The following is a 72,089-nucleotide window of genomic DNA, read 5'->3' as shown; positions in this document are numbered from 1 at the left end:
ATCGCAGTTGCTGCTGTAGTCATAGTTGGTTCTTCTGTGACCGCAGTCGCTGATGTAGTCAAAGTTGGCTCTTCTGTGACTGTACTCGCTGATGTAGTCACAGTTGTCTCTTCAGCGACCATTGTCGCTGATGCAGTCATAGTTGTCTCTTCTGTGACTGTAGTCGCTGCTGTAGTCATAGTTGTCTCTTCTGTGACCGTAGTCGCTGCTTTAGTCATAGTTGTCTCGTCTGTGACCGCAGTCGCTGCTTTAGTCATAGTTGTCTCTTCTGTGACCGCAGTCGCTACTGTAGTCATAGTTGTCTCTGCTGTGACTGTACTTGCTGATGAAGTCATAGTTGGCTCTTCTGTGACTGTAGTCGCTGATGTAGTGATAGTTGTCTCTTCTGTGACTGTATTTGCTGATGTAGTCATAGTTGTCTCTTCTGTGACCGTAGTCGCTGCTGTAGTCATAGTTGGCTCTTCTGTGACCGCAGTCGCTGCTGTAGTCATAGTTGGCTCTTCTGTGACTGTAGTCGCTGCTGTAGTCATAGTTGTCTCTTCTGAGACCACAGTCGCTGCTGTAGTCATAGTTGACTCTTCTGTGACTGTAGTCACTGATGTAGTCATAGTTGGCTCTTCTGTGACTGTACTCGCTGATGTAGTCATAGTTGTCTCTTCTGTGACCGCAGTAGCTGACGTAGTGAAAGTTGTCTCTTCTGTTACCGCAGTCGCTGCTGTAGTCATAGTTGTCTCTTCTGTGACTGCAGTCGCTGCTGTAGTTATAGTTGGCTCTTCTGTGACCGCAGTCGCTGACGTAGTGAAATTTGTCTCTTCTGTGACCGTAGTCACTGCTGTAGTTATAGTTGTCTCTTCTGTGACTGCAGTCGCTGCTGTAGTCATAGTTGGCTCTTCTGTGACCGTAGTCGCTGATGTATTCATAATTGGGTCTTCTGTGTCTGTACTCGCTGATGTAGTCACAGTTGTGTCTTTAGCGACCGTTGTTGCTGATGCAGACATAGGTGTCTCTTGTGTGACCGCAGTCGCTGCTGTAGTCATAGTTGGCTCTTCTGTGACCGTAGTCGCTGCTGTAGTCATAGTTGTCTCTTCTGTGACCGTACTCGCTGCTTTAGTCATAGTTGTCTCTTCTGTGACCGCAGTCGCTGCTTTAGTCATAGTTGTCTCTTCTGTGACCGAAGTCGCTGCTGTAGTCATAGTTGTCTCTTCTGTGACTGTACTTGCTGATGAAGTCATAGTTGGCTCTTCTGTGACTGTAGTCGCTGATGTAGTGATAGTTGGCTCTTCTGTGACTGTATTTGCTGATGTAGTCATAGTTGGCTCTTCTGTGACTGTATTCGCTGATGTAGTGATAGTTGGCTCTTCTGTGACCGTAGTCGCTGCTGTAGTTATAGTTGTCTCTTCTGTGACCGCAGTCGCTGCTGTAGTCATAGTTGTCTCTTCTGTGACCGTAGTCGCTGCTGTAGACATAGTTGGCTCTTCTGTGACCGTATTCGCTGATGTAATCATAGTTGTCTCTTTTGTGATCGCAGTTGCTGCTGTAGTCATAGTTGGTTCTTCTGTGACCGCAGTCGCTGATGTAGTCAAAGTTGGCTCTTCTGTGACTGTACTCGCTGATGTAGTCACAGTTGTCTCTTCAGCGACCATTGTCGCTGATGCAGTCATAGTTGTCTCTTCTGTGACTGTAGTCGCTGCTGTAGTCATAGTTGTCTCTTCTGTGACCGTAGTCGCTGCTTTAGTCATAGTTGTCTCGTCTGTGACCGCAGTCGCTGCTTTAGTCATAGTTGTCTCTTCTGTGACCGCAGTCGCTACTGTAGTCATAGTTGTCTCTTCTGTGACTGTACTTGCTGATGAAGTCATAGTTGGCTCTTCTGTGACTGTAGTCGCTGATGTAGTGATAGTTGTCTCTTCTGTGATTGTATTTGCTGATGTAGTCATAGTTGTCTCTTCTGTGACCGTAGTCGCTGCTGTAGTCATAGTTGGCTCTTCTGTGACCGCAGTCGCTGCTGTAGTCATAGTTGGCTCTTCTGTGACTGTAGTCGCTGCTGTAGTCATAGTTGTCTCTTCTGAGACCACAGTCGCTGCTGTAGTCATAGTTGACTCTTCTGTGACTGTAGTCACTGATGTAGTCATAGTTGGCTCTTCTGTGACTGTACTCGCTGATGTAGTCATAGTTGTCTCTTCTGTGACCGCAGTAGCTGACGTAGTGAAAGTTGTCTCTTCTGTTACCGCAGTCGCTGCTGTAGTCATAGTTGTCTTTTCTGTGACTGCAGTCGCTGCTGTAGTTATAGTTGGCTCTTCTGTGACCGTAGTCGCGTATGTATTCATAATTGGGTCTTCTGTGTCTGTACTCGCTGATGTAGTCACAGTTGTGTCTTTAGCGACCGTTGTTGCTGATGCAGACATAGGTGTCTCTTGTGTGACCGCAGTCGCTGCTGTAGTCATAGTTGGCTCTTCTGTGACCGTAGTCGCTGCTGTAGTCATAGTTGTCTCATCTGTGACCGTACTCGCTGCTTTAGTCATAGTTGTCTCTTTTGTGACCGCAGTCGCTGCTTTAGTCATAGTTGTCTCTTCTGTGACCGAAGTCGCTGCTGTAGTCATAGTTGTCTCTTCTGTGACTGTACTTGCTGATGAAGTCATAGTTGGCTCTTCTGTGACTGTAGTCGCTGATGTAGTGATAGTTGGCTCTTCTGTGACTGTATTTGCTGATGTAGTCATAGTTGGCTCTTCTGTGACTGTAGTCGCTGATGTAGTGATAGTTGGCTCTTCTGTGACCGTAGTCGCTGCTGTAGTTATAGTTGTCTCTTCTGTGACCGCAGTCGCTGCTGTAGTCATAGTTGGCTCTTCTGTGACTGTAGTCGCTGCTGTAGTCATAGTTGGCTCTTCTGTGACTGTAGTTGCTGCTGTACTCATAGTTGGCTCTTCTGTGACTGTAGTCGCTGATGTAGTCATAGTTGGCTCTTCTGTGACTGTAGTCGCTGCTGTACTCATAGTTGGCTCTTCTGTGACTGTAGTTGCTGCTGTAGTCATAGTTGTCTCTTCTGTGACTGTAGTCGCTGCTGTACTCATAGTTGGCTCTTCTGTGACCATAGTCGCTTCTGTAGTCATAGTTGGCTCTTCTGTGACCGTGGTCGCTGCTGTAGTCATAGTTGTCTCTTCTGTGACATCAGTCGCTGCTGTAGTCAGACTTGTCTCTTCTGCGAACGTTGTCGCTGATGCAGTCATAGCTGTCTCTTCTGTGACCGCAGTCACGGCTGTAGTCATGGTTGGCTCTTCAGTGACCGCAGTCGCTGTTGTAGTCATAGTTGGCTCTTCTGTGACTGTAGTCGCTGATGTAGTCATAGTTGGCTCTTCTGTGACTGTAGTCGCTGATGTAGTCATAGTTGGCTCTTCTGTGACCATAGTCGCTGCTGTAGTTATAGTTGTCTCTTCTGTGACCGCAGTCGCTGCTGTAGTCATAGTTGTCTCTTCTGTGACCGCAGTCGCTGCTGTAGTCATAGTTGTCTCTTCTGTGACCATAGTCGCTGCTGTAGTTATAGTTGTCTCTTCTGTGACCGCAGTCGCTGCTGTAGTCATAGTTGTCTCTTCTGTGACCGCAGTCGCTGCTGTAGTCATAGTTGTCTCTTCTGTGACCATAGTTGCTGCTGTAGTTATAGTTGTCTCTTCTGTGACCGCAGTCGCTGCTGTAGTCATAGTTGACTCTTCTGTGACCGCAGTCGCTGCTGTAGTCATAGTTGGCTCTTCTGTGACCGTAGTCGCTGATGTAGTTATAGTTGTCTCTTCTGTGACTGTACTCGCTGATATTGTCACAGTTGTCTCTTCTGCGAACGTTGTCGCTGATGCAGTCATAGTTGTCTCTTCTGTGACCGCAGTCGCTGACGTAATGAATGTTGTCTTTTCTGTTACCGCAGTCGCTGCTGTAGTCATAGTTGTCTCTTCTTTGACTGTAGTCGCTGATGTAGTCATAGTTGGCTCTTCTGTGACTGTACTTTTTGATGTAGTCATAGTTGTCTCTTTTGTGACCGTAGTCGCTGCTGTAGACATAGTTGGCTCTTCTGTGACCATAGTCGCTGATGTAATCATAGTTGTCTCTTCTGTGACCGTAGTTGCTGCTGTAGTCATAGTTGGCTCTTCTGTGACAGCAGTTGCAGCTGTAGTCACGTCTGTAGTCACATCTGTAGTCACGTTTGCCCCTTCTCTGACAGCAGTTGCAGCTGTAGTCATGTCTGTAGTCACAGCATTTTCAGTGATTTCTGATAATTGTTTAGCAATATCTTCCGTAACTCGTTCATAATGAATTGGCTTACCATTTTTGTTCAGATCAACCACAACATAATCATTTCTCATTAAAATTTTTATTTCCTCTTTCGAGTCAGTGAAATCATAAATTTCCATTTTTGCCATGGTTCTGTATTTAATTCTGTATTTGGAAGCTTTATTTTGAAATTTGGGTTCAAATTTGAAGCTTTCATTGAAATGTTCTGAAATCCACACTTTCTGCCAATAGTTGTTATCAGGTGGAGGTGCGAGGATGTCCAATAAATTGCTTAAATCTTGAAATGTTGGAGCACGTCTGTATCTGGTTTGCAGTTTTATGCAAATACACAAAATTTCTGACTGTGTACTGATGGAATTTATAGTAATGTTTGAATAGAATCCTCGAGGAAAATATTGGCTTTCTTTGTCTTGTTGAAAAACCATGAAACTGCAGGTTTTTTCCACCTAAGAAGAAAAGGTAAGATTTAATGTTACAGTTCATGAGATAATGAGATATATGACAAAAGTACTTCACAGGTAGCCTTGAGAAAGTATTCCACCCTTCATCAGTTGCGTAATTGAATCTATTGTTAGCTTCATTACACTGTCCAAACAGCCTCTAAATGTGAGTGTAGGAAATTTGTAAAATCATTAATAAAATGGAAATGAAATACATTTGACTCAAAATGTCTTGTTGGCAGGAAAAAGTTGCTGAAAAGTTATTACACTGCTGTACTAGTCAATGGTTGGGGAAGTGTTTTAGTGCCTCTCTGTGATGACACCATGACATGCCACTTACCCACCAGTCAAATCCTTCTGGTGGGAATGTAGACTAGTAAGAATGAGTTTAAATACCTAAGTGCAGAGACCATGGCTGCTGCTCTACACAAGCATCAATGTCTTGATCTTGTTAAGTTAAAAAGTGAAGAAAAAAAAAAGTTATAGCGATTTTAGTTTATGAAAACAATCAAATAAAAACTCAAAAACTTTTATAAAATGAAAACCTAAATAAATCTTAAAACGTTATGTTCTAACTTTGAGTTTGATATCTCAAAGAGTCAGCTTTCAGTAAGATTTTGTTTGGGTGCAGTACCAAATTTTGCAAATAGATAACAGCAAATACTCACATAAATATTTTAGTACAGTCATACTGTTACAGACCTGGTGGCTTAGAAAACTCACAACGAAGGTTATAGCAGAAAACACAGTCTTTTAATCCAACAGGAGAGCATTACGGGTTACACCAGTAACATCAAACAGTGACTGACAAAGAACACAGAACAGGCAGGAACTTAAATACAGATAATGACAACTAAACAGGAACAACTGACGAGACTTAATTAGAATGTTAGAAAAAAGAAACAAATGCACTACCGTCTGAGGTGCCAGTCAGGAAAGATGAATTCAAATGTATATAAAAAAATATATATGACTGCACACTCAACTTGCGAATAGTTTATTTACCAATGTTTCGGCAAGGCTCTTTGCCGAAACGTTGGAGGAGTAGACCACGGAGGAGTAGACCACGGGCACCATGGTGGAGTTGACGGTGGAAGGAGCCCGGGTGGAGTCCTGACTGCAGGGGCGGCGAAACCCTAGGACCAATCAGCAGTGACGGAATCATGGTGAGTGGAGGCACCGGTGGCTGATGGACCTAAGCGACATCGCAGGCCTGGAAGCCTGGCACTGGCTGCTGGCTCGCGGGACCAAGGCGATGACGGGGAATCGGATGACCGGGGTGACGATGGGGCGAGCGAGCACGACGGGGAGGTCGGAGGAAGGGAGGAGCCCGATGACGCTGTAGGGGTGCAGGGTTCCGGCACAGCTGGAATCCCGGAAGTCTGTAGCGGAAGCTGGGCGTCGACTGCCGGAGGCCGACCTGGAGTGACGAGTGAGCCCAGCGGAGCATCCGGACAGATGGGCCATGGAGACGTTGAGGGAGCGGTGAGCCGAGGCGATGGTGACAGGATGACGGGTCGAGATGGAGACGTGGGCCTGGAGGCCCGAAGTGGAGGCGGGGACTCTGTCTCAAGCCAAGCTGGTTGAGGTGATGCCCGAGGCAAGGAGGATGAGCCGCACGGAGTGAGTGGCGGGGACAGAGCCGAGGAGCTTGACGACACCCGTGGTACCAACGGATCCTGGGGACTGGACTTGACCAATGATGGAGACGGGATCAGGAAATCAGACAGGGAAACAGGCAGAAGATCTCTGGATGGGACCGGAGCATCCAGATAACCGAATGGGACCGGCAAAGACAAGGATGATTCGAGGGTGGGGACTTGGGTGGGAATTGGATCTGTGGACCACAGATCGATCAGGTCTAGATCTGCTCCTGGCTCTGCGGTGGACTGACCCGCTTGCGTTGACTCCGGGGCTTTGATGTTCTCCAGTCCTGACACTACCTCGGTGGGCACCTCAGGCTCGCTGGCTGAAGGAAAAAGGCCGCCGTTTTGGAGAGTCCAGACCATGTACTCTAAATACGGCCTGCTCTCCGGGAGGAGAAGGAGATGCAGCGCTGGTGAGTCCATCTTTGCTACTCAATTTGAGGGTCAGCCATTCTGTTACACTTTGTTGCAGCAGGGAAGGAGGCAGGATCTAAATGCAGCAGTACTTTTATTGTAACTAAACAGAAACTCACGTAACAAGAACAGAACAACAAACTTTAGGCAATGGAGAACTGACCAGGAACAGAAAGAAACACAGGGTTTAAATACACAGTGAACAGAAGATCTAACGATACTAATTAACAAGACACAGCTGAACTTAAACACTAATCAAATCAGAAACCATGACAACAAACAAGTGGCAGGAAACTGAGAACAAAGGGGAACATGTGACCAAAGAAAAACAAACTCTAAACATATGAAACTAAACAGGACAAAACACAACTCAAACCGTGACAGATACAAATAACACTATAATATCTTAAAAAAAAACAAAAAAAAAAAACACACACCCCCACATTTATAGCTGTATCCAGTGGTGACTGGTCAATAGAGGGTGCTTGAGCGGCGCCCCCACACGTTAACCAGAAAACAAGGCTACTCCAACCATGTTAAAAATAAGTTAAATAATGCAACAAAAAAAAAAAATACAATGTAACATTATTTAGTTATACTATTCAACTGATAGTCATGTTAACACCTATTAAATATTGTAACGTATGGGACGGGGCAACAGAGTTGGAGATCCACATGAGGGCTTTAATTACAAGAGAGCATAGTCGTACAGGCAGTAGGTCATACAGCAGCAAACAGATACAGGAAAGGCAAGGCAAAAGATTAATCCAAACACAAGCTATGGTCAAGGCAGGCAGCAAATGATCATAAAACAAGGAAACAGTCCAGGGTAAAAACACAGGCAAGGCAAGGGAAGGCAAAGACAAAGACTTTAGTGAATCAATATTGTTTTTATATATTTTGACCATATATGATTGGACCGTTCTCAACTTTCAAGTATGCACAATATCTCTTCTGAGATAAATTTAGTTTTATCTTTACAAAAATTGAGAAAAAATGTTGTCTAGCTGGATGCAAAGTAAGTCATGCCTTTTATTGTTTTCCCTGTTTGCTATTTCAAAGTCCTGCAACCAAAGTGCTGTGTGACAATGACAATGAAGGTAAATGAAACAAACTTGAGGCGATCACCGGGGACCATAGCACAATTTTTTGTGAAGATGATATAGTTATAAAATGTACATGTCTCTTTTCGAGTATTTAAGTGTCTGTTTATGGAAGTATTATTATACATGGTAAAAAAAAAAAAAAAAAAAAAAATCATTCACTCAACTTTTTGAGTTATCTTTTTGCACTGACTCAGTTAAGTTGTCTACATAGAATATTAATGTACAGTGTTTTTTTTCTAGGCTTGATTGTGTTTTTGAGTTTAAAATATTCTAACTGACCCCCCAGAGTGAGTTTTTTTAAGGCGACCGTTATTTTAGAACATTTGCCCTTAATGTTTCCATGGCAATGCGTTGCTCAAGTTTTCAGGAAAAAAGGATTTTCCAAAAAAATTATTCACTCAACTTACCATTTTTTTTTTTTTTTTTTAAAAACCTGTTCCCTCATGGTTCATTAGCTGAGACCTTTGTCTACAAATATACCAGTTTAAAAAGGATGTATTATTAAATAATAATAACTAACTTTTTTTTTATTTGTTTATGAATCAATGTAAATTCATGTGCATTACTCTTAATGTTGATATCTTCCTTGTTAAATGAACATTACTTTACATTACAACAAAACAAAAAAAAGAAAACAAATATAATTCTATTTTGTAATTTTACATTATAACAATGTATTGTAATAAATGTTCTATTTATCAAAAGCAAGTAAATCTCATCAAGTTAGTGTTTTAAGGATTTCTACATTCATTCCAAAATAATAATTAAAGGCAATAATAATTTAAACAGTATATTTTATTTGTGTATTGAGGTTTTTCTTTTTAATAGTTAACTTAGGCTATTTTGGTTCATCAGTCATGCTCCGTAAACACCATCTGTCACAGACGCGAAGATGTATTTTTAATTTCATCAAGCTGATTGCAGCCCGCAGTCATTATGATTTCAGTCCACTTCAAGTTTGATTTTGACTTGACATAAAGTGGTGATATCTAACTGGGTGATCTGTTTACTTATTTTTCAATTAGTCTTCCCATTGACACCATCATTTGTTCAGTCAAACTGATGCCCGGAACGCGCACATCAACAAGAGGCCGGATTTATAACACAAATCAATCGAATCCAATCATAGCCAATTACATCCAATCTCACGTGACTTTCCCCAATTTATTCTCTTTTTATTCCCCCACAAAACCCACCGCACGCCGGGGGTCTGATGATTTTCTATGGTTTCCTATGAAAGCAAAGGGAGGCATGACTCCTGCTGTAACTTTACCTGCGGGTGTCGCTGTTGGGCAGTGTTCCTTAAGAGATACAAGTGATGTTGTGCTCTTTTTAATGTCATAATTTGTAATATTTGTGTTGTTTTATATGTAATATGGATTATTTTCTCATCCTATTTTTTTGAGGAGGCACTGCCTCCCTTGCCTCCTCAGAGGAAACGCCCCAATATATATATGTTGATATGACAAAATTCTGTTGTGACAAATTCCTGTCAGTAAACGGATTTCCCGTTCTGTTTCTGACATAGTCCAAGTGCTTTGCAATGGTCTGTCTGTTGCGTTTGGTGTACACAGCTTTTAGCTGTTGCAGCGCAGCACGTGCGTCTGGTATACACACAGTGATAATATTAGGGGCCGTTCACATATTGCGTCTAAAAACGTGTGGAAAGCGCGGCCGCTTTCTCCTTACGAATCACGATACACTGGGCCTGCTACCAGCCTGCTAACCAATCTGAGCACATTGCATGTTTTGCAGGGAGCAGCTTCATAGAAGCAGGAAGTCAAACGAGTCGTTCATATGACAGTGGAAACAGAGGTGTAGAATAAAGGTTAAAATATATGAAAAATACAGCGTTTTCAAAAAATATGAAGCATTAAGACATTTTAAACTGTGCCCCAAAAACACAATCAAGCCTAGAACAAAACCACTGAACCACCCCTTTAACTTGTTTGTTGTTGTTTAACGCCACAGCTACATCTTCTAATGACGCGAGTGGGGCTTGAGGAAGTGACATCACCTGATGCAGCCCCTGAAGTGAGACACAGGAAACAGAAATACTGCAAAATAATAATAATAACGCAACCAAGCGAGATGAAATAACGTTATAACTTTTCGTCTCAACTCATTTTGGTCAACGAAAGTGAAGAGACATTTTATCATGTTTTTTATTTTGCAAACCACATTTAGTCTCATTTTTATTCATCAACAATATTGCATTATACATTTAATTAAAGTCATTGTCACATGACCAGCATTTACGTTGCGTCTCGTCTAGTTTTCGTCACGTGATAAAGGTTCGTTGACAACGATATTTAGTAATTTTTGTTGACGAAAGCAACACTAGCTGACACACAGAATTATTATTATTTATTTATTTATTTATTTATTTTTTGAGAAATTAACAAAAATTCTTCAACCAGCCCTCTTCTTGAGGAAGGAGTCATAACTACCCTCATGCAGCTCTTTGGCCTGCCAAACTTGTCAAAACTTGAGTCAAACACTGCTACTCTCCCTGAAGAGGGCAGCAGCACCGAATCTTTATCCCCAGAAGACAATTAACCCGCCCTCCAATGTCCATTCCTCTGCAGGAGCCCCAAATGAGATGCAGGTCCCCCATAGGAAGGACCAGAAACCTTAGCCAGAAACTCCACAGCTTGCGATGTGGCAGAGGAGTGGGAGGGCCACAGGGACTGGCCCAGTGGGACAGATCCCACTATAACCCTCAGATAACCCTGAGTATGATATGACCTGAATATGCATTTTCTCTTAATTTTTAATTTAGTATATATCATTCACACTTAACATCCACATAAAAATATAGAAACATGATGTATGTTCTGACACAAAGGGTTCTAACACTACTTTCCATATAGAAAAATATTATTATTCATCTTAAAACCTCACCTTCAGTGACAGACTCTCCAGAAGCCATTTTCCAGGATTCAGCAGCACATTTTCACTCACTGACAGGTTTACACTGAGCCAGGGCAAATCGGTCTGCAGTTGCAGCGTTGCACAAAGTTTCCCTGATCCCAGGTGTGCACTCTGATTCAGAAATGGAAAAGGCCAATCAATGAGATTGCCATCAGAGAGAGGACAGACTGCTAAAAAGAAGTAAAGGAGTATGACTGTTCTTGTCATTTTGGCTGCTGTTGCACACACAGAAGAGTAGGTGTATTCTGGTGGCACATACGGTCTTTTCTTTTTTGTCATACTCTGGAGAAAAAAAAAAAAAACACAACAGGAAATTAGATTTCATTTTGCAGTTTGTTGAAATGACTGGCAGTGTGACTTCATATCAAAATTAAACTCTTCAATCTCACGTTACACAGTATGTCACAGAAAATGAGAACAATGTATTCCACCAAATAAAAATTAACCTACTGACATTATTATTACAGTGATCAGATAATAATGCCTAATGAGCGTACACAAACTATATACACGCACTTTAAATAGCTATTTAACTCTATATGACTGTAAACTCTATTCACCAGCATCATAATAGTCATTATGTTATAGGATATATAATAATATATGTATATATAACCAAATGTTATAGGACACAAATGTTATAGGATACTCAACTCTCTTTACAAACAACACTGAGCGCATTGTAATTACAATCTCTTATTACATTAAGTATTCTGTTACGTCACAATACCTCACATGGCATCCTCTAGCCACAGGTGTGCCGATGCAGGTTTTTTTTTTTTTTTTTTAATCAATTTAAAACACAAGTGCATCAAGCAAACATATCAAATTCACATATAATCATCAGAAAACATCAGTTGCAATGTCACATCACTCATCTTACCTGCAAAATCAACAAACACAACAAGAAATTTGTTTTTTTTTCACAGTGTGTTGAAATGACTGGCAGTGTGGCTTCTTCATATCAAAGTGAAACTCCCTGCAGTAGTGTTACCAGATTTGGTCAATGATTTCCAGCACAAAAGCTCACCAAAACCCTCCCATTCCAAGAAAAACCAGCCCTAAACTTTAACTGCCAAAATAATCTGATAGAAATTTATTTCCAAGTAAATCAAGGTTGATAAGCACCATTTTTTATCTCACTGAAACAAAATAATGATGACAAAATAAAATAAAAGTAAATCAATTTTCCCAGGGAAATGGATCAAAACAGGGCAAATACATTAAAGAATTAGCAAACATGACTACAATGTCCAGGTGAAAACTGTCAAAACAGCAGTCAAGAAATTAATTGATGACTTCAACCCTCGGAAAAACACATGCATCATTTTCAATGTCAAAAGTAAGAACAAGCCAAATTAAGTGCAAAATACCAAATATGTGTCATTCATTGATACATAGGCCACGTTCACACAGCAGCAGAATATGGTTGTCAGTCCTGTATTTGAGTCCTTAATACGGTTACATTCACACACAGTACAGTTATTTACGGAAGTGACTCACACCTGTAAATTTCCAAACATATTCGCACTGTTTGAACAGAACAGGACTGGACAACTAGTCTGTCACGTCATACAGTGCGAGAGAGATGGTGTTTTGTGTGTGGTTTCACTTTAGGTAATTTACAGCGACAGAGATACGAGCTGTGTGTCACCTGAAGTTGTTAGATCACTGTTCTCAACCAGAGTGGTTCCCATAAATTTTGTGTTTCTTTTCCAAATTCAAATGCCGTTTCATGCGCGAGACGTCGCAAAGGACGTGACACATGAGTGCGTTTGTTAAAGACTCCGACTAGTGCGTGTTTTCACGCTGCTGTTGGTTAATGAAGTTTTGGTGGATGAACTCGTGGTTCATTAGTCTCTTGTCATGTCAAAAGGGATAATACTTTTCAGTTTTATGGACGTCTCCATCTTTAATATTACATTGGTCACTGTTGTTATGGTTACTAGTGAGAAAATACAGGCATGTATGACTCTTGTTGCATGATCATACAGACAGTGTTCCAGATGCTACTGAAAGTTGCTGTGTGAATGAGACATTTGAATGAGACAAGTAAATGCGGTTGTCAATCCCAAAAACTGACAGTGTGAAAGAAAGTGGCCATACTGTACAATAACCTGAATCTGAAAATTCAAGAATTTAAGAAGAATGTGCCTACCTTTGTGTTGCATTTTCACTTCAGACAGAACTACAGTACATCTTTTGTGAACGTGAAGTACATATTTTAGAACATAACGCAGAACTTGATTAATCATTGACTAAACCCTTTTTCAGCAGCTGTTGCGGAGAAGTGCAGTCTGGATGGTTTAAAAGATGCATATGTCCTAAACACAGGTTTATATGGTGTAAAAATAGACTAAAATCAGTATAATTAAAGTCACACATAGTCAATAATTTTATCCCTTAAAACTTATCTTTGATCACCAAAATAACATATTTAAATGTTTTTTTTTCCTTGTGAAAAAAAAAGAAAGAAAAAAAAATATTCATGCTTAAAATAGCTTGAGTGACACTCCACATCCATGTTTCATGAATTTGCAAACTAGCCCTGCCTCCACTCACTCACACCAGCTCAGAGATCCACTCGGTCAACTTTACTGTAGCAAATGCTGCACAATGGCAAGTGGAAATTCTGGTTTAATTCATTCATTTATATTTGAACCAGAAGTTTATTTCAGAAGAAAAAGTGGAAGAGTTGATTGTTGATTACCTGAAATAATTTTAAATAAAGAATATATACACCAAAGACGAGCTGTTGATAGTCTATAATCTGGTCCTAGCAGGTCAATTAGCAGATCCTCAACCCAAACACTTCACCAAAATGGCAACCCACAAAACACTAACATGACAGAAACTTCTAAATACCAACTTAACAAAGTCTCTCCTTTTTGTTAAAATCTTTAAAATAACAATTTGTTTCAACATTCTCCCAATTCAGCCCCTTTCCAAGCATGATGGGAAGTGAAAGTTCTGTTTGATTGAGTCCTACATATGTTCCTCGAGTGAAAAATATTTGATACTTGAGTGAAATATTTGTTTTTTTAATAGACCGAAACATGTTCAGAAAACATAACCAGTTTAAATTACAGCAAAGTGATTCAATTGATTTGGTTGAACATAGATATTTTACATAAAATTTTCCTCAGTTGTGTTGTCAAAACAAAAGGATTTTGATTAGATTAAAAATATGCATGGATGGGTTACTTGATTGAAAGATGTTATTTCAATCAAGTTAAAAAAAAAATAGTAACCATTTCAAGTAAATTTAACATGAAGCAATCACATTTGAACCATAAACCTGATTCACTGGTGTAAATAAAGTGAAGAGCATCAAAAAATATATATTTTTGAGTGTACTAGTAAAAGTTGCATGTAAAATGTGACAAATTAATTGAATCTATTTGAATGTAATAATGTAATTTTACATCTGAATCACTGAAGCTAAAAAGAGAAACACAACTACAACTGACTTCAAGCCACAGCTTTAGACGAAATCAACTGAAAAGATATTATCTCTATTATTACAAACCTGACTGATTTTATTTGTCATTTTTCTAGAGTTCTTTTTGAGTATTAACAAAGGTTTAGATGTTGATGTTTATTGAAAAATATTTAGCCGTCATTATGGTGATCAATGTTTCCTTTTGTTGATTCTTGATCTTTTTCAAGTTAGTTTGTGGTCTTTGTAACAGTGTTTACCAAAACACATAATTTTTGCAAAGAAAGCCAGCAACAGAGATGATCAAATGATACATATTTTTTTCTTCATCATCATCTTAAAGGAAAGTGATTGACTAATATCATCACTGATCAAAAGTGGTTCTTGTTATTAATAGATTATTACCATCAATACTTTTTTTTTTGCCACAGACACAAATTTAGATTTTTAAATATATTGAGAAAAAAGTGCAGACACACACACAGACAGCATGAATCTCAACAATGATGACATGCTTCATGTTGCAATGCATGATGGGAGTCATGAGTTGTATACTATTGTGGCTCCCAGCATGTATTGTGTCATGAATCATGTCACCACTGTTGAGATTCATATGCTGATATGTGTGTCTAAATAATGCATCTTTTTTTTTTTTGTGCATCATTCAGACACATGACAGCATATGAACCTCAACAATGGTGAAATGCCTCATACATGCTGGGAGTCATGTGTTTTATATGGTGGCTCCAAGCATGCCTTTTGGTATGAAGCATGTCACAATTGTTGAGATGCATACGTTGATTCTTAGTGTCTTTGTGCCTGAATGATGCAACATTTCTCTAATTTTTTCTTTTCAAATTAATTTTATTTTTAAAGAAATGGTGCATCATTCAGACACAGACATCAAGAATCAGTATTTTAATCTCAGCAATGGTGAAATGCTCCATACTCCAAAGCATCCTGAGAGCCACCATAGTAATAAAGGCTTGTTTGAGATGCATCAGCATATATATATATATATATATATATATATATATATATATATATATATATATATATATATATATATATATATATATATATATATATATATATATATTCATCTTGGAAAAGTTGTGAAAAAAACCTCTCTTCAGTTTGTGAACCAGCTTTTTTCATGCTGTCTTTATTTTAAAACAAAATGAAATTTGGCAAAATATAACATATCTGATAACTACTGACATTATTGTAACATATACACATGCAATGTATCTAATTACATTAGATTTAATCTAATAAACCAGTGCTTGGATAAGCACTTTGATTCTACAGCACACTTCAATATTATTTTTTTAGAGCTACCAGCTCAGCAGTTTGGGTAGAAAAATGAGAAGGAAGTGGTTCTGCTTTCAGGGTTTAATTAAGAGTTACATAGCCTACTTCAGCATAGCTGCCTTCATTTTTCCTTGTATTGGGGTGACATGTTGCAGAGCCATCTAAACTGAGAAGTAAGTCAGCATTTTGCAGAGCATTTTCCAGATCAGGTCATGAATTGCAGACCTGTTCTACGGCAGCAACAGTCTGATTCAAATTTTGGTTTGCCATTTCCAGACCTCATATTTTCAATGCCACTTAACATCGGGACATCCCTTTTTCTTTCACACAGTGGTCTTCACCACAGCGTGTCTTTGCAGTGGCTTTACAGTGTCAGTTTTCTGCATGACTTGGCAGAAACATCCCCTGTCTGTCTGAGTCAGTGCTTTGAAAATCACTTGAGAATGTCTTTGAAATATTTTATTCTTGAGGGAAGGTCATTCACATACAGAAAGTTTCATTATGCTAGTTTAACTGCAGATATACTCTATACTATATAATGACAGGAAAACATCTCTCTACCCCTCGACTCCGAGAAAGAAGGAACTGCTTCTAAGAAAGACAAGAGTGTAGGATACACATGTAACACTCTGTGCTACATGAAGACACTTTCACTTTCAACAATTGTTTCTAGTCATGCAAGCACATTGCATAATGTAAGATTAATTTTCATTACATTTTTCATACAGCAGCATCTGTAAAGTCAGATCAGTAATATTGTTGAAATTTAAGTGTCCCCAGCTAAGCAAGCCAGAGGCAATAGTGGCAAAGAACCCAAAATCCACCAGGTGACAGAGTGGAGAAAAAAAAAAAAAACCTTGGGAGAAACCACGCTCAGTCAGGGGCCAATTCGCCTCTGGGAACACGGTGTCATCATGATTCATGCTGCATCACATGTCAGAGTTCAGATCGGGATCGGTAGCATTCAAATTTTCATCCAGTTTCTTTTGCTATAAGATCAATTCATCACGCCGGTATGGAGCTGAAGCTGGCCATAGGGTCTGTGTGGAGGACCAGTCTGAGGATCTGTGCTGATGGCTGGCGTGTCAACAATGCTTTTACAGGGGATTGTCTAGAAGACACAGGTTTTACTGACATTCAGGGCTGCATTGTGGTTGTGTCTAGGAGCAGGTCCATATCAGAACTGGACACGAACCGGATCCTGACTTAGGTAAGGATGGACCTCAGGATAAGGATGAGACAGTCAGACTAAAATAGACTTAAGCTGCTTTTCCAATGTAATTACCAGGAACAATTTGTCTCAGGAACTTTTCAACCCCAGTTGCTGTCTGCGTTTCTATCACAATCTAAAGTACCGTGAACTCAACCAATTAGCATATTCGGTTTGTGAGGGGGAATTTTTTACCCGGAACTTCATTTAGACCCTGATTCCTGCAGTTGAAACACACCGAGTACCACTTTAAAGTAATTAATTTCTGGGGAAAGTTCCTGCGGTGGAAACGTGGCTATAGATGCCATTCTTCTTATGATGTAACAAGTACATTGGGTGTTATAGGAAGTGTTCCCAGTTCCTGTTAACCTAATTTATGCATCCTAAAGTAAAAATGTTAACTGATTTGAATAATAGAAATTGATAGTGTGTTATATGTATGCCAGGTTAAACAGATGTGTTTTTAGTCTAGAATTAAACTAGCAAAGTGTGTCTGCTCCCCAAACAAGGCTAGGAAGACTATTCCAGACATTTGGTGCTAAAAAGGAAAAGGATCTACAGCCTGTAGTAGTTTGTTTATTAAGCGTGCAGGGCAACCCCCCCCAGTAGAGCGTTACAGTAATCTAGCCGAATTGAGTTAGGTCATGAATGCATGAAGCATATGTCGTAGTTTAGATATATTTTTAAGATGGAAGAATGCAGTTTTACAGATGCTAGTAACATGGCCTTCAAATGAAAGATTGGTATCAAAGAGCACACCCAGGTGTCGTCACAACTGACGACGAAGACTTAACAGAGCAGCCATCAAGTGTTAGACAGTATTCTAGGTTATTACGTGAAGAAGTCTTTGGTCCAAAAATTAGAATCTCTGTTTTTTTTTTGTTTTGTTTTTTCAGAATTAAGTTCATTCAATTTTTTAAATTGACTATGAATTCCATTATTTTGTGAATTGATATGTTTTGTCAGTGCACAAAGAAATATATAGATGAGTATCATCAGTGTAACAGTGAAAACTAACGCCATGCTTCCTCCAGGTACTTCTCAAACACAAAGCAAAGTTTGTAGAGTTTGTCGTCTGTCTCTCTCTCATGGATCTACAGATGGTTTCACTGTCAGTTCTCATCTGTCCTTTGATGACGTAGTGAAATCTGTCTCTCAACTCAGAGACAAACAGATATCTGGAAAAGATATCTGGAAGAGGCATTCAGTTATATTCGTTTATCAAATGTAAATAGGTTTAAACTCTTCTTGAAGTAAGAATTACACTGCAGGTGTGTTTTGTGTCCACAGTAAAAATCGTCCAGGTCATTCAGACTCATGAATATCAGACCAGAGAGGAGTTTCTACAATGTGAGTTACAATGTGAGTTGAAAACACTCAAGTCTAAAATCTAGTGTGTGGAGTGTTTGAGTTTGACTGTTTTACCATTTACAGTTTTTCTTGATTGGTTAAACATATTCCTTGAAATTGTGCCTCCTTTTCTCAAAACTCTAAACATAAATCCATAACTTCTCACCCAATTCCCCATACTTCCTATTTTCAGGTCAAAATGAAGCTCCTCGCACTGTAAAAAAACAGGAAGTTTCTTTAACTTAACTTTTTAAGTTATCTTTAAAGTACTTTTCAAATTGACAATGTAGTTATTTGAACTTATAATATTTAGTATATATACATATTAGTACATATAAACTTTATGAAAGTAAAGTGAACTTACGTTTTAAGGTTTTCAATACAACAGCTTATGTTCATTTAACATAATTTGACTTATTTCTTAGTTAAACTAAACAATATTTTATTTAAAGTGTTCATGTCAGTTGTTCATGTCTTATGTTAGTTGTAAATAATTATTTTATTTTAAATGTTTCAGCTATGTTTTGGTTAAGAACTTCTTCATTCAGATTCACTTCTGTTGCAAATAATAACTGATCTGATGTCAGCCACTGAAACATCAGCTGAAAACAATTAAATTAAAACTCAAGATCTCAGCAGAGTATGATTAAACAACTAAACAACAACAACAACAACAACAACAACAACAAAACAGCTTTGCCAGCTTCGTTATTTATTTATTATTTATAATTGAAAATAATATTTTTTTTTAAGTCAGTGAATAGCATTTCCTCATGCTCTTCATTTTTGAATTTTCCATTAACTTTTTTTTTTTTTTTTTTGGCTGCTTTAACAGTTCAGAAAATGTGCTTCTTGTGTTAAAGAAAGCCAGAAATCAGATAATTGCTACTTATTAATAATATAAGCACCATAAAGTGGTTTGTTTCACTGATCACATCTGAAACCTCATCATTGATTGTCAGGGTTTAGTTTTATTAGTGCCTCTAAACTTTCTACTGATCTTTTGATCACAGGAGGAAAACAACAACAACAAAAACATGTTAGACAGTAAGCTTTGATCTACAGTATCATCCAGACACTCACTGACATCAATATTCAGTGTATGAATCTCAACAATGGTGACAATCAACAAAAAGCTTCATGCTGCAGTGCATTCTGGATGCATATCAAAACTCATTCATGGCTCCCAGCATGCATTGTGGCATAAATTTTAGTAGTTTGTTTTGTCACTATTGTTGAGGTTTGTATGATGAGTGTTGATGTCTAAAGTGTGTCTAAAGGCCCAGTTCAAAATTGTTGCATAAAAGATGTTTTGGATATTCTCAGTTTTGTCAGTGTCAACACACTAGTGCTCTTTCTCACAGCTGTTTGTTCAGTTAAAAGAAAATATCTTCTTAATTCAATAGTGCCTCAACCTTACTTAAGTTACTAAACAGTCATTTAAATCACTGTACAACAAGCATTTGAATGTCATAAAAGCAGACAACTTCAGCTGATCTACTTTATCAAAGCACAAGTTTTCTTAATAGAAAACTGCTGCAATTGGTGTGAAAAATCATTTAAGAAAAGCCCATGGTCAAGTGATCAAATAAAGCAAACACTTTTCACTATAATGGTGACTTCAAATAAATAAATAAATAAATAAATAAAAATAATAATAATTAATCAACATTAATTAGAGCTAAACCTCTGTTAATTCACAGAAACTACTTATGAAATAAAGGCAAACTGAACTGTAATAAGTGAAGATGGTAAAGCTGGTTATGGATTTGTTTAATATGGTCTTTGTTTTACAGTTTTTTTTATTTTTATTTTTTTTTCATTTGCTAACAAAGATCATTGTGATATGTAATGAGAACATTTGGTTTAATCACTGAAACAAAACAGTATGATCTTATTTCAGTTCTAACAGTCAGTTAATTCAATAGCAAACAATGCAAGATACATGTTTCAAATCACCCTTGATGCTGAAATAATTACAGTTACACAGGATGGTCACTGTGATTTTGCAAAGTGAGACATGTTCCTGGAACAACACACAGGTGCTGGTCATAAAATTAGAATATCATCAAAAAGTTCATTTATTTCACTAATTCCATTCAAAAAGTGAAACTTGTATATTATATTCATTCATTACACACAAACTGATATATTTCAAATGTTTATTTCTTTTAATTTTGATGATTATAACTGACAACTAAGGAAAATCCCAAATTCAGTATCTCAGAAAATTAGAATATTGTGAAAAGGTTCAATATTGAAGACTCCTGGTGCCACACTCTAATTAGCTAATTAACTCAAAACACCTGCAAAGGCCTTTAAATTGGGCATTTAAATTGTTCTGTAGGCTACACAATCATGGGGAAGACTGCTGACTTGACAGTTAGACGACCATTGACACCTTGCAGAAGGAGGGCAAGACACAAAAGGTCATTGCAAAAGAAGATGGCTGTTCACAGAGCTCTGTGTCCAAGCACATTAATAGAGAGGCGAAGGGAAGGAAAAGATGTGGTAGAAAAAAGTGTACAAGCAATAGGGATAACCACACCCTGGAGAGGATTGTGAAACAAAACCCATTCAAAAATGTGGGGGAGATTCACAAAGAGTGGACTGCAGCTGGAGTCAGTGCTTCAAGAACCACTACACACAGACATATGCAAGACATGGGTTTCAGCTGTCGCATTCCTTGTGTCAAGCCACTCTTGAACAACAGACAGCGTCAGAAGCGTCTCGCCTGGGCTAAAGACAAAAAGGACTGGACTGCTGCTGAGTTATGCCATAACTATCTGAAAATTTAGTCCTAACCTTTTCCCAACCCCTAAACCTAACCCTACCCATAACTTATCCCTAAAATCAGAAGGAAATTATAGTTGAATAACACTGTTGTGGAAGCACCTAACCCAGGTTGTAAGTCTAAACTTGACATAAATGGTAAACTTGTCCCTCAAATCTGATTGGTTGATTGGAATGTTGTTCCAGGATCAACAAACGTTGTACTTGATGAAATCAGGTTCACCTACACGGTCTACAGATGCCACGTTATTTACATTACCTAAATTACATAATTGACATAAAGTCAATAATGTTCAGAAGGTGTGAAGTATGACACAGTCATGAGGTTTTGTGTAGAACAGAGTTTGCGGCCAATACAGTAAATGTTTTCACTGCACCATATGACTGAATCTATACTGCAGTTTACCTTTATATGGGTGACTTACAATGTGGCAGTCTCTACCATGGTAATTGTTACAAACTTTTAAAGGTCTAGGGTTAGAACGTAGACCTCTGTTTACAGTTCCACATCATACAGTAATGTAAAATGCTGTATTTTATGCCATCTGGCTCCCTTCTTCTGACGTGTCTCTGATCAATCTGATGTTACACAGTCAGTAACTGTTTCCTCTCCCTTGTACTCTGTGTTCACAATGTTCAAATCTCTCTGTCTATCTCTCTCTCTCTCACACACACTTTGAAAATTGTAGTTATCATTCATTGATTAACCATTAGGATCATGTGGACTAAATAATAGACAAACATGTTAAACTGAATGAAAAGAGATGCGAATCAAAAGTTTAATAGTAATAGCATTATGAAAGGCAGTTACTGTGAATGAAACATTTATAAAGATGAAACACTTATTTTGCATAGTGAAAAGGATAATATGTGATTTTGTGTATTGTTCTAAAACAATTGAAAATATGCTGAAATGTTTGACAAAAGTGCACTTTTGATTATCTGTTGTGATATTAGTACTGAGAGTTTATAAAATTTACCAATTGCTTAAAAAACTGTATTGGCCTACTTTTTCTGAGCTCTTAACACCTCCATCACACAATTAGCCAAATAGTTAATTTTCAGTCCAAAACGATTTTTGTTCGAAATTTCAAAATGTAAAAACATATCAAAATCGAGTCGTTCTGTCAAAATACTAGGACTAGTTTTCTATCCAACATGAACATATAGTCAATCATAGTGCAAAAATTGTCAAAATACTAACAGTTGATGGCATTATGGAATCTGCATTACTTGTCATGTTTCAGTTACTTGCAGGTCTTCATTGCATTTCATTTGTAAATATAATCAGAAATATCCATAATTTTAATATGGGGTAAGCTTGTATTAAAAGAAAATGTAAGCATTTTAGAAACGTGTTAATTGACTGCATTTTGTGTGAAAATGACATGATTTTTTTTAATTGTATGGTCACAACCATCGGCTTTTGTGCTAATTGTGTTTAGAGTTTTGAAAATATGACTACAGATTGGACAAAAGTATGTTAGCAATTAAAAAAAAACTAATATGGACAATCCACCTGTCCGTCACAACAGCGCCATCTAACGTAGAGGACAGAAAACACAGTACAGCGACTCATAGAAACCAAGGCAAGGCATTTTATTTATTTATTTATTTAACCACAACACTGAACACAAGCGCCTCCCAGAGGTGAAGAAAACACAGTAGGCCTACAGCAGAACACAGTTAAGGAAGAATTTCATTTGTTCACTTTGATATATCACTTACAATCCAAAACTTATTCTTCTCCAAGTTTCAGATAATGTGAGAAGTTATTAGTATTGTTAATTTAAACGAGCATTCATTGTTTACACATTTTACTGCACATGTTTATAATGCACACAATTATGTTTCATGTCAACATTATACTGGAACATTTGTGTATAGCTTTCTCTGAACTTAAAGACATCTCTAACATCTCAACCAACCGGTTTCTGAAAGTTCACTGCTTCTGCTACTTCTTGATCATCAGTGTAAATATATTTCAGATTTTTCAAATTGTTTTTAGTTCACTACCCCTGAGCTCTTCTAGGCCTATATTTAAAAAAAACAAAAAACAAAAACAACAACAACAACAACAACAACAACAAAAACAACTGCATTCAGAATGTCTATTTTCGTCTGTTAGGACTATTTTTTTTTCATTTATTGTAATACTGTATATGACATCCTGCTCAGTTTTGTATTGCCAAGAAAGTAGAACATTGCAATTCAAAACAAACACCAATAATTTAAAATATGATGTATCATCAAGTTAAAAGTAATTAAAGTGCATTTTTTTTTGGTTTTGCTTAAATGCAAACAGTAGCCCATGTAAAACTGTGTGGCTTTTTTATTTAATGTAGATCAGATGACTCCACAGAAAGTGTCCGACTTTGACAGTGTTGTCAAAGTAGTTGGCGATACCGCATTGAAACAAACAAACAACAACAACAACAACAAAAAACACTACAGACTAAACACATAATATGTATCTGCATGGTGTTTTCATCAAATTTTTACAAATTTAAGTTTTTGCATTTTGCACCGAGAGAGTAACGGTATCGATTCGAAACCGTTTTCAAAGTTAACGTTTTCAGGCCACCAAAATGGCATTGTTGTCCAAATTCACAGCCAAAACGCATAATTTTTTGTTCCATTTTTGGTTGAAAATGGCATTGTGTAAACAGCACTTAGTCTCATTCTGAATGTAGGTAATTGCTAAATTCAGATTCATAATAGTCAATATTATATATATAATTTAAATTATTCCACAATGCTTCATGGGATTTTAATTCTTTACCACATTAAAAACAAAGCCAATTTTCAAATGCTATTTTATTTGTAATTTTAGATAGTAACATTGCGATTCACCTTGTTTGGTTTATTGGTTCACAAAGACTTTTAACAAAGGGATGCCCAATCCTGTATAGTTTAGCTCCAACATACTTGCCTCTAAGTTTACACAGTAAAGACCCCAGTTAAATTAGCTCTGCTCACACTCAAGAGTGTTAAAGCTAATGAGATAATTAAATAATTTAGACAATCAAACATAGTTAAAGCATCCAGAAAAAAAAGTTAAAAAGCCAATGATCAAGAGCCCAACTACAGCAAACACTGATCACCATAATAGTGACTTAAATTTGTGATTCTTTTCTTTAGTGATTCTGCTTGTTAACAGCAGGTGTCTTGACCAATAGTCAGTCATCACTCAATGAATTACTTAATTATTTCATTAACTTTAACAATCTTGAGTGTGGAATCGAACTGTGTTAATTTAACACTGGGTTTTTGCTGTGTAGTGAGTCTGAAGGCCTTGATTTATTGGTTCAGGTGTGTTTAATTTGAGCTAAAATGGTCAGGTCAGTTGCTCTCCAGGAGCTGGATTGGGCACCCCTTCCCTTAAAGGTAAAATATTTCTAAAATCAAGAGCACTGTATTGTATAAACCATGTTTATGCAACATTGCGTGCAAACTTCCTTTTTACTGGAACATTGTGTGCATATTTTCAGTTTCAGATCTCATCCAACCACATTCCCAAACATAAACTTTCCTTTCAGCGCTTGTTCTACTTTGTAAAAAAAATTGAAAACCTATTTCGATTTTTTAGATTTTTTCCACATAGTGCTTGTTTCTGTTTGAAAAGATTAATCGTTAAAGAAATCCAATCATAGTTAATAATAGCATTAAAAAATAAATTAATATGTTGGACTTATCACTCAGTTTCTATTTTTTTATATATATATAGCCTTTTTGAATGTTCACTATATTCCATGTATTGATATAGTTAATATTTTCTATATATATGATGAGTCGATCTATCGGACATCAGTGAGTCTCTCTCACATTAGCCACAGTCTCAATCATGATCCAGTTATGATATTGTGCCTTAACATGATTTATATTATTGTGTGGTGTATTTGGTGATGCTAGTACAATTAAAGTACAGAAATCACTTTGCAGTGTTAAATCATAATCAGTTCAACATTGTCGTCTAAACAGTGTAGTCATTAAAAACAAAAAAACACTGAAATGAACAAGTTACAGTAAGTCACTCCCTACAGTAAAACCTGTTTCTCAGGTATTTAATCAGGAAGGTATATAAACCCTTCAGTTAGAAGGAACTCGACTGTCGAACTGCAGTGTGTATCGTCTCTCTGTCTGTGTTCATATACAGTGAAATGGCAGGAGCCAGTATCTCATGGGCTGAGGACCAGTTCTGCTGTCCAGTGTGTCTGGATCTCCTGAAGGATCCAGTGACGATTCCCTGTGGACACAGTTACTGTAAGGAATGCATCTCAGATTGCTGGGATCAGAATGATCGGAAGGGAATTTACAGCTGCCCTCAGTGCAGAAAAACCTTCACAACAAGACCAGTTTTAAGTAAGAATGTGGTGTTTGCTGGGATGGTGGAGCAACTCAAGATGATGAGACTCCAATCTGCTCCTGCTGCTCCTTCTGCTGCTCCTGCAGTTGATCACACTGGATCTGGAGATGTTCAGTGTGACTCCTGCACTGGAAGAAAACAGAAAGCAGTGAAGTCGTGTCTGGAGTGTCGAAGCTCTTACTGTCAAAATCACCTTGAACAGCATGAGAATCTCTTCAGAGGTAAAAGACACAATCTGATGGACGCCACTGGACGACTGCAGGACATGATCTGTCCTCGACATGGTAAAATGCTGGAAATTTACTGCCGTACTGACCAGCGGTGTATCTGTATGCTTTGTTTGGTGGATGAACACAAAAATCATGACACTGTATCAACTGAAGCGGCAAGAACAGAGAAAGGTATTGCTCTCTACTGGATCACATGAGTGACATGAGATCATGTCGTTTCCCTCCTTATTTGTTATGTGATTTTTCTCTCAATCAGGGAAACTTATGTAATTGATTTATGTTTTAAAAAGATAGACATTGTGTTTTCGATCCAATAAATGCACTTAAGTGACTATGTGATGAGGTATGTTGTTCAGGGAAGAAGGAGGCGGGAACCGGTGAACATTCAACAACTTTAGTTTAAAATAAACAAACACAAAACGAAAGTAAAAGTCCCTCACTGAGACTGCTGCACACACATAAGCAAAAGATAAGGTAAAATAGTGCAGGCCTGGTCCTTTCTCGTCCTTCACTGTCCTCTCTCCTCCTTTTATGCTCCCAGAGCTCCTCCGTTAGAAACTCTAGACCGGTGTGGTGCACAGGTGATGCTCATCATCAATCACGCCACCTCACCCTGTTCTCACAGTTCTCGGGCCTCATCCTGCTTGCCACAGAGTAACAATAAATAAGAGACTTGTTTACAAAAATCATTTATTTATTTAATTATATATCTGTTTTCTGCAGAAACATTTTGAGGAAACACAGAAAAACATCCAGAAAACAATCCAGCAGAGAAGGATAGATCTAAAGCGGATGAGAGAAGCTGTGGAGTCTCATAAGGTAAGTCTCCTTCACACAAAACAAGGTTTTCATGGCAATGCCACAAAAGAACTTTTGGTTCCCTGAAGAATCTTTCAGTGAAAGGTTTGTTTCTTAAAAATTATATGATTTATATGAATTATGAGTTTTCTGACTGATTACTTTGAAAAGCTACTACATGAGAAGGATGGCAGGATTAACCATTTGGCCTAAAACAAAGTCTTATATACAGTAAATCACATCATAATAATGTTGATTGATTTACTACTCTCTGGTGACTCTGGTTCTCTCTCTATACTTCTGCTGCTTGACCTTATCTCTGCCTTTGATACTGTTTTCCATGATTTACTTATTTCCTGCCTCTCAGGTGTGAGTATTTCTAGTGCTGCTCTTTCTTGGTTTTCTTCTTATCTCTCTGACAGACAGTTCAACATTTCAGTGCAGGATTTTCAAACCCCTTCTGCCCATTTGAAGTGAGGTGTCCCCCAGGGATCCGTTCTTGGCCCACTACTATTCATTTTTTACATACTACTCCTGCATCAAATCTTGTACCAACATGGCTTTATTTACCATTTATATGCTGATGACATTCAAATATATGGTAGGCCCGCTCTATCCACTTAAATTGACAAAGTCTCTGCTTGCGTACATGAAATAAAAGATTGGCTTACCTTTTGTCAGGCAGCGAAGAAATATAGAGCTAAATATAGATGTTTCCTAATGATAACTCCCAAGGGTAGCATGTACAGGGTGAAGAAAAGCAGTGGTCCTAGTACTGAGCCTTGCGGTACTCCATACTTAACTTGTGATCAATATGATGCCTCTTCATTTACTGCTACAAATTGATAATCAGATAAGTTTGATTTGAACCATTACAATGCAATTCCACTAATGTAATTAACTAAAGTAATTTGAGTCTATTCAAAATACCTTTTTTTACACCATAAAGAACCTTTTGCACAATAGGAAGGTTATTCATGGAACCTTACACTCTAATGAAGAACTATTTAAGAATCTTTATTTTTAACAGTTTAACACTGGAGCTCTATGTGAGAGGTGCCATTAAGATCTGATTGTAATGTGTGTCATATAACAGCGCTCTGCACAGACTGCAATGGAGGGCAGTGAGAGGATCTTCACTGAGCTCATCCGCTCCATTGAGAAACGTCATGCTGAGGTGAAGCAGCTGATCAGAGATCAGGAACGAGCTGCAGTGAAACAAGCTGAAGAAAGACTGGCACGACTGGAGCTGGAGCTGGATGATCTGAGGTGGAAAGAGAATGAACTAAAACAGCTTTCAAACACAGATGATCATATTCATTTCCTCCAGGTAACAGAGATCTTCTTAAACACAGGACTGAAGAATTCAACAAGCTTCTCTAATTGCACAGCTTATATTTTTGTCTTTGTATCTATAGAGTTGCCCATCGGTCTCTTTCTCTGGATCTACAGACAGCTTCACTGTCAGTTCTCGTCCCAATTTTGATGAGGTGGTGAAATCTGTCTCTCAACTCAGAGACAAACTGCAGCAGTTCTGCACAGATGAAATAGAAAGATTATCTAAAACAGGTAAATACTCTCAGAATAGAGTTGAGCACTGTTCATTAAATATTAAATAGTAGTAGTTTAATTCTTGATGGGAATTAAAGGGTTTGCGCTAATGCAGATATTCTTTGGTGTTCATAGTGAAAACCGTCCAGGTCATTGTCCCGAGTCTTGAATTTACGACTAGGAAGGAGTTCCTACAATGTGAGTTACAACACACAAACACTGAAACTTTCTGTGGTAATTACACATGATGATCTTACCAGGGATTCGTTCAAGAAACAGATAAGTTCATTGGAGCCATATGTAAACTTGGGTTTTTGTTTGTTACAAACATAATGGCCATAGAGATTTGCCCTTCAGAATGGAACGCAGCCTTTAGTAAATAAGCGAACGCTGTAAACGCTGTTGAAAGTGGATCAGACTGAGCACTAAAACACACTTGTAGCCAATCAGCAGTGAGGGGTGTGTCCACTCATGATGGGGGTGGTGCCTATGTTGTATAGCATGTTTGTAAATTGGGGGGCGGAGTTATCAAGATATGGACGTAATTCATTTGGGTAGGGGCGTGTTTGTTTTGGTGATTTCATATATAAAGAGTGTTTCTCAGAAATCACTTACAGTGCCTTAACTGTGTTTAATGTTACATTGTATTATGCAGACCGATCGGCTTGAAGCATTGCATGCTGGTTAGAAAATTTGTCAGACTTGAGACACTCTGGCACCACATCATGTGTGTCGTATTCCATAAAAATGCCTGCAAGAGTGATTCAAGGTGTTTATTCCAATCCGATCTCATGGGAACGTGGCTAATTTGTATGAATTCGTACAACTTGGTTTGCATATCATATGCGCCATTCTCATTGGTGTGGCGTTTGCTAACAGTATATCGCTTGTCACATATTTTGAATTTCATTTTACCCCTAAACGATTAATTTACACCATCTTTGATGTGAAATGCTTTCATGTGTCCCATGAGAGATGGGATTTATCTTTGAATGTGATGTGACTGTGTTTATGGAGCAGCGATTACATTCTTGAATTCCAGTGAATAAAATGTCACTGTTCCTTGAATAAAGATAACAAATGTCTTCAGAAGAGTTGAAATGCATAAAGCACTTGCCATGCTTCAGTTTTAGTGTCTTGGGAGTAAGAGTGGGCTGATACCTTTTTTTGCACACAATATTTAGCATAGATTTGCAGTTATATTTGTTTTTCATAACTTTGCAAGAATAACATGGTTTTTTTTTCACGTAAAATAAGGAAATCAATAAGATTTTATCTGATTAGTCAATTACTTTAAGTGAACTGAGGTTTTATTCATGATTGACACATCCACTTATAATCATTATGAAATTATGATATTGTAGAGACCCATTAATGTGTTATATTATTGATGTAAAGTTATGAGTAATTATGTGTTTATCTCCAACAGATTCCCGTCTGTTGACTCTGGATCCAAACTCAGTGAATAATTGGCTCCGTCTGTTTGAGGAAAACACAGTGATCACTTACTCTGACACACGTCTGCCGTATCCTGATCATCCAGCCAGATTTGATTCTTGGACCGAGGCATTGTGTAGAGAGAGTGTGACTGGACGCTGTTACTGGGAGGTGGAGTGGAGTGGAGATGGGAGATTAGGAGTGGATATAGCAGTGACATATAAGAGCATCAGCAGGAAGGGAAATGGTCCTGAGTGTGCAGTTGGACGTAACAATCAGTCCTGGTGTTTGTTCTGCTCTCCAGACTATTGCTCATTCTGGCACAATAACATAGAGACTGTCCTTCCTGTAGTCAATGTCTCCAGTAGAATAGGAGTGTATGTGGATCACAGCGCAGGGATTTTGTCCTTCTACAGCGTCTCAGACACAATGAGCCTCATCCACAGAGTCCAGACCACATTCACTCAGCCACTCTATGCTGTGTTTGGATTAGATAAACAGACAGCAGTGAAACTGTCCAGCCGATTAAATAATTCGGATATTATATATATTAATCCAGATATTCTAGGGGCTTTGTTGCTTCACAGAATGATGATGTCATGAGGCGTATTTTCTAAACAGGATTGGTTTTCAAACTTCTGTATATCAATAGTGCTGTATTTTCCTGTCTGTCATTTATCTTCTGCTGACTCAGTTGTTTGTTTAAAAGAAATGGTTTAGTTTCTGCATTACTGGAACATTGTGTGCATAGTTTTTTCTGACAACAGTTAAAGACATCTCTAACATCTCGTCCAACAGGATTTGTCAGTTTCTAAAAGTTAAATGTTTCTGCTACTTCTAGATCATCAGTATGAACATTTTTCATAAGTTTTTAGTGCACTATTATCTCTCATATACTGTAGAAAAAATAGACTTTTGCATATTTACACATTTAAAATGGTTTCTTCAAAAATTATTATATAGACTACTTAATGTTTAGTTTTTTTTTTGATGATGCTAATAACATCCATTAAATGATTCATTATTATCCTAACACCTTCCGTTCTGCTGACTCAGTTTTATTACAGGTAGAATCAAATTCTTGATTCAGATTCATGTCATATCTAATGTGGTATCATTAATATCAGGTTTCACATCATCATATATGTGATTACATGACTATCCAGTAGAGTGAGGTTTACATGCACACATTCTGACTGGCCAACATCTTTTACACTCAACCCCCTAAAACTCACTCCCATCTGGGTCACGGCACCAAATGTAACTGGTCCTACTTGACCCACTCTGAGCAGGAATCAAATCGTAGTCTCCGGCATGGGAGGCGCACTAACAAGAAGGCTTAAGGGTGTACTCACACTAGGCATGGTTGCCTTGAACCGAGGGCGATTGTCCCCCTTCCCAACTCCCCAGCTGGCCTGTACTCACATTGCCCTTAACATTCCGCTTACATCATATATGATGCAACTTTTTGAAAACAGGAAGAAATGCACTTTCGCTAAGATACTGCCTAATATATTTATCATTTATGTTGTGCAGTGATTTTTACTTGCATGCATCAGAGGATTATTACAAAGGCAGTTGACATTAATGGAGGAATTTTCAGCTTTACTCCCAAACTACAATTTCTGTTCATCAATAAGGGGTTAACTATACTCGCTATTAACCCAAATACACTCTAATTAATTACATGAATTGATAAGTGTACTATCAGATTAGTAATAAAGATGTTTGCCGCCGTAATTATCACAGTAGCGCACACGAAAGTAGTAACTGTTCAGTCCTCAGGCACGGTTAGCACTCATACTGCATGCGAACCGCACTCGAGCCCAACTGAACCGCACTCTGGCCCACCTCTTCAAAGCGGGCCAGGGACGGCTAAACAAACTGCACCTGGGCACAGAAGGGAGCGTTCACACTTGTCAAGCGAACAGGGCTTTGACGGTCAAACGCACTCGGGCACGGTTCAGAGCGCCTAGTGTGAGTACACCCTAAGACTGCAGCCTCTAGCGTCAGTTGCTAGAGCGCCTCTTGAGGCCAGGGGAGTGAGGTATACATGCATAGATCTTACTGGCCTACATTCAGACCCCCCAAATGTCCCATCTGGGTCACGGCACCAAATGTAACTGGTCCTACTCGACCCACTCTGAGCAGGTCTCTGGCATGGGAGGCGCTCTAACAAGAAGGCTTAAGTCTGCAACCTGTAGTTTCAGTCACTAAAGCGCAACTTTAGGGCCAGTATAGATTCTTACTGCCCTACGTCTCTTACACTTAACCCCCTAAAACTCACTCCCATCCAGGTCAGCAGCACTAAATATAACCGGTCCTACACAACCTGCTCCGAGCGGGATTTGAACAGGCATCTCCAGCATGGGAGGTGGGCGCTCTAATAAGGAGGCTGCAGCCTCTAGCGTCAGTCGCTAGAGCACCTCTCAGGCCAGGGGAGTGAGGTATACATGCACAGCTCTAACTGGCCTACATTCAGTCCCCCCAAATGTCCCATCTGGATCATGGCACCAAATGTAACTGGTTCTACTCGACCCACTCTGAGCGGGTCTCCAGCACGGGAGGTGCTCTAACAAGAAGGCTTAAGTCATTTTCATGTTATATTATTATGTTATACTGCATCCAAGGCAAACACAGTTCCCCTAACATTTGCATGTGTTTTTTTGGGCCCAAGTTGTAGGAACATTCTCTCTAGTTCTAGTTTTTTCTTATTTTATATATATATAACCTGAAGAGAACCTTCCCAGAATTCCATCCAACATTTCCATGTGGGTTTTTGATGGGCTGTCACTTGGGCATGGCATGGGCAATCGGGACAGGCTAACCGGTTTGCCTATAAGTGACATTAAACCTGCACCACTCAATACTGTTTGCATTATTAGGCATTTAAAAGCTCTACTGAGAAAATTAAAAACATTGAAATCTCAAAAAGCAATCATAATATGCTACTTGGCTTTCAGAAGTAAAATGATTTGGGATTCAAGCAGTAGTTGCTGATAAAATGGGTAATAAGTTTAATCAATCAAATACAAAATGAAGTAAAAGTGAAACCAGATTAGACAGATCTCCCACTTGACTGTATAAGAGCCAAAGCATCTCAAGAGAAGAAGAGAATTAAAGTGTTCAGCTACATAGAATTATATCTTGCATTTGCATGGAAGAATAGAAGTGTAAGAGAAACTAGATGTTCCAATGAAAAACAATGAAGAAAAGGTTAAAAATTATTATCAGATTCATGTTTCTCTTAAAAGAGTTATGGCCTCTTCTTCAGCTCTCTGAACTATGCTAGCACAAGAACACATGTTCACTTAAAAAACTACTACTTTTCTTCATAAAAAAAAAGAAAATAAACATAAAAATCATAATAAATCATAATAAAGCAAAATTATATATAAGAATAAAAATTATATATTGTTATATGGGGAGGAACTCCATCAGTTGATCTGAATCTTACACTACTGGTCTTGAAGATGAACTTTGACAACTGTTGGATCTGAAGATGATCTAGTTACTGTAGTCATTGCTGTAGACTAAATAATTGATAAAAAACTCTGCTGTGTTTCTCCCCAGAGTGAATCCTTTCATGTGTTTCTGACAGATTGAACCTCTTGTCTCAGTGCTGTGTTTTTTTCCAGTGTGAATTTTCTGGTGCATTTTCAGTTTATCATCTGTAGTAAAGCACTTCCTGCACTGAAACACACACCACTGTCTTTTCTGCTGTAATATTATGAATGAATCTTCTCCTTTGCATGAATCTTCAGGTGTTTCTTCAGGACTGATGCCCAATAAAACTGTCTACCACTTTGAACACAGTTAATGGTCTTTCTTCAGAATGAAAAGGCAGAGTGAACTCTCATGTGAATCTTCAGCCTTGATTTACATGATTTACAGATTTTTGTCTTGTGTTTTCCCTTTCTTGTTCATGTCCATCATGTCTAAAAGAAACATTAAATCATGTGAGATTTCAAATGAGAGACAAGTGTGAAATGAAAAGTGAAGCCCAAGTCAATAGTCATTTTAATCCCATCAAATCTGGTCAACAACTTCTGTGCACAATTGTGATCTATTTTAATGTCACGAAGATGATTTGTGTTATAAATCACTAATCTGTAAGCAATCACATGATTTCCTACATGGCACAAGCTTACTGGCCTCTAAGCTATGGAAAAATGTGAGAATTTGTTGACAGATTCATACCAAAAGTCAAAGAAATATGTGTTGGATTGAAGGAAAAGGAAATTTGAATATTCCAACAGCAAAATTCCAATCATTCCAGCCAAACATTTGGTGAAAGCGCCTTCAGACTTTACAATTTACCTGCAGTTTAGACTTTTCCTTGGTCAAATTTATATATAAAATGTAAAAATCAAGAAATTTCTGTGTCATAATAATTCATTTCAGTGGGTTTAATCTAGTAAGCATCAGCATGTTCTTCAAATGAATGAGGAATCAAGAATAAACACCAGCCTCTTTATTCTTCAGTATCTTCATGTTTCCTTCTGCAGGGTTCAGGATCACTCACGTTCTCTCTGTCCTCTCCTTTCAGATGCTTTCTGGTAGTCCTGCCTAAAACAAAAAGAGTACGAACCATACCAGTGTAAACTAGTCTGAACATTAACACTTAGGTGTACTGTAGTGATTCAGGGCATGGTTTGGGAAATAGATTCATGATGTACTTGCTCATTATATATTTTTTGTACATTTTAAATATATAAAAAGTTATGGACTGCAGCTTTAAACAGAAAAACAGTTTGTTGATGAAATACTTACCGCAGTTTCAGACTGTGATGTGGTTTCTCTACTGCATGGATCCTCATGTGTCGCTTCAGGTGACTTTTAAAAGAGAAACTCATTTCGCACTGATCACACGTGTGCGGCTTCTCTCTGCTGTGGATCTTCTCATGTGTTTTCAGATTGGCTGACACATTGAATCTCTTGTCACAGTATGAACACTTATAAGGTTTTTCTCCAGTGTGGATCCTCTCATGTGTTTTCAGATGTGCTAACTGTCTGGATTTCTTGTCACAGTATGAACACTTGTAAGGTTTTTCTCTGGTGTGGATTCTCTTATGTGTTTTCAGATGTGCTAACTGACTGAATCTCTTGTCACAGTGTGAACACTTGTAAGGTTTTTCTCCAGTGTGGATCTTCTCATGTATTTTCAGACAGGCCGACTGACGGAATCTCTTGTCACAGTGTGAACACTTGTAAGGTTTTTCTCCAGTGTGAATTCTCTGGTGCTGTTTTAAACAGCTTGCATGAGTAAAAGTTTTCTCACACTCAAAGCACATATAATTTTTCACACCAGTATGAATTTTCTGATGTACTGTTAAATGTTCTTTGTATGTGAATCTCTTTTCACACTGACCACACATGAATGGCTTCTCTCCAGTGTGGATTCTCATATGTCCTTTAAGATGTGCATATTGTGTGAAACTTTTCCAACAATGATCACATGTGAACGGCTTCTCTCCAGTGTGGATTCTCATGTGCACATCAAAATAATTGTATGGCAAACTCTTTCCACACTGAGTGCAGGTTGTACATTTCTTGGCTCTTCTTTTTTTAAAAGATGTCTTTTTAGTCTTTGAGCGACTCAAAGGTTTTTCTCCAGGGTTGACATGATGTTCCTCCTCCACTTCACTCAGTTCTTCATTCTCCTCGTTCTCTTCCATCAGGTCTGAAATGAAAGACAAAAATAATTCATTTCATTTTCAGTAAATAAAAATAATTCAAAGAGAGAACATAGAAGTGAGCCCTGATGTAGCAGCAGATATTAGACAACTGCTGTAAAATATGAATTAAATATTCCTGAAACTTTCCATACACTAGTCTTCAGTTATTATTTTTAAAACATTAGCGGCACAAATCCCATGTTTCTATAGCGAGATCTATTAAATATATTTAAACAATGAAACACAGTAGGGGGCCCTATTACCCGTCTTCTGAAAGAGTACTGAATCTCCTGATCAAAACACACGTGAAGAAGGTGCAGAAACATGAGATATCATATTATGGAGCCTAAAGGGACAGGGTGGTGGGAAAAATATGGGATAGGAGGAAAAAATAAAACTTTTGTGTTCTCTTGCAAAACTTTTGGCACAAATGCAGACCGCGATGGTGATGTATGAAAGAGTCTAACACAGTGTTTTCAACCCACAGTAGGACATGGTAGCCCCTCGGGTGCTGGAAATAGTATTTCAGGGCCAGAAACACAGCTACAATCTCGAGACAGTTGATGTGTCAATCAAGATTATACCCCCAAATACCATTGGGTATCTAAGACTGCCCTCCAGCCTGAGAGAGAGGCGTCCATCATTAGCATCTTGCAATGTCAAAACGCACCTTGAATGGGACAAAAGTCAAGAAACCGGGGTCTGAGTCAAATAGAAAGTGTACGTAGCCCGCAGCATGTAACCCTTATTTGCCTTAGGGGATTGGCCCTTGGATGAAATCCTCTGGATCAGAGCCATTACTAAAGCGGTTTCATGTGCAGAAGGCCCATATGGGATCACCTTGGATGTAGCTTGCCATGAGACCTAAGATTCTTTGAAACTGATAAACAGTAATGTCCTGACCCAGCCTGATGTTGCTTAGGGTGTTTAAGATGGTCTTGACATGAGTAGCAGACAGTTGTGCCCACATGATGACTGAGTCCCATATAACCCCTAAGTACATTGTCTTCTTGCAGGGAGAGAGAATGCTTTTCTTGGCATTGAGTTTCAACCCAAGAGAGACCAGAGGAGCTAGGACGATATTTCAGTGTCGAAGCGGAGCCAGAGCTGCATCCATGCATTTTGTGTATGTGCGGGGTGATAAGGCTAGGCCAAATGGAAGAACCTGATAGTGGTAAGCTTCACCCCCAAAAGCAAACCTCAGGAACTTCTGGTGTTGCGGTAGGAAGTAAGTGTCCTTGAGACTGATTGTGAGGAACTGCAATGTCAAATTTGTGACAATGATATTGATAGTTAGAATCTTGAATTTGAGCATTCTCAGGAAACGGTTCAAACCCGCAAACATCCTTTTTTTAGGGAACCAGAAAGTATCGATTGTAGCAACCTGACTCGCTCTCTGGGAGGGGACCTTCATGGTAGTGGGGACCACGCCATGCGATGGTACTGGATGCTCGGTGTACGGCTCGATCCTCCTCTGCCCCCTGGCGGCCGGCGATGGCTCCTCTGACTGAGGGCAGCCGGCAGCGAGTGCCCCGTTCCCTGCTCTTCCCCTTCATGGCGGACGACAGCAGGCTCTGGCCCATGGCAGCGACCCCTCCACTCCCTCTTGGACAGCAGCCAGCCCAACCAGGAGCACGGCAGCGAACTCTCCATCCCACCTGTTAATAAATCACTCCAGCACCACCGCCTCGTCACAGGGGAATCAAGCAGAAATATCTCTCTTTAATGCCCGTTAGATTTAACTACAGACACCTCTCTCTATGGCGACCAGTACACCCACTGAACAGCTGTCTTTAGGACTGAATGCATTGCCATCTGTTCAGTTGTGCCGAGAGACACATCTGTGACTCGACGAAGCTCAGAGAATGATTCTTCATCAATTGAACCACCCATACTCATGTCCTTTAGGACAGCCTGGTATGCTTGTAACATCGCCATGGTGTGCAATGCAACACCAGTCTGACCTGCTGCTTGAAATGTTTTCTCCAAAAGCTTGGAAGTTGTTCTGAATGGCTGGGTGGGGAGAGTTGTTTTTTTAACAATGTTGCAAATGAAGATGCAGGAGAGATAGCCCACAAGTGTTTCTTCAACCTGTGCCATCATTGTATAACTGCATGCCTTCACACCCATGATAGTTGAATATGTTGACTTTGAAGGCACATAGAAAGATTTTCTCCCATGAGCAAGATAACTTGTTATGAAGGTCCTCAAAGAAAGTAGTTGGCCAGCTGACAAAAATCTGTCTAATTGGTGATTGGGGGAGCAAAACTGTTTGTGTTGTATTCAGGCCAAAAAATATAGACTAACAAGAAGTGACACTCAATAGAACGTTCCATTGCAACACCGGCACCCAGTAGCAGCCCCGCGTGTCCGCCATTTTGGGGTGTAAGTTACTCGGCAGTCCACTAGTTTCTATGGCAATATCAGCTGCTTTGTTAAAAAAAAAAAAAAAAAAAAAAAAAAAAAACATTAAAGGGACTCTATGTAGGAATGAAACCCAGTGGTCGAAATAGGTACTGCAGTCCAAATTCAAAATATTGTTTGCCCCGCCCCCTCGTTCAAAGACTTGGGTGGCCAGCTTGAGGACACGCAACAAGAGGGAGCACAATTGACAATGAAAGCTAAGGAGACTTACACACTGTACGCTGATGAGTTGATTTATCTGTTTTAATATGTTGTCGGTCATAGACATTTTTAGATGGATGCAGAGGCTTTTTAGGTCAGGTAGAATCTGCGATTCTCTGACCCAGTTTGTTTGCTGGTTTCCATGGCTGCAATACACAGTGTTTTCCACCAAATGGCAACCTGTGATGTCGAAATACTATTGGATAAACTGGCAGCACACGGTTTCGCACAGACCAAAACAAAGACAGACATTCTGACACGGAACACACATTTCAAAGTAGAATATCTGGCTGTAGCATTGTTTTTCTGAGAAAAAAAGTAGGTGAACTTAGCATGTTTCCTAAATATCTGCAATCATATTGGGGTATTTTTATGCTTTATTAAAGTGAAAATCTTACATAGAGCCCCTTTAAAGCTGAAATCCAACCTGAATGATGACAACACAGAATAAAATACTATCACTAGTGATCATCAAATCCTTTTAACAGTTTATTTTACAAACTTTGTGTAAGCCTTCCACTTTTTTCACAAAAAACTTTTGCTCTCTAGAAACCCAGTCGGGTTAAAATTCTTTAAAAGATCTAGTATTAGCATTACGCTTATAAACACTAAATTAATACCAACAACCTGTTACTTTTTAATGTAAAAGATTACCTTTTATTAAATTTAAATTTAATTAATTACCTTGACCAACTAATTCATTAAAATGGTCCAAGAATCAATCTTCAGCATTTGACCTCTATTTTATTAAAAAAAATCTTATAGTGACAGTATGTCTTTAATTATGAAGTTTCTGTTTACATAATAATGTGCGTGATAATTATATTTGTAATTATACTGTATGTGTGTGTAATATATTAATTACACTTTATATAACACTATATTTATGTAACAATTTCACACACGCACACATATATTATGTAAACAAAAACTTTTATGTTAGATGCGATTTGATAATTGATTTGACAGCACACATTTTTACCCAAAATGTGGTGATTTGACTGAGCATTATGGAACTAAACACTCTAATGTAATGTCTGTTTCATTCATACTGGAAGCCGGAGGGTGACCTTGCGCAGAAAGTTCAAGAGTGAGACTCATAGAGCTGAGCCATAAATCATATGACGTTCCAGGAAATCCCTTACATGGCATGCAGAGATCACTGCAGCTGAATATAATGGGGGGATCGCTTCCAGTTTAGGTCTTGTGTATGAAAGTGATTCATGAAAAAATTAGCAATTTTACTCAAGATACCTTAAAAGCAGCAAGCAAAGATGAGCATAACCGACGTCACTCATATATGCAGATTGCCATCTAAAAGTTTTTCATTAACTTTTTCACACTAACGTTTAGAAAAATAGAATAAAACACCAATAACAAAGTGAACTAGGTAGATTCACTGATTACTTTAGATATCGCCATCAGTTCGTACTGCTGTTAACACTTTCTCTGACAAGCAAATGCAGTGACCACAGGGTTCCCGTTTGGTCATGCTTGATATATACCCTATAGAGTGGTGGAAGTATGACGTAAATTTGTATAATTACAAATTTATGTCATACTTCCAAATTTATGTCATACTTAGCATCACACTGGTTACCTCGACACAAACCCCATAAGGATTTTTCCATTAGCTTTTGGATTAACACAAAAAATAAGCTCTGTGATCAACAAAGGTTTATGACACTTTTTTTCCCCCAAGATATTGTTCACAGATAAACACAATTTTTATGAATTTTGAAACCTAAATGCAGTCGCAAGAAGTAAAAACCTAAAGTTCAGCTATAAACAAACTACACCACTGTCTCACAATTTCAACGTCACCATCACTAAGCTTCGACAGCTCTTTCACTGTTTATCTAAAAACATTTTCCTGGAAAGTTTGAATTAGAATAGTTTGTAAAAGCGCAATAAGCATAACTAGACTGTAAAAGCTTACTGAGCTTCGTTGTGATGACGTTTAACCCCTTAGCATTTCTGTAACATTTGCGTAAGAAGACGAGTAAAAAAGGCATACCCAAAATAAATTGCATGCTGTTCAGGAACCATTTGGAGTACATGCATCTCTTTTGAAAGGTATGTGTGTCGGGGGCTGTACAGTAACATTAGCTGTGCCCTATTTCAATCAATCCTGTTACATGATTTTCATCTTAAAAAAACGAAACAAAACTGTACTGTGTTGACCACATTCATTAACCCTGTTACCAAAGTTATTGTAGAAAAAGATATGTATATAAATATGAATATTTTTTGTACAATTTCAAAGTTTATCCACAGTTTATCTAAATGTGCAGAAGTGCTTGAATCTTTCTAACATGAATGTTGTTCAGCATCATGAATGAATGAAGAATAAACACCAACCTCTTTGTTCTTCAGTATCTTCAGTGTGTTTCATTCTGCAGGGTTCTGGATCACTCATGTTCTCACTGTCCTCTTTAATAAAGTCTTTGCAGATTTCAGCTCTTCCTGATGCTTTGACGCTGGTCTGTTGGGAATATCCCAGCATTTATTGGTGAATTGCAGTGAGAGGAGCTTTGTTGATGATGAATTGCAGTGTGGGAGGAGCAGATCTCCTTCCAGAATCCTTGAATCTCATTGCACTCCCATATACAGTGATAAAGGGTACCAAGAGTAAACAACTGTCTGGAATATTGGGATTAAATTTATGTCATTTGACTGGGGTAATGTAGGTACAAAGGAGCAATTTATATTGCAGAAATTTACATCTAGTATTAACACTTTTGTTTTGTGCAAATAAACAAGATTCCATCCATTTTTCTTTAGAAATATCTTCCTGAAAATCATTCTCCCAAGCTATTAAATAAGATAATGAACTCTCTTTTGATCCCTCTAAGAGTATGACAGATTGCCTTTATCCCTTAAATGTTTTAAAGTGTGTTTTCCTATGATTGACAAAGGGGGTTCTAAATATGTTTTAATTTCAGAATGAATAAAACTTCTTATTTGTAAAAATTAAAAAAAAAAAAATAAAAAAAAAAAAATTCTGAGGAATATCATATTTTCTCATCAGTTCCTGGAATGACAACATTATACCTTCCTCGTATAAATCTTTAACTTGGCTTATTCCCTTATACATCCAATTTTTAAATCCCTTATCACTTCTCCCAGGCACAAAATTTGTATTTGTGGTGACAAACCTGACAATGTAATTGCTTCATCTAAAAAAATTGTGAGCTTCATACCATACAGAGATGTTATTCTTAAGAAAAGGATTATGCATAGTTTTTTTGAGCATTCTAATTGAAGAAGAGTAAAGATACATCTGTAATGGCATTGTTATTCCATTCCACGCTGGAGGTTCCGTATCCATGAAGTAGTACATAGCAGAACATATTTGAGCTGCCCAAGAGTAAAGTTTTATGTTTGGTACCTTAAGCCCTCCACGTTCGTATGTCAGGTAGAGGAAGGACAGACGTAACCGAGGACTTTTGTTATTCCATATAAATCTTGTGAATGTTTTCTTGAGTATAGCAAAAAAGGAGGCCGGAAGCGGAATTGACTGGAAGAAATTTTGGTAAAATTGACATCTTTCTAATATTTATACGTCCAATAATAGAAATTGGCAATGCATTCCATCTCTCGAGTGAGTCAATGATGAATGATGAATGAAGTGAGTAAAATATGATATTAAATGTTGCCTTTTGTTGGACAACAGGTTTAATGAACGCTTCGCATTACAAGTTTGAGAAGATGATTGACGCGTGTTGCTTTTCAAATACACATTCTACAGTAAGTGACTCGAACTCACAGTGCTTTCAGATATTGAAACATGATCACAGAGGTTTTCTACACTAAAACTCTGTGCATATATTGAATTAAAAATCAGAAAGTCTTTACAATTTCATAATAGCACTAAGCCAAATTGTAATTTCAGTTTGATTTTGATTAATCATGCAACCCTAGTCTAAACCATAAAGTAATATGAATGATGTATAAGCTTGTCCTTTTTGGAGGCTCAGTTTGTAGTTATAAGCAGTCTCACCGTAAGCAATCATAACAATGAAAACTCTTATTTAACTGGTTACAATACAAAGCAGTTAATGCAAAATAAAAGTTAACTCAGCAAAGCTAAAAGCTCAATAATCAAGCTCTGAATAGTGATATTGGAGATTGTTAGCTCAACTCTATGCCCGGTATGATCGAATCTTCCTGTTGTAGGCGTATCAGTCTCTGTAAATCATGTTTAATAAGCTGGATGTTCTTCCTCAGTCGTTTATACTGTTGTCTTCTTCTAGGACTCTTGCTCTTCTTCACTGTAGTCTTTGTCTCATTTCCTCTGGTGGTTTCAACACATTTTCTTCACTCCTGCCCCGTGTATCCTCTCAATAACCTCTGTGGTTCGTTAAAAACATTAAGTTCAGGAACTTCCACAGCTTTTGAACAGATTATCATAAGGCCTCCAACTTCCTTTTACCATAATGTACACTTTCCACTTAATCTTCATCCACACTGGTCTTCCTCAATATCATGTCCACCTGATGTTTGCAAATATTTTTTTAAATCAGAAACATCTTAGCTGATTCCTTAAACTCTCCCCAGCTTACTGACCTTGACTGCAGAAGAAGACAATATTGTTGCTTCTCAAAGCATTTGCAGATTAGATTGAAATATGAGATAGAGAGAAAATAAAAAAGGCAATATATCTTAGTCTTCTAGCAAGTGTGTGACAGAAAGAGGAGGCCAGTGCTCGTGGTTATCTGAGGCCTCTTACAAACATCTCCATTCTCATCAATCAAAATCCACTCCTTACATGGATGGCATGACCTCTGTTGAGTAGCGACCTTCAGTTCATCCCCTTACATTCTTAAACAGTTAACACTCGCTTAAAACAGATACTTTTGTTCTCTTTCCCCACTCTGTCAGAAACAACAAATCTTTATTAAGCAATAAAGGTACTGTAGAAAATACTGTTTTACACACATCTATAAAATAATATTTCTCTTGCATGTCTAGTATTGCACCTCAGAATTAGAGAATGACAAAGTAGTAGATGGACAATAAACAATGAGAATGATAGAGGGAATATGGGAACAGGATTCACAATAACCTAAACACCCATGATTGAAAAACATTAACAAATGAATCGATGCAAAACCCATTTTCTTACCCTACTTTCTCCTTGTCCTTATCTCTTCACATAGTTCATCATTCTGCAGGTTTAAAATAGATATTACCCTCAATGATTTATCACATTAAATTTGTCCTGATCTTCAACCCTTTTTTTTTCAATGTCAGAGTCCCGCTTGAAATATTTTTCATCAGTGCATTTCATAACAATACAAAGAGCAATGTGGAACATTTTACCTTTTATTTGTTCACAACTAAATGTTTTTTTTGGAACACTTCATTTTACAGTGCTGTAGTTACATTGTAATTACTCAAATAAGTAGTGATTACTATTAATTAATATAAAGGTAAATCAGTAGCAAAACCCGAGAGATTGCTGATTTGAATGTGAGAACTTGTCGGATTAATATTTGTAAATTGAAATTTACACATTTACAGCCCTGATGTGAAAAGCTGAATGTTTCGATTTGCACACACAGACAACAATCAAAACATGTTACGAAGTTGTAGTTGCAGATTAATAGTTACAAATGTTTAAAATGGCATTCACTTATATAAAAAGAGATCGCTCCGTTTTGGTGGTCCATGTAGCAGTCACCCAATAAACTACTTTATTTTTTTTTATTTTTTTTTATTATTATTTTTTTTTATTGCAATTATAAACTTACAACATGTATATATAGACACTGACTGACAAACTACACAGTAGAACGGAACATATGAAAATACCAAATACAACAAGAAGATAAGGGGAGTTATATCTCAGAATTACATTTAGGATATTTACTTTCCTATTCCTTTACTCCTCCTTCCCTACGTCTCTCCTCAAATCAATCTGTCAACCACAGTAATAACAATAGTAGTTATGCTAATAAAAGTAATATTTTGAGATTTGGTAGGGCTATTCACGATCATTCCTGAGGGCGGGAAAGAAAGAATCCTACCCCCCCATGATCCTTCGTCCACCACTAACAGCTTTCCCCCCACTCCAGCACCCCAACCACCCCCCTGTTGGACAGACGGGAAACAGAAAGTGTCCGGGTTCACGCCTCCGATCAATAGCGCTTGGAAAAGCTGCAAATATTCGGATCGATCGACGGATTTGTCCCTCATTCAACTAGCCTAAAGATTAAAAAGAGACCAACTAAACAATCGTAGAAATCAAATCGCGATATTGTGGTGATTTTCTTCAGGTATGTGAGTTTTAACTTGTGAGTCATATGTGGTTCACCATAGCCTATAGTTGAAAATATTTGATCCTTTATGACTGTATTTTGCTCGTCATTAGGGGATTATTTAAGTTTTAGCGTTATTTGTAGGCTAATTTAAAATGTCTGTTTCTGAATGTTTGTTTTAGTTTTGTTTGTTTTAGTTTTTTTAGTTTCAGTTTTGCTGAAGACATCACGTGCCTGTGCTGTTTAAAGATATTTATTTTCCCAAACGATACAATACGACCATCTTCTATCCCAGCACAAATAAATAATTAAATCAAATAATTAAATAATATGTAGGTCTATGACTTTTAAATAGGCTATTGGATATCATTTATGGATAATAAGCAAACATAACAACTGAACTTTTATCAATCAATAAGCATTTATATGAAGTAAGGTTTTTTGTTTATATATATATATATATATATATATATATATATATATATATATATATATATATATATAAAGCATTTAAGTAAAAATGCGGCAGCCATGTATGAATGATGAATTTTAAAATCACACTTCATTATCACATATATCATTATCACATTATAGTGATAAAAGATAATATATCATTATCTTTCATTATCACATATATTTAATGTTTGTGCTTCGGACATTATTTTTCATATACCCGTGGTTTCACAGACAAGGCAGTCAAGTCCAGACTATAATTGATGTTTGAACTGTTTGAACTGTAAACAACTTGCACTGACATATCTTAAAATATATTGTTTTTTTGTTTGTTTGTTTGTTTTTTCCTCAAGATGCACACCAGTAATGTTTATAAGCTACTTAAATGCCCTAATTTATCTAAGGCCTAATCCTGGTTTAATCTAAGCCTGTGACACCAGGCCTCATTGTTTTACATAGGTCTGTGATTAAAAACTCACTTAGTGTTACCAAAATGTAAAATTTTTACATAGGTTTAACAGCATTTACTTACAATATTCAGTGAACATTTCTGTACTTGCTCAAGTCTTGTCTCAGGTAGATTGTCAACAGTTTTTCTGTCGCACTAAAGCCTGTCAGGCTGTTGGGCTCATGAATACATTTACAATTATTCATTTAGCAAATGCTTTTATCCAAAGAAACTTACAAAGACATTGTTTAGAATAGTACAAGGCAAGATCACAGGCTTCTGGAGGGGATGTAGACTCGTAAGAGCAGGTGAAGGCAGGAGGGTGCAGAGTCTTGATGTAGCTGTCAGCTGTAACTGTTTGCCAGTGCAGAGAGATAAACAGCGGTGTGACATGAGCGCTCTTGGACTCATTGAAGACCAGTCCTGCTGGTTTGATTGCACATGTTGGAAGTGCATTGCAATAGTCCATCCTAGAAATGAGAAAAGAGCCTGAATGAGAAGCTGTGCAGCAGTTAGGAAGAGCCTGAATCTGATCCTCCTGATGTTGTACATTGCAAACCTGCATCATCGAGGCCTTTGAAGGTCAGCTGGTCATTAAAGATTGCCTCAAGATTTCTGAATGAATTTAATGGGATTATCGTTGATGAATGTATGGTGAAACTGCCCTGTATAGTCATAGTTGCTGGGAAGACAAGAAGCTCTGTCTTTGCTCGGTTGAGTTGCAGGTGATGTTCTTTCATCCATGGCCAGATGTCCACCACCAGGCATTCAGAGATCCGTGCAGCTACCGTTAGATCATCTGATTAAAAGTAGAGTTGTGTGTCATCAGCATAGGTACAACAAACCATATGCCTATAAAGTGTGCCATTTGGGACAGGGCAAAAATATCCCAGAAATAGTAGTTGCCGATGACGTCTTGTTTAACACGAAAAACTTCTCGATTCATGAAAGATACTATTTTTTTTTCTAACTATGGGACACAAGAGAAATATTAAGAAAATAAATCAGATTCATCTCTCATTGTCTCTAAGAGAATATGCACCATTAATGCAGCGTGCCAAAAGCTCGGCCAGTAATATCTGTAATGTAATAATTGACTGGCATTTGAGTCTTCTTCACCAGCATAACTCTCACGCAAAGTTTGCACATTGTTTGTGTGATATCCACTGGCTTGCCTTCATGGTTTAAAAAAGATATATTTTCAATATTGCGACATGGCATTTTTCTTTATCACCAGTTGCTCGCAAAATGATGGACTCTGATTCACATGTTGTCTGCGTCATTTCTCGTGATAATAAAATAAAATAAATTATTAAATAAATGAGTAAATAAACAACAAGCAAACTTAAACTTGTTTGCGTAACTTCTGAAAATAATTTGCTGATGCAGGTACCTGCAAAATAAATAAAATTGAATAAAAACAGAACAGAATAAAATTGGAGCGTCAAATGTCGCCCATGCTGATTACCATAACGGTGACTTCAAACCAAACATTCAATTAAACATTAAAATAAACCTCAGTTAAAAGTATTTCTGTAAATGTATGACACAAGTAAAGTCAAACTTTAATCACTTAATTATCTAATTAATCAACTGCAGTTACTTCAGTGTTGCTTTAACACTCAATATCTTAACACAGTTTGGACCCATATAGACATTGAGTAGTGTTCATTTAACACTGGGGATTTTGCCCTGTACCCCATCGCTATAATGTTCTCTCTTGGATTAATTAGTAACTTTTTTGAAGAGGATTTTGCTGTGCAGAATGTTGAGTTAATAAAAATTAAGGGTCCCACTTCATATTAGGTGTCTTTAACTACTATGTACTTACATTTAATCATTTGATACAATGCACTTATTGTGTACATACATGTTTTTACATTGTACTTATATTTTAAAAATACCTGCATGTAACCACATCTGTAATTAATTTCTGTAATTACATTTATAATTACACTGTTGACCCTTCCTTACACCTTAATCCACCCTTAAACCTACCCATACATACCACCACATTTGTCCCTAACTTTATCCGTATCTCACCTCAATAGCAGCACAAGTGAATTGCAATACAATTTGAACACAATAAATGGTACTTATTTATTGATGTAAGTACATAGTAGTTAAACCCACCTAAAATAAAGTGGGACCAAATTAATTTGAATTTAAGAATGTTTAAAAACTTTCTTAAAACAGATATTTGATATCTGAGCACTTGGTCACATGTGAGACCCAAAGACCAAACCAAAAGAACACTTAATAGTGCACCTAAACTCTCTCTCTCTCTCTCTCTCTCTCTCTCTCTCTCTGTCTATATATATATGTGTGTGTGTGCGTGTGTTCATACAGTGTAATGGCACAGGCCAATATTTCAGTGGATCAGGACGAGTTCAACTGTTCAGTGTGTCTGGATCTCCTGAAGGATCCAGTGACGATTCCCTGTGGACACAGTTACTGTATGAGCTGCATCACTGACTACTGGAATCAGGAGGATCAGAGAATCTACAGATGTCCATTATGCAAACAGACCTACACACCAAGACCAGTTTTATGCAAGAATGTGGTAATTACTGAGATGGTGGAGAAACTGAAGATGATGAGACTCCAATCTGCTCCTGCTGCTCCTCCAGCTGCTCCTGCAGTTCCTCACACTGGATCTGGAGATGTTCAGTGTGACTCCTGCACTGGAATAAAACAGAAAGCAGTGAAGTCGTGTCTGGAGTGTCGAAGCTCTTACTGTCAAAATCACCTTGAACATCATGAGAATCTCTTCAGTAAAAGACACAATCTGATGGACGCCACTGGACGACTGCAGGAGATGATCTGTCCTCAACATGATAAAATGCTGGAAATTTACTGCCGTACTGACCAGCGGTGTATCTGTATGCTGTGTTTGGTGGATGAACACAAAAATCACGACACTGTATCAACTGCAGCAGCGAGGACTGAGAAACAGGTACTGCTTCATACTGGATCACATGAGTGACAGTTCATGTCATTTCTCTCCACTTTCATTATGTGCTTTTCTTTCAATCAGGAAAACTGATGTGATTAATATATTCACTTTTATGTAGCATTTCCCAGATTTATTAATATTTATTTTTTTCTGCAGAGACATTTTGAGGAGAAACAGAGAAACATCCAGAAGAGAATCCAGCAGAGAGAGAAAGATCTTCAGCAGCTGAGAGAGACTGTGGCGTCTCATAAGGTGAGTTTGGAGAAGAAGTTTGAGTCTCAGTTTGGACTTTCCTCCAGTGCTGGAGCTCTTCTAGTCCCACTGAAGCCACTGTGTGATTGTGTTGTGTGTAACAGCGCTCTGCACAGACCGCAGTGGAGGACAGTGAGAAGATCTTCACTGAGCTCATCCGCTCCATTGAGAGACGTCGCTCTGAGGTGATTCAGCTGATCAGAGATCAGGAACGAGCTGCAGTGAGTCGAGCAGAAGAACGACTGGAGCGACTGGAGAAGGAGATCAATGATCTGAGGAGGAGAGACGCTGAGATGAAGCAGCTTTCACAAACACAGGATCATGTTCGTTTCCTCCAGGTAACACAGATCTTCTCAAACATTGAGGACTTTAACAAGCTTCTAGAATTACAGGGAGTTTGTGTTTTTGTTTTTGTGTTTGTAGAGTTTGTCGTCTTTCTCTCTCTCTGGATCTACAGACGGCTTCACTGTCAGTTCTCATCTGTCTTTTGATGAAGTAGTGAAATCTGTCTCTCAGCTCAGAGACAAACTGCTGCAGTTCTGCAGTGAGGAGACAGAAAAGATATCTGGAAGAGGTAAATATTCATTTATTCTCAGAAAGGAGTTCAGCACCAATTAATCAATATACTCTATACGGTATGTACAGTTGAAGGTTTACTTTTCTCGTGCAAGAGAATTAAACTGCAGATGTGTTTTGTTGTCTGTAGTGAAAACCGTCCAGGTCATTCTGGCTCCTGAATATCAGACCAGAGAGGAGTTTCTACAATGTGAGTTACTATAAAAACACACACTAAGTCTAAAATCCAGTCTAGTGAGAGAGTTTGAATGTTTTGCTCTAAATTATGGCATAATACAGTTCAAGACCATACTTTTTTACTTTGTTTAAAATCCATGGGCTGCAACAAATAAATAAAAAAATAATAAACATCATTATTGATTAGTTGCACCTGTGACAATGAAAAACTTTTCTTTTTTTTTTCCAAAAGTTTTCTGAGTGCAGACATTTTGCAACAGCAACCAAATTGACATTAAATTCTTAAAGGGACTTTCTTTATTTTTTGGAACATAAAAGAAGATATTTAAAAAAATTATTTAATTATTTTTTTTTTTTTTATTTTGTCCATAAAATCAGTGGGGTCCATGTTATTTAGATACAAACGTTGCTCAAAATATTTTATTGTGTGTTCCACAGAAGAGAGTCATAAGGGTTTGGAGGGCATTTAATAGAGCATTTGTGTGCATGTCATTCAGACAGAGAGCATAGTAAGAGGGAGAGCAAAAACAATTTTATCTAAAACTATTCATTTTGAGTGAATATATGTGGATTGGCATCAAATTTAGGTTTTAATTTTACCTACACCATATTTGACACTTGCAACACAAGTAATGTTATTTTATCATGAACAGTTAACTGCAAAGGCATTATACTTTAGCATACATGAAGAACAAATGACAGTAACACATTGCTATGTTCACAGAAAGTGAAATACTGTTACTGTCACAGACACGTCAGGTTCCACCATCCACCAATCACAACGCACTCTATCACTCGAGTACTGATCACCGGCACCTGCACCTCATCAGCACGGCAATCACCCACAGTACAAAAGACTCACACTCACACACACTCATCGTCCGGTCTCGTTTGCATCTAGACTTACCTATATGCTTACCTTAAGGACTCCAAGCGATCTACTTACCTGTCTCCAGCGTCTCCTATTCTCCTCATGTGAATCCCTGTCTGTGTGTGAGTGTTCTCTGTCTCCAACATCAAGTTCCTCCAGTGTCATTCAAGTTCTCCATTTCTGCAACCACAAAAGGACAGTATCACTATTATACACTCCATTCATCATCACTGCTTTATGATTTACTCACCTGCACTGCTGTTATACTCTACTGGTATCAATAAACAACCCTGTTTGTGAATTCCTGTCTCCGACCCTTCTGTGTTGTAACAGAAGACCGGACCTCAACAGCCAGATACCATCTCGTGGAAAACGGGTGAGATCCTGAAGTGGGGCGATAACTGTTTCTCTAACTGTTTCTCTGAGTTTCCTGTTTCCAAGTCTCCTCGTTCCAAGGAAATCTCCATCTGTACCACCTCCATCGAAAGCCCTGTAGAGAAACGCTCCGTGGACATTCCTTCATGTTACTCCCCCTTCAGTGACGTCTTCTGCCCACAAAGAGCCTCCAAGCTGCCTCCACACCGGCCATGGGACTGTGCCATCGGTCTGCTACCGGGTGAGCCAGTGCCCAGGGGAAGGATCTACCCCCTGTCAATACCAGAGGAGAAGGCCATGGAGGAATACATCAAAGAGGCCCTAGACCAAGGTTACATCCGCCCGTCTACTTCCCCTGCTGCTTCGAGTTTCTTCTTTGTGGCAAAAAAGGACGGAGGCTTGCGGCCCTGTATTGATTACCGTGCTCTAAATAAAATCACTGTCAAGTTCCGTTATCCCCTTCCTCTCGTCCCAGCAGCTCTGGAACAACTCTGTGGTGCCACTGTGTTCACCAAGCTGGACCTCCGCAGCGCGTATAACCTCATCCAGATACGCAAGGGGGACGAGTGGAAGACCGCCTTCGTCACGCCCACCGGCCACTATGAATACCTGGTAATGCCGTATGGCCTGGTCAACGCCCCCTCCGTATTCCAGGATTTTATCCATGAGGTGCTCCGGGAGTTTCTCCACAAATTTGTCCTGGTCTACATAGATGACATTTTGATCTACTCCTGGAGCTTGGCCGAACATCGCCACCACGTTGCGGAAGTCCTCCAACGCCTGAGACAGTTCCATCTCTTCCTGAAAGCAGAAAAATGTTCATTCCACCAACCCTCTGTACACTTCCTGGGATACAACATTGATCACAGTGGCATCCGGATGGACGAGGGGAAGGTGGAAGCTATCAAGTCCTGGCCCACTCCATCTTCCATTAAAGAACTCCAACGCTTCCTTGGCTTCGCAAACTTCTACCGTCGCTTCATCAAGAATTACAGCTCCATCGTTCATCCACACACCAACCTGCTCCGGAACCAGCCCAAGTCTCTGTCCTGGACTCCAGCTGCCACCAACGCCTTCGAAGCCCTCAAAGAAGCCTTCACCACCGCTCCCCTCCATCCAGACCTGCCCTTCGCAGTAGAGGTGGACGCCTCCACCACAGAAGTGGGAGCGGTTTTATCTCAGCAGCAGGGGACACCAAGTAGGCTCCATCCATGCGCCTTCTTCTCCCGCAAGCTCAACCCGGCGGAGATCAACTATGACATCGGTGACCGCAAGCTCCTGGCGGTCAAGTTGGCTCTGGAGGAATGGAGGCATTGGTTGGAGGGAGCCAAGCATCCCTTCCTGGTCCTCACGGACCATAAGAACTTGGAATACCTGCGAGCTGCAAAAAGACTGAATCCCCGACAAGCACGCTGGGCTATGTTCTTCTCCCACTTTGATTTCTCCATCTCCTATCGTCCTGGCTCCAAAAATATCAAGGCGGATGCCTTATATCGTCTCCACGCTCCAGATGAAAAGAATGAAGAACCAGAAACTATTCTCCCCGAGTCTATCTTCGTGAGCCCTATCTCCTGGTCTGAAGAGACATTATCCTCCTCCAATGCCTCCACAAACGCTCCGCCGGGTTGTCCACCAGGCTTGCAATACATCACCAGGACACGATGTACTCCACTTATCCACTCTGCCCACACGTCACTTGGCACTGGCCACCCGGGGGTCAATGAGACCCTCTCGCTGCTGAAGGAGCGCTTCTGGTGGCCGAATATGGCAACGGACGTCAGAAGGTACGTGCAGGGCTGCAGGGAGTGTGCCATCTCCAAGAGCCCTCGCCATCTTCCAGCCGGCAAGCTCAATCCTCTGCCCGTTCCTGATCGACCCTGGTCACACCTGGGAGTGGACTTCATCACAGACCTGCCAGCATCCGATGGCCACACCTGCATCCTGGTTGTCGTAGACCATGAGAGGTCTACCTACCGCCATGGTAACTGCTGAACTCATGTTTAATCACGTATTCCGATACTATGGTATTCCCGAAGACATCGTCTCAGACAGAGGACCCCAGTTCATCTCTCGGGTATGGAAGACCTTCCTATTCCTCCTAGGTGTGACCATCAGTTTCTCCTCCGGCTACCATCCTCAGTCGAATGGGCAGACGGAGAGGAAGATCCAGGATATTGGTCGTTTCCTCCGTACCTTCTGTCACGGCCACCAAGACTCTTGGAACCAGTACCTGGGTTGGGCCGAGTACGCACAGAACTCCCTACGTCAACCATCTACTGGACTCACTCCATTCCAGTGCGTACTCGGTTACCAACCCCCACTGTTCCCCTGGGAAGGGGAACCATCTAACGTTCCGACAGTCGACTACTAGTTCGAGAGAGCGAGAGGGTCTGGGACACACCACCAGCTGCAGTGAGCCCTGCGCAGACTCAGGATGACAGCAGACCTTCGTCGCTCCCACGCTCCCTCCTACCAACCGGGACAGAAGGTCTGGCTGTCAACACGGGACATCAGACTGCGTCTGCCCTACAAGAAGCTGAGTCCCAGGTTCATTGGCCCATTCACCATCACCAAGCAGATCAACCCTGTCACGTATCAGCTCCAACTCCCTCCACAATGTCGGATTCACCCCACCTTCCATGTCTCACTTTTAAAGCCTCACCACCCTTCTGTTTCTGTCCCCACAGAGCCTGACATGGCAGCTGCTGAACCCCCCCTTCCACTCATCCTGGATGACGGTGCAGCCTACGAGGTTCATGAGATCCGGCACCGTGGTGGTCTACTAGAATATCTGGTGGACTGGGAAGGCTACGGTCCCGAGGAGCGCTCTTGGGTCCCCAGAAATGACATCCTTGATCCCAATCTTCTTCAAACATTCCACGCCAACCATCCTGACAGACCTGCCCCACGTGGAAGAGGACGACCACCACGACGCCGGGGTCGTCGGCCCTCAGGAGCGGGCCGTGGGAGGGGGGGTACTGTCACAGACACGTCAGGTTCCACCATCCACCAATCACAACGGACTCTCTCTCACCCGAGTACTGATCACCGGCACCTGCACCTCATCAGCGCGGCAATCACCCACAGTACAAAAGACTCACACTCACACACACTCATCGTCCGGTCTCGTTAGCTTACCTTAAGGACTCCAAGCGATCTACTTACCTGTCTCCAGCGTCTCCTGTTCTCCTCATGTGAATCCCTGTCTGTGTGTGAGTGTTCTCTGTCTCCAACATCAAGTTCCTCCAGTGTCATTCAAGTTCTTCATTTCTGCAACCACAAAAGGACAGTATCACTATTCTACACTCCATTCATCATCACTGCTTTATGATTTACTCACCTGCACTGCTGTTATACTCTACTGGTATCAATAAACAACCCTGTTTGTGAATTCCTGTCTCCGACCCTTCTGTGTTGTAACAGTTACCTGTTAAATAATAAATGAAATTCTTCTTGTGGTCAGGCATATTGAGGTTTCATTGATGATTTTATTTTATCATTCTGAGAAAAGTCCAACTTTATCATTATAAAATGATAATAGACCCAACAAATGTTTTAAATTAATGATATAAAATCATGAACAATTGTGCATTTATCTCCATCAGATTCCCGTCTGTTGACTCTGGACCCAAACTCAGTGCATAATTGGCTCCGTCTGTCTGAGGGAAACACAGTGATCACTGTCGCTGACACACATCAGTGTTATCCTGATCATCCAGCCAGATTTGATCACTGGTGGCAGGCGCTGTGTAGAGAGAGTGTGACTGGACGCTGTTACTGGGAGGTGGAGTGGAGTGGAGATACAGGAGTGTCTATAGCAGTGACATATAAGAGCATCAGGAGGAAGGGAGAGGAACCTGAGATTAAAGCTGGACGTAATGATCATTCCTGGAAAATGTTCTGCTGTCCTTCAAGATGTTTATTCTTTCACAATAACATTGAGAACGTCCTTCCTGTAGTCAATGTCTCCAGTAAAATAGGAGTGTATGTGGATCACAGCGCAGGGATTTTGTCCTTCTACAGCGTCTCAGACACAATGAGCCTCATCCACAGAGTCCAGACCAAATTCACTCAGCCGCTCTATGCTGTGTTTGGATTAGATAGAAACTCAACAGTGAAACTGTGTCGTTTGACCAATTAACTAACACATCTACAGAATGTTTTGTAATGTCTCATGATGAATCACTCTCAGTAAGATGTCATGAAATTAAACATATTTCACTGGACTGTAACACTTCTACCCTTTTAATTGTTTTATTCTGTTGATTCTTTTGAAGAGGTTTTTAACCAAGTAAATTGAAAGGTTTTTAGCAAAAATGAATCTTAAACATATTATTTAGTTGATTTTTTTTAAAAATTAAACCTCTATCTCGCCATGAATATAGCCATTGAAGCTGGCATGGTTTAAAAAAAAAAAAAAAAAAAAAAAAAAAAAAAAAAGAGAGAGAGGAAGAAAGAAAGAATAGGATTTCATGGGGCTTTTTCTAATCAGAGAGACTATAAATACCATTGCTGAAATTTTTGTAATCAAGAGCTGATAATGAATTTTGAAAAATGTGTGAAACTTAGTCTTTTTGTTGAATGAAGTTTGATGTAACACTTGTTTAAATAAGTAGCTTTCAGATCTCCTAAAAAATATATTTTTAATAAATACAGTGGTAAGAATAAGATTTTAAATCCTTTAAAAAATATATCTGGATTTCTGCATTGATTTCTCATTAAATGTGGTCTGACCTTAATTTAACTTACAATTGTAGGCAAACACAATCTGGCTAAACTAATACAACATTTTCACATGTTTAATAAATACTCAGTAATCATTCACAGTGCAGGGTGGAGAAAATAAGGGAGCCCTTGAATTTAGTAACAAAAGCTGGATATTTTCAAAGGGTTCACAAACATATTCTTGCCTCTGTATATTAAAAGCATTGTCTTCTCCTGTATGTTCATTCAATTCAATATATTCAATATATGCATTCTGTAATTTCTCTTTTGCTAAATCAGGTGTTTTGTTTTATGTGAAATTGTGCTTTTTTAACAGAGGGTTTTTTCATGCTCAAACAAAAACAACCATTAAATGTTGAATTTTTATTCTAACACTGGGCTGAATTTTTATTGTAAGTTGGGCTGACACACGCAAACATATAATACATGCATATGATGATTCGTATTACATTTCATTTAATGTGGTATCATTTACATGCATACAGTCCATGATCATGTATTACACTCATCAACTTCATAGATTTTCTGTATATTTTCTTACTGACATGCACACATTCACAAAAGATAAAATGACAATGCACATTCTGGAAAACAAAACAAAAAAACTAAACAAAATATCGGGTGTAATGTAATATAAAATATGAGGTAGCCTATCAGCAAGTTAAAAGGAAAGCACAGACTTTTAGTTTTGCTTGAATGAATATGGACTATGTGTAAAGAGATAAATATTATAGGTGAGGCTTCTTTAACCCCTTAACAGTCATTTAAACCTTTAACCATTTAAAACAAAATGGTCAAATGACTGGCAGCACAAGGTGCCAAACAAAAACCTTAAAATTAAAGTAAAATCTCTGTATTTAAATAATGTCAAATGACTGGCAGCAACAGAACATTAAACACTATCAGATCTCTCAAGATCTCAGCCAGCTTCACTTATTACAATCCAGTCAGACTTTATTTCTTTCATACAAAACTTCTTAATGAGAATTAACTGAGGTGATGTTTTGTTGGAAATAATAAAGTTTGAAATCACCATTATAGAGGTGAACATTTGTTTAAGTTGGGCTCTTGATTCGTGACTTTTTAACATCAGTTTTTCTCTGGCTGTTGAAACTGTGTTTCTAAAGCACTTTTTTTATAGATAAAGCTGCCAGAGAAATTCTGGTCAGATGAAGTTTGTTACTTGGTGATGATGATTCAATCAGTCTGATTTCTGAGTATATTAGCTGTAAGTTTTGCATTATTCACAGCAGCTTTGTTATATTATGAAGTTATTTTTTTATATAGAAAGTGTTTTCAGCAGTGTCAAGAATCAGCTTATGAACCTCAACAATGGTGATAATAAGCAAAAAGCTTTTTTTTTTTTTTTTTTACTTTATTAGCTTGTTTTGTGATGCTCAGTTTTGTCACGATTGTTGAGGTTCATCTGCTGATTCTTGATGTCTGTGTGAGTCTTCATGTGTTGTGGAGAAAAATCATCTCTTCCTTGCAAATGAAGCTCAGGAGTCAGAGTTTCAGAAGTCAAACTAAGACTTTATTGTACAAAGCAACAAAGGACAAGACACCTGCAGGACATCTGAGCTGGTCTCTGGCCAAAGCACATTTATTATCCTTTTCTTATCTGTTTTTTTGCAATAACCATGTGATTTTACTCTCTGGTGAGATTCACTCTCAGTTTCACACAATTAGGTCTTTCTTTTCTCACCCGTCTCTCTAATAGTGGTAATGACTGTCAACTCTTTATCATAGGCAAGTGAATGATGTCATGGTGAGGCCTAGAAGCCTATAAGGAGCCAGTTGTCCTTGGAAAATGTTACAACAGCCACCTGTGTTGTCCTGAAAATAACCCTAACTTGGCAGAATACTCAGTGGGTCACATGACTTTCTCCAATGCTCCTGACCTTGTGACAGTTCTTACAGTTAGGCCTTCAAAACACAAATGGCTGTTATATTATTCAAACTATTTCTACAATGGTTTTCTTATATGATTGATGAAACATTCCAACACATGATGCCATCCAAATAATTTCTGCATAATTACTTATAAACTTTTAAATACTCAAAGCAGGATTTTATGCAGTAGTATTCCAGGGCTACAGTAATGCACAATCAATACATCTAAATAATATAATTACAGATTACATTCTGGATGAGATCAGCAAATCAGGCCACTCCATGATGACTGAATCATCATCAATAAGTAACCAATATTATCTTATCTCTCAGAATTGCTGGTGTAACAAATGTGCTTTAGAAACACACAAATACAGCAGTCAGAGGAAAGCTGATGTTAAAAAGTCAAGTGTCAAGAGCCCAACTAACACTTACCTCCAAAACGGTGACTTCAATAAAACATCAACATCTAAACCTCTGCTAATTCTCATTAAGTAGTTTTGAATGAAAGAAATAAAGTCAGACTGGTTTGTAATAAGTGAAGATGCTGACATCTGGAGAGATCTGATAGTGTTTAATGTTCATGACAGTTATATCAGCTCATGCGTGTGTTCTGTTGCTTGCTAATTGTTAACTGCAGAGATATACATTGTACAGATAATGTTTCATAATAATCCTGTAAAGGGATTACCTGTAAAGTAATGGTAATGTTTTTGTAAAACATTTAAAGAAAATTAGGATATGAATTTTTTACCTTAATTTTACAGTGTTTGTTTGGCAGACACTTCTGCCAGTTATTTACCGTTTCTTTTTTAATGATCTTTAACTGTTATTTCCATTAATGAAAATATAAATGTTGTTTTATTTCTTACTCATGTACAACACTTTGGTCAGTCCTGTGGCTGTTTTAAAGGTGCTTTAAAAATAAATAAACTTAAACTTATATTTAGTATTGCTTAAGTTGAACTAATGCCCATTTATGTCGAAACGAGACTAAGTTGTAACTTGCGCACAGCTGGTGCAACCGGCCCCAGGACTGGTTGTTTTTAGCTCAGCTGAACCACATTATAAATACAGTTTCAGACATTTGAGGAACTAGTAACTACAGGTGCTGGTCATATAATTAGAATATCATCAAAAAGTTGATTTATTTCACTAATTCCATTCAAAAAGTGAAACTTGTATATTATATTCATTCATTACACACAGACTGATATATTTCAAATGTTTATTTCTTTTAATTTTGATGATTATAACTGACAACTAAGGAAAATCCTAAATTCAGTATCTCAGAAAATTAGAATATTACTTAAGACCAATACAAAGAAAGGATTTTTAGAAATCTTGGCCAACTGAAAAGTATGAACATGAAAAGTATGAGCATGTACAGCACTCAATACTTAGTTGGGGCTCCTTTTGCCTGAATTACTGCAGCAATGCGGCGTGGCATGGAGTCGATCAGTCTGTGGCACTGCTCAGGTGTTATTAGAGCCCAGGTTGCTCTGATAGTGGCCTTCAGCTCTTCTGCATTGTTGGGTCTGGCATATCGCATCTTCCTCTTCACAATACCCCATAGATTTTCTTTGGGGTTAAGGTCAGGCGAGTTTGCTGGGCAATTAAGAACAGGGATACCATGGTCCTTAAACCAGGTACTGGTAGCTTTGGCACTGTGTGCAGGTGCCAAGTCCTGTTGGAAAATTAAATCTGCATCTCCATAAAGTTGGTTAGCAGCAGGAAGCATGAAGTGCTCTAAAACTTCCTGGTATACGGCTGCGTTGACCTTGGACCTCAGAAAACACAGTGGACCAACACCAGCAGATGACATGGCACCCCAAACCATCACTGACTGTGGAAACTTTACACTGGACCTCAAGCAACGTGGATTGTGTGCCTCTTAGTGAAATAAATCAACTTTTTGATGATATTCTAATTATATAACAGCACCTGTATATGGGGGCAAAAACATGTTCATGCCAGTGTTAATTTTGGCAGCCATTTTTGATTTAGTCTTAGTCTTTATCTTCAGACGAAAATGCTCCTTAGTCTTAGTCACATTTTAGTCATTTTAGTCTTTCATATTTTAGTCTAGTTTTAGTCGACGAAAAGTCATCACATTTTTGTCAAGTCTTAGTCATTACTTTTAGTCAAACTACAGTTACCAACATTAATTTTGATAGCTATTTTATATGTAGTCTTTAGACAAAATAGTCATTATAATTTTTCTCTTTAGACCAATTCATTCAAGCTTATGAAAAATTTGAATCAAGGTAACAGGCTGTATTGACAATGCTCTCTTATCAGTAGCACAAGTCACTGTTTTTATGAGTGAATCGTCGAGTCATTCATTCTTTCAGTATCAAAGCAAGCGGCTGTATTTATGAATGGATCATTGAATCATTGATGATTCGTTCAATTCGTTCACGAAACACAGCTTGTGTGCTGCAGTTCTGCTGTGGCTTTCGTTTCAAAATAGACAATACTTTTAATCACTTAATATCACCCTTTTGTTTGTTGAACTGTTGTATAAAATCAATATTTGGGATATTATATATTATATTCAGACAATATTCTTGCTGGTATAATATGATCAACATTAAAAACAGTAACTCGCAGAAGTTTTTTTTTCTATCGAAGAGAGTTTTAATCTTAAATCTACATGCAGTCTATATCTATATTTGTATTTCATGCTAGTAAGTACTAAATCCCCACTTTCACAAAGGTAACGTTATATTGTCGAGAACAGCACTAATGTAGCGCGATGCTAGCTTGTGTTGTGTGGGTGCAGTCAGTTTTGACCGCAAAAGATGAGGTAATCTGATTGAATGTCGTGTATATACGACATTTTACCTGCTAGAAATACATGTTCAGTTTTCATGTTATTTTAAGGTGGAGTAGAATAAAATGAACGGCACTTTTCGCGTCAGTTTGAGAACCACTGCTGGATATCAGCCTGTACTTTGGTCCCAGATTTAGCCAGTAAACGGGCAGCGCAATATAGACACTTTAATTTAAGTAGAAAATCGCAAATGAAGAGCGCTGAATGCCAGCTTACTTGTCTGTGTTTTCAGATCACCCGCGCTTCTTCCTCAGTGTAGAGAGGGCACGCGTGTGTGGTTGCCAGATAGCAAAGATTAAGTAAAACGTGTTCTTTTAACAGAAAAGCTCTGATGGGGGATTAAATTCTGGAAATCTGGCAACCGTAAGCGTGACCGCTCATAAAGACAATCTGTTCCATTTTGTCTCCTTTATTCAATAAAAACAAAAAGTGATTTCAAAAGAGTGATTTTGGTCAAGGGTTTAGTCTTTTAGCCACATTTCAGTCTCGTCTTTTTTCGTCAACGATGTTGCACATGTAGTTTTAGTCACGTTATCGTTAAATTAAATTGGTGTCGTCTCTCATCGTCTCGTTTTAGTCATGGAAAAAAAGGTTGTCAACGAACATTTTTCGTTATAGTTTTTATTAACGAAATTAACACTGGTTCATGCAAGCTTTTTTGCTTCAATAAATAACATTTTCTTTTACAAACTGTGCTTTGTGTTTATTCAGGTTGCCACTGTTTTATGGTAGGTTTTAATTTCTGAATCAATTTAGTATGAGATGTACAGAATACAGAAGAAATCAGGATAGGGCAAATACTTTTCACTGCATTATATGATCATATCACTGTATTGTATTCTCTTCACTGTGATCTGGTGTTTTATGTATTTTTGTTCAATTCTAGGAGGAGCTCAATACAGCACTGAAGTCCTTACAAGAGAAAATTCAACACAATGAAAAAATGAAAGGAGAGTTTGAGAAAACAGTTCAACACATCAAGGTGAGGAAACATAATCAAGAGTCATTTCCAATACAGCTGAAGGATCACTATATACAGTTATGATTTGATATATTTAATATAATGGATTCCAGTTTAATATTCATGTAAATGATCTATCTGCTTCTGGATCTGTTATATGCCGTATCCTAGTAAATGTGACTGAATGTGAATGTGATTTGATTTCAATCTCAAGCTGATCACACAGAGCTTCATATTAAACAGCAGTTTGAGAAGCTTCATCAGTTTCTCAGAGATGAAGAAGAAGCTACAATAACTGCACTGAGGGAGGAAGAGGAGCAGAAGAAGCAGATGATGAAGGAGAAGATGGAGGAGATGAACAGACACATCTCAGCTCTTTCACACACAATCAAAGACATGGAGGATATGATGAAAGCCAATGACATCTGCTTTCTGAAGGTCTGATTTCAGATAATTGATTGATCATTGGTTCATTGATTGGGCTCTTGATGATAAATGGTGTGTTTGTTCTGCAGAAGTTTCCAGTCTCAATGGAAAGGTGAGTGATCTGCTGGTGTCTCTGGTCTCTCTGCTTCTGATCCAAAGCCACTGCAGTTCTGACTCCTGAATGTTCTTCCAGAGTCCAGATCTCACAGCCGGATCCACAGATGGCTTCTGGAGCTTTGATTCATGTGCCACGTTACTTGGGCAACCTGCAGTTCAGAGTCTGGAAGAAGATGCAGGATATTGTCCAAAACAGTGAGTCTGCTGGAGACCTGTGAAAATTAATATCTTCAGTTATGTTGTAGTAATGATTCTCCTTTCTTCATCTACTCAAGTTCAGAACAGTGTAAAAATGAAAAGATAGTTGATGCATCATTTGAGCTTCTTCAGACTGACCCACTGAACTTTCCGGAGAACCTCAAATATAATAATGTGTACTCAAGTGTCATGTGTACTCAGGTGTTTCTGGAGGAACAGCTGACAGTCTCTAGAGTTCACGCAGAAATGTGTGGGCACATTTCATAAGCTCCTCAGAGAACTGGCCGATGTATACGTTCTCCTGAGGTTTCCCATGCCGGAGACGCTGGTTCGAGTCCTGCTCGGAGCAGGTTGAGTAGGACCGGTTACACCAGCAAAGAAGGACCTGCTGCCCTTCACAGCACAGACAAAAATATTACAATATTAAAATAACTGATTAACTAGATTAAAAAAAAAAAGTTCAAGACAAACTTTTTTGTTGTTTTAATATTGTTGCTAAACTTTTCTAGTGTGTAGTAACATGTATCTAGCCTGTCCTACGCTTATTGCTAGATTTTGCTAGCAATGGTTAGATAAATCTCAGCACAGGTATAAATACGGAAGCAGATACCTTGTGTATTCAGTTTTCGCTGAGGAGCCAAGCTGGTTACCCGGCCACTCAGGGGTTCTACAGCAACTGTGGCGACGGGATGTGATGTCTCCGTTCCCTCCTTCAGGGACCGAGTGTTACATACATAACCGAGCCGTTCCCTTTCAGTCAGTCATTTCGACGTCACGTCGGAAACTACATCCTGCCTGTAGGGAGGTATCGTAAGGAAGTTACACATATGGAATGGCCTGATCAACACAGTACAACATATGGAATGTCTCTGGCCTAGTTAGGGATGAGACTGGCAGAGATGGCAGAGCCGACTCTGGCGAGGGAAAGACACGGGCTTGCCGATAGGGGAGCCTTATGGTGGAAAAATACACATATGGGATTGCCGCATGGATCACAACATGTGGACACTCAGCCTAGAACAGGTTCCACCAATGCATACGAGTGTTAGGCATGGTCTCGGACGCTCCGCCATGTCCAACTTCTGAGGGTGATGGAGGAACTTATCAGGGTTTGCCAATTGGGAAACTCTACTTGAGCAAATAAGCACTTGTATCTGGTCCATAGGAGGGGAATGGCGCAGCAAACTGACACTGAGCTGGTTCCCAGCATTCACTGGCCACTTGGGACGAGTACATTGGAGGATACTGGCTCTACATGAAGGCTATAAAATATAGCAAATGTGTTGGGTGTTGCCTACCCCACAGCTCTACATATATCTGCCAGCGAGGCACCGTGTGCCAGTGCCCATGAAGAAGCAACACTTCTGGTAGAGTGAGCTCTCAACCTGAGTGCACGCCTTCGGTCTGATATGCCAAGACATTGGTATCCACTATGCAGTGGACAATCCTCTGCTTGGAGACAGCCTTTCCCCTCTGCTGGCCTCCGTAACAGACAAAGAGCTGGTCTGAGGTCCTGAAGCTCTGTGTTCGGTCCACGTACAGGTGCAAAGTGCGAACAGGACAGAGCAAAGCTAGGGCTGAGTCTGCTTCCTTCAGGGCAGCGCTTGCAGGTTCACCACCTGGTCCCTGAAGGGAGCGGTGGGAACCTTAGGCACATCGGGCATTGGGCACAACTGCACAACTGCCCTTTGTGCATGCGCACCAGTAAGCTGATAACTCAAAAATATCAGCTTATTGAAATAACCAGTTTTTCCCCGTTTACATTCAAACCAGTAAAACTGACAACGCAAGTAAACTGCGTTTACATGACTTTATTAATAAATCTGGTTATTTCCCTGTAGTGACGTCAAAAAAATCTGCCTCCGAGTATTCCATATGTTACGTGATGTCAGGTGTGATGTTAAATAAAGCTTGCAACATGTCAGCAGGAAACTTACGGCTCATATGTTATTCTCGCATGCAGTTACAGATGCAGCGTTTTGACTGAACCACTTCTACTTCTGCTGCACAAGAGATTTTTTTTACAATTTTCTGGGTCTTGAAAGAGTCTGTGTTTGTATATATTTCCTTCCTTTCCAGCAAATGCTGGATGCTTTTAAATCTACACTAAGTATACGTTTCTGTCAGGTATTGTATCACACATGCGCACTTCAAGCCGACAGAAAGGTTAATGCGTTTACATGCTGCGTGAAATCAGGGTAAGAAAACTACTGTTCCGACCGGTTTATGCTTAAGCTGTTCATGACCTTACTCCAATAAAAGAAAACGCGTAAATGCGTTTACATGACCACGTTCGTTGTTGGCTTATTAAGCGTAATTGGCTTAAGAATGTGCATGTAAATGCACTCAAATCAAGTTATAATGAACCTTTTGTTTGTGCTTATTTATCTGGTAAATTAAAGTCAGTATTCAGTTGGTCTTCATTACAGATTAAACACGGCGGTAAAGTTAATGTAATGTTTGACATTCGTTAGACATTTAGTTTCGTACCCATTAAACTCTGCGCATTTCATCTTTTCAGCCCAAACCAACTCAGATATACATAAACAAATGCCCTTTGCATAGCACAAGCCTTAATTTCAAGAAATAAAATATACAAATACTTGTGACAAAATTCTAAGAAAATTCTTAAAAATGTGGGTGTTTCCTAAAATTAACTAAACATCCTAGTAAAAAAAAAAGTAATTCAGAAAGCATCTTAACGCTTAAAAGAGGTCTTAAGGTCCAGAATTGTAAGGAGTACAGACAAGGACTTTTAAGAGGCTTAAGAGTTTCTTTAGCTTTGGAGAAAATGGACGAAACATCCCGCCTCCTCACTAAGATGAAGGTTTTTGTCTTTTCCTCGCTCAGAGTTGCTCTCAGATCGGTCCCGAATCGCTCTTAGACTAAAACACCTACGTAGAAGTTTTTAAGCTAAATTAGGAGCTTTCTGAGAGGATTCTTAGAAGCTTTAAGAATACAGTTTTATTTAATATTGACATAGCCAATGTGTAAACTAGTGTGCCACACAAAATGTATATTTTTTCTGGTAACACTTTCTATTAAGGTTCCCTTTGTAAAGGGTTTATAGAGGTGTTTGTTAATGAGTAATAAGTCATTTATAAATGCATTATAAATCATTAATAAGCAGTTATAACAGCATGAATAAAAAGGGCGACTTTAAAGCAATACCTGCCAAATAGTGAGCCGTTTTTAACTCACATTTTATAAATGCTTAATAAATGTATTTATTAACACTTACTTAACTCAAAACCAGATTCCTGGTTTATTTCATAATGCAGCAAAAATTGACTATCATAATTAGACTGAAGGGTGTTGTATTTGTGGTTTTCTTATTAATATCTCATGACTGCCACTTTTCTTACTATGTTGCTTACCAGAGGTTTCAGTCTTACCCATGACCATAATACTCTCCAAAAAGGTCATGATGCCTATCCACAGCAGTGTATAAAAACTGACTTCTTGTTTATCAGGATGAAATTCAAACTTTATTTTGAAAATAAATATAAATTTTAATATAAATTCATAATAAAAATAGTACTGCTGCATCTACATCCTGCTTCCTCACTGCTTTTCACAACTGTGACAAATATGTATAATATGCAATGTATTCTTTTTATTATTATTAGTAGTAGTAGTAGTAGTAGTAGTAGGCTATATACTTTATTATACTCTTTCAGGTTCACATCACTATGCATGTTTTGGTGCGTGACAGGAGTTGGCACTAGTGAGCATTATTACTCATTAACAAACACCTTTATAAACCCTTTACAAAGGGAACCTTAATACCATTTTTCTAAACATGTATTCTAAGAGTGAATGTTTGATTAACATGATGAGTGTCATAATTCATAATAATCTGTGTACGGTTCACTCTTGATCATTATATGAACATCAGAATAAAAGCAGCTGTTGATTGTGTCTCATCAGCTCCTGTGATTCTGGATCCAAACACTGCGAATCCAGATCTAGTCCTGTCTGATGATCTGACCAGTGTGAGAAGAAGCACAACTGAACAGTCACTTCCTGACAGTCCAGAGAGATTTGACATCTATTACTGTGTTCTGGGTTCAGAGGGTTTTAACTCAGGAACACACTGCTGGGACGTGGAGGTTAAAGAGAATTCAGCTTGGAGTCTTGGAGTAACTACAGCATCAAACCAGAGGAAGGGATTTGATTTCTTCAACACAGATGTCTGGAGTGTGCGGTACAGTGTGTTTACGCTGACTGGTTTTCCTGTTGAACAGTATCTTAAGCGTGTGAGAGTGTATCTGGACTATGAAAGAGGAACGGTGTCATTCTCTGATCCTGTAACTAACACACATCTACACACATTCACAACCACCTTCACTGACACACTCTTTCCTTTCTTCTGTTGTTCTTCCTCTCTAAAGATCTTGCCATTGAATAGTCAGTAAATGTTGCTCCTGTAGGTCTGGATCTTCCTGTTTTTATCATGTTTCCAATATTTAATCCATATCACATGAGTAAGAGTGCTGTTGATCTGAATTAGTGTTTATCTGAATTATCTGAATTTTAACCCTTAAATGCATACCTCGGGTCTTTTGTGACCCGGGATGTCATTCACTACCCTCCTCCTTGTTCATTTTTTAAAGTTAGACATCAACCTTCTTGGTATTCCTCAATCAATTCATTATAAAGAATATAACAAGAAAAAAATCATAAAATTATAAAAGAATGCCTATTTTTGTATTCATTTTTTGTAAAAATTGTATAGGGTCGCTAACGACCCGAGGTGTGTATGAGTGAACATATATTTTTTTCTGCACAACAATAATTGAATCTTAGATGACGGAATAAGTGCAATTCACCTTTATTCCACAAGGTGGCAATGTCTGATACACAATGCTGAAGTGACGACTCATTCAGACAGAAAACAAAATAATAAGAAAAACATGAAATGGCTCAGCGATTTACTGCAGAGCAAGTACTGAACGCAATCAAATATAACTGTAGCTGTCACTGGATGGATCTGGTGAAGCTCTTAGCGATCAAAATATTGATTTTGAAGATGTTGAAAATTATATAGTTTTGAGAATACGTTTGGGCTCATATTCGTGACCTCAAACGTAAAACTAGCCTATCATTTGCTGAATTTACTGGGAAATGAGCTCTGATGAGGACAGTGATGATGGCATAAAACATCTGCTCAAACGGAGCCCTTTCGAGCTCCAAAAGGTAACAAAATATGATTTATTTTATTCTTCTGTAATTGTTATTCTAATATCAGAGGAGTTTTATATTATCGCAACAGGTAGAGATCCATCCGTGTTAGATATAGATCTGGGTCGATAAAGACCCAAATATGTAAGAATGATTGGCGAAACAGTCATGCATTTAAGGGTTAAAAATGTGACGATATCAACATTCCCCCCTAGCATTTTGAGCACTGTTGTTGAGCGGATTTTTAAACACCTCTGATTGGCCATTGTGGCCACGCACTCAACAGATATGTCTGTGATTGGCTACAATGATCAACACCTCAAAAACATGTTGTAAACAGACATCTTTGATGCTCTTCAATGAGTGATTTGCTTCTTCAGTCAAAAATGACCGAAAACTTTTACGTTCTGAAATTTTACATTTTTTTGCTTCATCGGAATGTGATGAAACTTGGTGACTTTTGTCGCATTAGCTGTGAACACACAAAAAATTATGAACATGATTCAGATGTTAAAGGGTCTGCGATGGAATTTTTAAAACTAATCATAATTAACATCATAATCAACTAACATTTCTTTTTCCTACAGGCCTAACAAGTTGACTTTGAGAATAGAGAAATAGTCACTAAGACTGTGTTGTAACAGTGGAAAATTTTGCTATGCTGGCTAGACATCATCTATACAGATATAAAAAGTATATAAAAATGTTTTGACCTATTGAGTAATCAGTGAACTATTGTGAACCGTGTGATTTTTGATGATTCTGTGATTCAGCTGTTCTAATCTAAATTTACTCTGCCAGTAAGCATGGCAGAGGAAGAATGTTGTTTTTCTCTAATCTAAACCAATTACAGTCAAACCAAAATTTATTAGGACAACCTTGAACATGTCATTCATTAGTACAGTTTATTCACTATAGTTAAAAAAGTGGTAAATTATGACAAAATCTCAGAGATCTCAGAAAAAAAATAATCTAAGCAAAACATGGTCAGGTCAAAGTGTCTGATTAATTTTTTGGTTCCAAATTTTTTATCAATTTTACTGGTAGTCCACTGTATGAAGAATATTTGGGTATAATATGTCACAGTTGACTTTATTTTGCCATCCTCACTTACATAAATGAATTATAGTATTAAAGGATTAGTCCACTTTTAAATAAACTTTTCCTTATAATTTACTCACCCCCATGCCATCCAAGATTTTCATGTCTTTCTTTCTTTAGTCGAAAAGAAATTAAAGTTTTTGATGAAAACATTCCAGGATTTTTTTCCATATAGTGGACTTCAATGGGCACCAAACAGTTGAAGGTCAAAATTAGTTTCACTGCAGCTTCAAATTGTTCAACACGATCCCAGATGAGAAATAAGGGTCTTATCTAGAGAAACCATTGCTCATTTTCTGAAAAAAAAAATTAAAAATATATAAGTTTTAGCCATAAATGTTCATCTTGAACTAGCTCTCTTCTTCTCCTCTATTAGAATTCCAGCAGTGTAGACACTGCTAAGCGTATTACTGGCCTCCACAGGTCAACGTTTTGAACTAATTGTTAAATACTATTGAACTAGCATATTGCATATAAAAATTAGTTCAAAACGTTGACCTGTGGAGGGCAGTATTACACTTAGCAGTGTCTACACTGCTGGAATTCTAATAGAGGAGAAGAAGAGAGCTAGTTCAAGATGAACATTTATGGCTAAAACTTATATATTTTTAATTTTTTTTCAGAAAATGAGCAATGTTTCTCTAGATAAGACCCTTATTTCTCATCTGGGATCGTGTTGAACAATTTGAAGCTGCAGTGAAACTAATTTTGACCTTCAACTGTTTGGTGCCCATTGAAGTCCACTATATGGAAAAAAATCCTGGAATGTTTTCATCAAAAACTTTAATTTCTTTTCGACTAAAGAAAGAAAGACATGAAAATCTTGGATGGCATGGGGGTGAGTAAATTATAAGGAAAAGTTCAAAAATGTCTGAATAATTTTTGGTGTGACTGTATATTAACACTGATGATAATGTGTAATAGATCATGTTATACTGACTGTGTGAATAAAGGTGACTTGACTTGATGTACCTGAATTCCTATAAAAACCCACTGTATTTTTTATTTTTATTTTTTGGCTAGAGAGATTCTCTGAGATTGTTAAGAGCTCTCCCAGCCTTGATTAAAGCATTGAAGGACAACAACTGGAGTCTCTGTGATTACTGATCATGATCAGGTAACTATAACTCTAGGGCATCATATGTGGTCAGAGTAGTTAACAAAAATTGAACAAAAATCTCTTATTTTGAAATAAAAAAATCACACTGATGACATTACTTGACTTCCTTCTTCCTATTTCCTGAAAATCAATGAAGAAGACCAATGGAAAGTCCACTGTCTCTTTTCAGTTATCAGTAATTTCAATCAGAAAATCATAATTTCATATGAAGCTTTTAGGTATGACCTACTTTAATGTTAGGGAATTCAAAAAAGAAAGAAAGAAAGAAAGAAAGAAAGAAAGAAAGAAAGAAAGAAAGAAAGAAAGAAAGAAAGAAAGAAAGAAAGAAAGAGATTAAACTACTTAATTTAGTGAATATACCATGACTGACAACATGTGGTTTGATTCCTTGCAGCAGCCATTTTGTAAAATGCATTTTTCATGAAAATTGTCACTGGTGTTACTGTCACTGGTGTTACTCGTTTATAAATAACCTTATTCAAAGCTATTCATTTAGTTCTTATGCATAAAATAGCACTGAGATTACATGATTCTAACTTTTCTTTCTTATTGTTAATCCTCCTTTGGGCAGATATGGCTAAATTGAGTGCAGCGACTTTACAGACAACGTATTTTACATTTTTAAAATGTTGTTTATGATCTTTTACTGATTGCTTTCACTAAGTGTCAATGACAAATGTAAAATTTTAGTCCCATCTACTTAATTGTAGTTGAAGAATAAGGATCTTTGGTCTTATACGTCACTGGAGATTCAACGTGTCACTGGTGTGTTACTGTTTTTTGTCACATTAAATAAAATGTGTGAAATGATAATAATTTTACATCCATTGAATTCTGCTACACTCAAGAATTAAGATGTAAAGGGTTGCATCATTACTTTTTTATAACTGTTTTTTTATATATATTTTCATTGTTATAGCAAATACATGATTGCACAAATGAACTAACATCATTCGATCACACTTTTAACTAACATACAATCTCCTTATTTTTTGCATTATCATTATTTTTCTGTAACTCTGACTGCATGTGCAAATAATATTTCATAAAAACCTTTAAAATGGCCAGAGAAGTAAGGTAACACCATTGACAAAAAAGGTACATGAGGTCTAAATGCACAATAAATAAATAAATAAATAATTAAGCTGTCATTTATGTGTATTCATAAAGTCAAAGAGTAATCTAATAATGTGGTCTAAGTTTAAATGTTAGAAAAAGAAATACATTTTAAGACATCTTGCCATATACCAAAAGTGGACATTTCTGTAGAATGACCCTGGTACAAACTACAATTCAGCACATGTGCAGAAAACATGCACAGCAATGAAGGGTGACACTCTAAAATGTCAAGAGTGAAAAACAGACACTCTGAGTTGACTTACTTAAATAGTAATTAGATGCTATTTAAACTTTATACTGGCAGATACATAATATTTGCACCTCATTGCAATAATAACAGAGTGTAAATATTTATATTTATTAAAATTATAAATACTTTTATCATTGTTAAACACTTGTTTGGTACTTTACTTCACTTGACTTGACTTGTGATATGTGATGAGAAAAGGGAGAAGAGCGAGCTCGACTAAAGGCCGACACCAGGTTAGGTTCCTAGAGTAAGTTACCATGGTAACTGACTCTGAGTAAGTTACCTCTCTTTCAGAAAGGGGCTTGACTTACCCTGCTTTCTCGACATACCTCCCATTCTGAAATGGAAAACCCAGAGTTTCCCTCATTTCAGGGTTAACTTACTCAGAGTTTTTACTTAACCTCCTTTCTGAAACGTGTCCCAGTTTAACTGTAGTAAAATTAATGCAAAGACTGAAACCTGAAATCAACCTTTCAAAAAAAAAAAAATAAAATAAAAAAAAAAACCTTGACAAAAAGAAGTCTTAGAGAATGTCTACGTATAAATCCAAATCCACAACTTAATAAAAATATATTTCTAAAAACACTAGATAATTTATAAGCCACTTTATACAGAACTATAATGAAATCTATTGGTTACAACATGACATTACAATTTTTTTTTCTTTTTTTTTTTTACTCCCACCAAATGGCACTAATCTGCCTTCAGAAAATTTTATTTTAAATGCCTTGTCTATTATAACATGGGATACTGCTTTAATTGAAAAAATAATTAAAAATATATATTTGAAAAAGTTGTCTATTATTTTCAAAAGGGAAAATAGCTAATAAAATGTATTGCATTGTATCATGAAATACCCTCAAAATTTTAAATAATAATCCAAAAAACTATTATTGAACAAAAATATACAGTATAACATTGGTTTTCCTGTGGGGAAAAAAAAATTACAAAAGGCATTGGTCACTTTTAACTGGGAAGAAGTCAAGTGTAACCCCTAAATGAAGAGGCCCAGAGAGTTTTAATAGAAGTTAATTGAAAAATAAAATCTATTTATGACATTATTTTTGAAAGCATCCTCACTTTACAGCATTTTTTTACACAAGTGCCTAAAACTTTTCACAGTACTGTAGCTTTGCAGGAAGGTTTCTTCAAGTGTCTTCCGCAAAGTGTCTTCCGCAGTTCTTCTGGATTTAGTCTGTCTCAGTTTTTCTATTTCCCCTGTATTTTCATATAATCTCAGATGGACTTGATGATGGTGAGATCAGATCTCCATGTGGAACATACCGGCTGTTGTCAGATCCCTCGTGCATAGAAAAATCTCACTAGATTACAACAATTAATGGCAAAAAGAATGTTTGTAAATGTGAACTGATATATCCTATTGCCACATTAAAGCAAAAGATGTGGTTGTGCTTTTATACTGTTGGACATATTACGGAAACAGAAAGTGTCCGGGTTCACGCCTCTAAATCTCCGATCAACAGCGCTTGGAAACACCGCAAATACATTCGGATCGATCGACGGATTTGTCCCTCATTCAACTAGCCTAAAGATTAAAAAGAGAACAACTAAACAATCGTAGAAATCAAATCGCGATATTGTGGTGATTTTCTTCAGGTATGTGAGTTTTAACTGAGTCACATGCAGGGCCGGATTAACATAAGGGCTAGGTGGGGCTGAAGCCCCAGGGCCCGCGGGTAGAGGGGGCCCGTGATTGGCTGGAGGAAATGAGATTGACAAGTCATAGGTGGTTGATTTGTGTCTAATAAAATAACAAGAAAAAATTATTGGAAAATGTGCCTGACTGATAAATCATCGTCCAATCAAAATCACTTTACAATTCGTGCCATGACATCGGGAAACGCCTCTTTGCGTTACGCTATGGCATGTAGACTAGAAAATTGGCCTTTTTTGCTTTTTCAGCCTCGCTGGTGTTCAAAAAATGATTAAAAAAAGTGATAGTGGTGCGCAAAAACGGACAAATAAGCTTGAAAGCGAGAAAAGGGATGCTAATCTTATAGCAAAAATACCAAAACTAATTTCTTCGGTTCACATAAAACATCCGTACCAGTGGAAGACTCCGCGTGCAGCGGCAGCTTACAATTATCTTCACCCACCGACACCGTCGCCGATCATGCTTTACACGTTGAAGAAGGTGAGATAGCAGCTGCATCAAGTTATTATT

At 38.2% G+C, this 72,089-nt stretch overlaps 2 protein-coding genes across 5 annotated transcripts; both read left to right on the top strand.

The window, feature by feature from the left end:
• Positions 1-25,078: 25,078 nt before the first annotated feature.
• LOC137003700 (tripartite motif-containing protein 16-like) lies at positions 25,079-29,903 on the top strand. Its single transcript, XM_067363966.1, has 6 exons — positions 25,079-25,683; positions 26,234-26,333; positions 27,409-27,642; positions 27,731-27,881; positions 27,999-28,061; positions 29,293-29,903. The coding sequence occupies exons 1-6, from the start codon at positions 25,079-25,081 to the stop codon at positions 29,901-29,903; spliced, it is 1,764 nt and encodes a 587-aa protein (XP_067220067.1).
• A 13,821-nt stretch (positions 29,904-43,724) lies between these two features.
• LOC137017169 (E3 ubiquitin-protein ligase TRIM47-like) lies at positions 43,725-54,394 on the top strand. 4 transcript variants are annotated; one of them, XM_067381149.1, is made up of 8 exons: positions 43,725-43,884; positions 44,673-45,601; positions 47,117-47,723; positions 47,880-47,975; positions 48,080-48,313; positions 48,399-48,549; positions 48,682-48,741; positions 53,580-54,394. In XM_067381149.1, exons 2-8 carry the CDS (start codon positions 45,510-45,512, stop codon positions 54,113-54,115), a joined length of 1,776 nt encoding a protein of 591 aa, XP_067237250.1. In that variant the 5' UTR covers positions 43,725-43,884; positions 44,673-45,509; the 3' UTR covers positions 54,116-54,394. The 4 variants fall into 4 exon arrangements, with proteins under 4 accessions (XP_067237250.1, XP_067237251.1, XP_067237249.1 ...); XM_067381150.1 differs by lacking the exon at positions 44,673-45,601; XM_067381148.1 differs by lacking the exon at positions 43,725-43,884 and having other exon boundaries at positions 44,414-45,601.
• Positions 54,395-72,089: the final 17,695 nt, after the last annotated feature.

This window comes from Chanodichthys erythropterus, chromosome 3 (genome assembly GCF_024489055.1).
Source record: "Chanodichthys erythropterus isolate Z2021 chromosome 3, ASM2448905v1, whole genome shotgun sequence".
Taxonomy (NCBI): domain Eukaryota; kingdom Metazoa; phylum Chordata; class Actinopteri; order Cypriniformes; family Xenocyprididae; genus Chanodichthys; species Chanodichthys erythropterus.
Note: the sequence above shows the minus strand (reverse complement) of the source record. Positions and strands in the feature narration are given on the sequence as shown.

Bases quoted from the DNA above. Each gene is read 5' to 3' on its own strand.
- LOC137003700 (XM_067363966.1), top strand. From the start codon at position 25,079: ATGGCAGGAGCCAGTATCTCATGGGCTGAGGACCAGTTCTGCTGTCCA. The intron at 25,684-26,233 runs AGGTATTGCTCT...TATCTGTTTTCT, and splicing joins GAAGCGGCAAGAACAGAGAA to GCAGAAACATTTTGAGGAAA. The intron at 27,643-27,730 runs GTAACAGAGATC...TTGTATCTATAG, and splicing joins ATCATATTCATTTCCTCCAG to AGTTGCCCATCGGTCTCTTT.
- LOC137017169 (XM_067381149.1), top strand. From the start codon at position 45,510: ATGGCCAGATGTCCACCACCAGGCATTCAGAGATCCGTGCAGCTACCG. The intron at 45,602-47,116 runs GTACAACAAACC...GTGTTCATACAG, and splicing joins GTTGTGTGTCATCAGCATAG to TGTAATGGCACAGGCCAATA. The intron at 47,724-47,879 runs GTACTGCTTCAT...TTTTTTCTGCAG, and splicing joins CAGCGAGGACTGAGAAACAG to AGACATTTTGAGGAGAAACA.